Source organism: Loxodonta africana, chromosome 1, assembly GCF_030014295.1.
Source record: "Loxodonta africana isolate mLoxAfr1 chromosome 1, mLoxAfr1.hap2, whole genome shotgun sequence".
Classification (NCBI taxonomy): Eukaryota; Metazoa; Chordata; class Mammalia; order Proboscidea; family Elephantidae; genus Loxodonta; species Loxodonta africana.
Window position 1 is genome coordinate 87,466,596 of NC_087342.1, and position 72,089 is coordinate 87,538,684.

General features: G+C 37.5%; 4 protein-coding genes across 4 annotated transcripts; all 4 read right to left on the reverse strand.

Moving 5' to 3' along the window:
• Positions 1-984: 984 nt before the first annotated feature.
• LOC100671708 (olfactory receptor 5V1-like) lies at positions 985-2,550 on the reverse strand. The gene has a single exon (XM_003421837.3). It carries the CDS (start codon positions 2,082-2,084, stop codon positions 1,128-1,130), a length of 957 nt encoding a protein of 318 aa, XP_003421885.2. The 5' UTR covers positions 2,085-2,550; the 3' UTR covers positions 985-1,127.
• A 10,725-nt stretch (positions 2,551-13,275) lies between these two features.
• LOC100671994 (olfactory receptor 12D3-like) lies at positions 13,276-14,240 on the reverse strand. The gene has a single exon (XM_003421838.3). The coding sequence runs from the start codon at positions 14,206-14,208 to the stop codon at positions 13,276-13,278; it is 933 nt and encodes a 310-aa protein (XP_003421886.2). The 5' UTR covers positions 14,209-14,240.
• Positions 14,241-26,322: 12,082 nt separating this feature from the next.
• LOC100654936 (olfactory receptor 12D3-like) lies at positions 26,323-27,338 on the reverse strand. Its single transcript, XM_003421803.4, has one exon. The coding sequence runs from the start codon at positions 27,274-27,276 to the stop codon at positions 26,323-26,325; it is 954 nt and encodes a 317-aa protein (XP_003421851.2). The 5' UTR covers positions 27,277-27,338.
• A 20,089-nt stretch (positions 27,339-47,427) lies between these two features.
• LOC100672284 (olfactory receptor 5V1-like) lies at positions 47,428-48,607 on the reverse strand. The gene has a single exon (XM_003421839.3). The coding sequence runs from the start codon at positions 48,376-48,378 to the stop codon at positions 47,428-47,430; it is 951 nt and encodes a 316-aa protein (XP_003421887.3). The 5' UTR covers positions 48,379-48,607.
• Positions 48,608-72,089: the final 23,482 nt, after the last annotated feature.

Below are 72,089 nucleotides of genomic sequence, written 5' to 3' on the forward strand. Positions count from 1 at the left end.
CTGAAGACTATCATCCTATTCACTAATTTTTCTCTTCAGTCATATGTAATCTGCTATTAAATCCATTCACCCTGTTCCTAATTTGGATTCTTTTGATTTTCCATTCTGAAATTTTTAATTTCTAGTTGCTGCTTTTTTTTAATGTTGTTGTTGTTTTCCAAATTTGAAGTTTCATGTTTGATAGTTTCTAATTGTCTGTTGGATTTTCTAAGTCTATAATTTATCTCAAGAAACCCTGGTGGCATAGTGGTTAAATACTATGGCTAATAACCAATAGGTCGGCAGTTCAAATCCCCCAGGAGCTCCTTGGAAACTCTACGGGGCAGTTCTACTATGCCCTTTAGTGTCACTGTGAGTCGGAATCGACTCAACAGCAGTGGGTTTCATAATTTATTTCTATTAACATTGTACAAATATTTATCTTACAATCTGTTTAGGGCAATTCAGTCATTTATAGTAACTGTGGTTATGTTTCTGCTGTTTTTTTTGCACTGATTTTTTTCATTTTTCATATCGACTCAGGTGTCTGCTTATCCTCGATTTTGTGGTGGGCATTGTGATGATGTCACTTTTCTTCAGAAATGATTTTCATTTGCTTCATCTAGGTGCCCGGACACTATCAATCTGAAATAACCTTAATCAATTTTAGGATTTGAAATCTTCTGGGTCAACCACATGTTTCAAAGCCTAGCTGTAATCCAGGTAAAGACTGGTTTATTTCTGCCTCAGTGTTATAACTGGGGTGCAGTCCTTTAGATTCCCACCCCTACGCAGGTGCCAATGTGCTATTCAGAATCTCAGTCACTTCTTCAAGATCAACAAATGCCCTAGCAAAAAAGAGCCCCAAATGTCAATTTCAAACCTTTGTTTTCTGTTCATATGTCCAATCTTGGCTTTGATGATTTCTAACTTTTTATTTCACTGATTTTTTTTTTGGAATTTTTAAAAATATTTCATATAGATTATTTTAGCGGGGGAGTTTGTACAGAGCAACTAGTCAATTTTTACTGGAAGTGAAGTTTATAGTTAACTTTTAATTTTGTTGAAGAGTCATCAATAAAAATCAGCTCCTATAAGTAAGATGTACAGTTTTGTGATATATATGATTTTCCTCAGAAGAGTAAAGTTTATACATCAAAAGTTAAAGAAATAGAAGCCTGCCACTTTCTCCGCATAACTTTCATAGCCTCTTTAATATCCTTATTCCTCAAAAAATAGATTATAGGGTTTAGCATGGGAGTTACAACACTGTACAATACTGATATCAGCCTGTCTTTCTCTATGGAATAAGCTGAGATGGGTCGTACATACGTGAAGATAGAGCTTCCATAGTAAAGAAGGACAATGACCAGGTGGGAGGCACACGTAGAAAATGCCTTTTGCCTTCCCTCTGAAGAACTGATCCTTAAAATGGTAGACACAATATAAAGGCATGAAAGGATGATACACAAGAGAGGAGTCCAACCAACGAAGACTCCAATGGAGAGTAGCACTAGCTCATTGACAGAAGTGTCCCCACAAGACAAGGTCAGCAAAGGTGGGATGTCACAGAAAAAATAATTAATCTGATTATTCCCACAGAAGGGCAGGTGGAAAGTCAGCATTGTGTGCACCACTGAGTTGAGGAAACCACCAGCCCATGAAGAAGCTGCTAATTGGCTGTATATAGTCTTGTTCATAATAATTGAATATCTTAAGGGTTTGCAGATTGCCACATAACGATCATATGCCATTGCTGCCAAGAGCAGGGACTCTGACCCCACAAAGAAAATAAATGCAAAAAGTTGAGCTATACAACCCCCATAAGAAATGCTTTTCTTCTCTGACAGAAGATGCACCATCATCTGAGGAACATTGGTGGTGGTGTAGCAGATGTCAATAAATGCTAAGTTTTCCAGAAAAAAATACATCGGTGTGTGTAGACGTGCATCAACCATGGTCACCAAGATAAGGAAAATATTTCCTCCCAAGGTATAGATATAAGTTACAAGGAAGATAGTGAAAAGTAAAAATTGCAGCTCATTTAAGTTGGAGAATCCTAAGATGATAAACTCGAATGGAGCTGTCTGGTTTTCTTCTTCCATAATGTGGCTGTGGTTTGCTTTTTGAAATTGGGAACAGGGAGCCACAGATTTCTGTAATCATGTACTGCTCCAGAAATAGTCTACAAAACAAAGAAAAAAAAAATTCACAGATGAAAGAGTAAAATTATTTATGAACAACAACATCAGGCATGGCTGTAAAAATTCACAATCCCACAACAAATAAACTCTGCAATCTAGTGTCCGGCATAAATATGAAACGGTAGTAGCTTATGGTAGTGGCTCATGTTAAATTTTCAAGAGTTTTGTAAGCTGGTTATTAAACACAGCCATTAGTAAAATGAAACCACATAAACTTATCATTCAATAAACTATACTAAAAACAAAGGTAACAAATGCATAAAACTCATCATTTCCTAGTCATTTTACATTTTACTATTATTTATGCTTTCGGGATTACTGCTTCTATTGTAGCTATCGGAAGGCAATGCCATATGATAGCGTGTTACTGCACATCGCTTCCCAAATCTGTGTTCATGACACTACACTGCTAGCCTGAAATTGGCCGTGGTAGAAGTATTTACACCAGAGAATTTGTCAAATGTCATAAATCAGGGCTTGATTGATGGTTTTGTTGACTGCCTAAGGTTAAGAAATATGATGCACATTAAACTTTAAAACGTGTCATGTCCAAAGCCATTACATTGTGAATAACTGAAAAAGCCATGAGGCAATTTTCTTCCTGTATTCGGAAATTGTTATCTGCTTTTTTTTTTTTTTATCAAAAATGTCACTCATGTCCTGAATGAGTGCAACACAGACACAGAACCCCATTGATTCAATTCCGTGTCACTTATTCACATAAACAAAAACATCAACCAACAGCCATGGCATTCATCAATGACGTGAGTGACTTATTTGTTGAACTGGATAGAATTCCAGCATTTATTCATAGGCTGATTTTGTCAAATCATGATTGGATTTCAACCATAGTTTGGTTACGTGTACAAGTATTCAGCAAAAATCAATAAAACATTCCATAAGCATCAATTATCTATATGTAATTGACAATAAAGAGTATTGTATATTTTATTATTAGTTGTAAATTGTATATGGTGCATTCTTTATATCAGTTAAATTTATTATAAACATTTGTGTGTGTGAGTGTGTGTAAGTGTATTTCCCTACCTCCTGGAAAGGCAGTTGTTAAAACATTTACTAGCCCACCACTGGCTACTGCTTTTGAAAGTACTGCCTCTCTTTCTGGCTACTTGATTGAGTTCAGAGCCGTAAGGAACTTGCCCAGGTTCACATAGCTCATAATCACCAATTTGACGATTCCAAGCTAATTAGGTCTGGACCCATAGTCTGAGTTCTTTCAACAGCCTAAGATGACAAATAGGTATTATCCTGCATCCCAATTCTGATCTATTGGTAGAGACTGCATTATAACGCTGTATGGATAAATTACATGAAGATACCCCAACCTATAATACAATATACCTATACTTTTTTTTTTTTATATACCTATAATATACCCCATTCTACAGCTTTTCATTCAATGGTATATTTTCTGGAACATGGTTTTTTTTTTTTTTTTTTTTTTAAACTTTCCAGAGTAGAAGCCTCTCTTCTCTTTGTTGCTCTTGCTCTCACTCCCATCTCTCCCTTTCTCTCAAACACACACACACGCATGCACAAACACAGACACCTCAATTTTTAGGAGACATCCCTACCAAAGGAAATTTAGACTCAGATAATGAGGATAAACCCACTGCCATCGAGTTGATTCCAAATGATAATGAGTTTATGATAAATAAAATTAGCTTTTGAAGGTATTTTTTTTTTTTTTTTTAGTAGCTCTATCTTGCTACTAGCTTTTCTTGAACACCTCTTCCAAGTCATGAGAAACATGGGCCAGCCAGTTCCTGGTGCTCAGGTTAATCATGCTGGTCATGATCAGTAGTAATCATAACTGTATCAAGTTAATTAAAAATATTTCATAGGTTCATAGCTATGCTAGTAAATGGAAAGGAGGCAAAGCACATCAGAGCAAAAACTGTGACGAACTCAGCATCACCAACTACCTTATTAGGTAGATGAACACACAAATTATCTTGAAAGTAGACAAACAGATGTACATTTGTGACTACATAAATATCTAGTTCCTTATTTGTTGGTGACTTTCTGCATGTGCTATATTGTTATAAGAATGGGAGGTTTTGTAGAATGTGTTTCCCAGATTGTAAAGTGATATGGAAAGGAGAATTATTCTTTATAAATTAATACACAGGATGGAAGTGAGTGTCAACCATAGGAAGATGATTTTAATGTTCAGGATATGGAAAATGTTCAAAGAACATGGTGAGTTTGTATTCCCCAATTTAATTGGCTAGGATTTTCTTGGATTATAAAAGTTGTTGTTGCTGTTAGGTGCTGCCCAGTAGAATTTGACTCATAGCGACACCATTTGACAGAGTATAACTGACCCATAAGGTTTTCTAGGCTGTAATCTTTACAGGAGAGGATCACCAGATCTTTCTCCTGTGGAGTGGCTGGGTAGCTCAAACTGCCAACCTTTTAGTTAGCCGTCAAGTTAACTATGTGTCACCAGGGCTCCTGATTATAAGAGTAATATGTGTTTATTGTAGAATGTGTGGATGATACAGAAAAATAAAATTTTATAATAATCCATTATCCCAGCACCAGAGAAGAGTTCCACTAGTAGTTTGGTTAATTTTTTACCTTGGCATGCGTGTCAATAACTATTCTCTGGAAACGTAATTTTTTAGAGTTTTATATAATGCCATTATATAGAAGTACCATACCTCTGAGTATTTGTTTTTACCAAAGGTTTTGTTATAATTAATATTATAATGAACATCTAAATGATGAAAACAAATCTCCTTAGGTTCCTTTTCAAGTATTTTGTGAAAATAATTTCCTAGAGTGGGTAAAAGTGACCATTTTTTAGGATTTTGATGCTACTGATCATATTATAATCTTTTGATGTTTCACTGAAGAGAATGGCATAAGGATCATATTGGTTGATCTTAGATGATATATCAGAGATGAGAGAGGCAGAACAAGAGAGTAAGGAGGCCAGAGTATTTGTTTTTATCTTTGCCACCAATTAACATTTTCAGTTCAGAAAAGTCATTTAGATTTTCTGATACTCAGAGGACTCATTTATAAAATTAAGGAAATGTGCTGACTCCAGAATTCTAGGAAATTATTTTGATTATATGACAAAAATTAAATGGTCACTCTGGTTGTTTAACATAACAAAGAATTTTAAAAACCAAATGCTTAAATCAATTTGTCACTTTTTATTCAAATAGTTTGCCAAGGTAACAGTTAACTTGTTGTAATTTATTTCTTCATGTTCAATATTATGATCTTAGATCAGACTCCAATGAGAAAATCTAGGCGAAAGACTAAGCAAAATAAACAATGAATGGAACAACATTGAGAGAGTGATTCATTGATCTTTGCCACTCCATGGATCACAAGAGTTCTTATCTGTAACTGATCATGGGGACGGTATAGGATAGGGCAGCATTTCCTTTCATTGTGCAGGAAGTGACCATAAGTCAGGGAGCCAACTTGATGGTAGCTAATAACAACAACAAAGATGCAAAATATCTTACCTATTTATTGTTTGTTAATTATTGCCTGTTCTCTGACTAGAATATAAGCTTCGACATCATTGTATTGGCTAGTTTTGTTAATGATGTGCCCCAGGCACCTAGAACAATATCTGAACACAATGAATATTTGGTGAATGTTGAATCAATTTTCAGGATCATTATTCATTAAAAATTAACTTGGAAAACTTATTCCTCTATGCTGAAAGCTTAAAAGAATATGAGCCAAAACATAGGATAATTTCTTTGTTGTATCAACACAACTTAATTTAGCCCCACTTACCCAGTTTGGAAACCCTGGTTGCATAGCGGTTAAGTGTTATAGCTGCTAACCAAAAGGTTGGCAGTTTGAATCCGCTAGGCATCTCTTGGAAACTCTATGGGGGCAGTTCTACTTTGTCATATAGGGTCACTATGAGTAGGAATTGACTTGACACCAACGGTTTTTTCTTTTTTTTTTTTACCCAATTTTGTTCAGTTTGATTTTCAGTGGTGTTGATTCAACTAGGAATTTTCGTGGAGAAAAATACTGTCTCCTTTGTAAAGAAAAAGTACTCTCTTCATCACTGTGTGTGAGCAAGGCTGAAATTCTCTTTATTATCATTTTTGCTACCATCCCTGCCCACTTACCTTTGGAACTACCCTGAATATGGCAAGAAGCTGCCACTGTCTTTCCTCTTTCCCCATTCATATGTCCAGCTAAAGAATCCTCTTCTTTTCTCCTGTTTGTATGATTTATACATTAAAAAAAAAACATTCTGTAGTGAAAATCTAATTACTTTTCCCTGAACAGCAACAGAAGAGACCTTGGAGACTTTGCGAATCTTACTAGCAATTAGCGTATATTGTAAAATTGTTCAGGGTGGCAAACTTTATTTAAAATAATACTTCCAAAAAAAAGGTTATTGGTTTCTATAATTTTATTCCTTAATATTGGATATTGATAGAAATATTATTATGATAAAGGATGTTAATGTGAGCTTCATCATATAATTAGAGAAATTTAAATTGCAAAGTCTCATTATATTTTTTATAACTTTTTGTCTAATTTGAGCCAGAATACAACTTTTGAGTTAGGTATGTGTGTGGTAGGCAGAATTCTAAGATGACTCCCACTGACCCTCACCATTGTCAAAGCTCCTCTCCTTGAGTGTGGACAGAACATGCAAATATGATGAGACATTGCTCCTGTGATCATATTATCTCACATGGCAAAAAAGATATGAATGAATAGCAATATGATATTTAATTGTAAATAAATATTGAGGTATAATAAATTAGTAATAATGCCCTAAATTCTAACCTACATATAAAACTAATTTAAGGAAAAAAATAACACCTAAGTCAGGAGGGAAGCAACTGGAGTTAAAGTATTCTAACATCCTCATGTTATCAGGGAAGTAGTAAGCATACTAATTCATACAGTATTCTAATAAACCAAGGATAAGAAAAAGGATACCTGCTATAAATTTTAAGATAACTATTACAACAATAATAAAATGGCATATCTAACAAGTTGATAAAGAAAAAAATACATATGTTTCACAGTTTATACAAGATAATTCAAGAGAAGAAAGAAAGGAAAATAAAAGTAGAAAGAAAAATAGAAAGTACATTGGAGAATGGTGTATTTAAACCTAAACATATCTGTTAATATCTTAAATGCAAACAGAATAAATATTCCAATTAAAAGACAAAGACTTTCAGGATGCATCAAAATAACTAACTTTAGGCTGCTTGCAAAAGACAGACTTTAAATAGACAAAAACAACAAGATTAAAGGTAAAAGAACAAAAAAATACCATGTGAACAATAATCAAAATAAATACGGTAGACCTACAATAGTATCAGATAAAGTGAACTATGAGAAAACAAAGCATAACAACTAGAGGTAAAGAGGAATGTTTCATATAGATAATGTGTTCCACCTCCCAGGAAGATAAAATAATAGTAAGTTTCTATGCAACTAACAATATAACCTCACATTAAATAAAGTAAACATTAATTGAATTAAAATATCAGTCGCAATCATGGTGGAAGATAATTTAATGCACGTTTCTCAGTTACTTACATAACAAGCTGGCAAGTTACCAGTCAATGAACTGTGTTTTTCCAATTGGACTATGTCAGTGTGTTGAGGTCTCTAAGTCACCACGCAAAGCAAACATGAGCAAAAATTAGACTCCTGTTACTTTAAGCCACTGAGTTTGGGGATTATTTATTTACATATATATAAATGGTCCTGTGGCATGCAGTAAATGAAGAAATATTTATTCAAGAAAATCTACTAGAGCTCCACTCCACACTAATGCAGCCAAGAGCACAGGGCTCCATCTTGTTCCAGCTTCTCATCAGCAGACTAACTTTTCAGAAGTGGCAGAACTTCAGCATTTCTTAGCCTGGTCCCAGATCTCTGTTGCTGAAGCTAATTTTGGTGAGAGTACAGCTGAGATAGGGGACTCCCTGTTTCCACTTAGCTCTCACTAGTGGTACCAAGGCTGCACCTTGGGTGTGGTGCCACTGAGAATACTGGAGCCAAATGTTATTGTCCTGATTTGCAGGCTGTGATAACACAGTGGGAGAAGTAAGCTGAGAAGACTGAGGTTGTTGCCCACCCACACCCCAGGACCACTGAGCTTTTAAAGCAGAATATCACTCACACAATGGGTGCACCATTGTCCATGAGAGTCAAAGTACAAACTTGAGTATATCCCACTTGAATTTAGAGACCATCTTAAGAATAGATTTGATGCATTGAACATTAATGACCAAATACCAGATGAATTGTGAAATGACTTCAAGGACATCATACATGAAGAAAGCAAAAGAATATTAAAAAGGCAGGAAAAAAAGAAAAGGCCAAAATAAATGTCAGAAGAGACTTGGGAACTTGTTTTTGAATGTGGAGTAGCTAAAGTGAATGGAAGAAATGATGAAGTAAAAGAGCCGAATAGGAGATTTCAAAGGGTGGCTCAAGAAGACAAAGTAAAATATTATAATGAAATGGCAAAGACCTGGAGTTAGGAAACCAAAAGTGAAGAACACACTCAGCATTTCTCAACCTAAAAGAACTGAAGAAAAAATTCAGGTCTAATGTTGCAATATTTAAGGATTGTATGTACAAAATATTGAAAGACACAGGAAGCATCAAAAGAAGATGAAAGGAATACATACAGTCACTTAACCAAAAAGAATTGGTCTACATTCAACCATTTTAGGAGGTAGCATATGGTCAAGAACTGATGGTATTAAAGGAAGAGGTCCAAGCTGCACTGAAGGCATTCAGGAAAAACAAGGCTCTAGAAATTTACAGAATACCAGTTGAGATATTTCAATAAATGGATGCAATGCTGGAAGCACTCATTCATCTATGCCAAGAAATTTGAAAGATAGCTACCTGGTCAGCTGACTAGCAGAGACCCATATTTATGCCCATTCCAAAGAAAGGTGATCCAAAAGAATGTGGAAATTATCAAACAATATCATTTGCATGTCAAATTTCACTGAAGATAATTCAAAAACAGTTGCAATAGTACATCAACAGGGAACTGCCAGAAATTCAAGCCAGATTCAAAAGAGGATTTGGAATGAGAGCTATCATTGCTGATGTCAGAAGGATCTTGGCTGGAAGCAGAGGATACCAGAAAGATGTTTACCTGTGTTTTATTGACTATGAGAAGGCATTTGACAGTGTGGATCATAACAAACTATAGATAACATTGTGAAGAATGGGAATTCCCGAACACTTAATTATACTCATGAGGAACCTGTACCTAGACTAAGAAGCAGTCATTCAAAGAGAACAAGGGGATTCTGCATGGTTTAAAACCAGGAAAGGTGTGCATCAGGGTTGTATCTTTTCACCATGCTTATTCAATCTTTATTCTGAACAAATAATTCAAGAAGCTGGATTATATGAAAAAGAACAGGGTGTCAGGATTAGACACAGACTCATTAACAGACCGCAATATGTAGATGACACAATCTTGCTTTCTGGAAGTAAAGAGAACTCGAAGCACTTACTGATGAAGATCAAAGACTACAGCCTTCAGTATGGGTTATACTTCAGCATAAAGAAAACAAAAATCCTCACAAATGGACTAATAAGCAACATCATAATAAACGGAGAAAAATTTGATGTTGTCAAGGATTTCATTTTACTTGTATCCACAGTCAACATCCATGAAAGCAACAGTCAAGAAATCAAACAAAATATTGCCTTGGGCAAATCTGCTGCAAAAGTCCTCTGCAAGGTGTCAAAAAGCAAAGATGTCACTTTGAGGACTAAGGTGTGCTTGATCCAAACCACACTTTTTTTAAATCTCCTCATTTGCATGCAAAACCTTGGCAATGAATAAGGAAGACTGAAGAAGAATTGATGCCTTTGAATTATGGGGTTGGCAAAGAATATTGAATATACCATGGATTGCCGGAAGAATGAACCAATTTGTCTTGGAAGAACTACAGTTAGAATGATCCTTAGAGACAAGGATAGCAAGTCTTCATCTTACATACTTTGGACATGTCAGGAGGGACCAGTCCCTGGAGAAGGGCTTCATGTTTGGTGATGTAGAGGGTCAGTGAAAAAGAAGAAAACCCTTAACAAAATGGGTTGACACAGTGGTTGCAACAACGAGCTCAAAAAGCAATGATTGTGAGGATGGTACAGGACTGAGCAGTATTTCATTCTGTTGTACATAGGATCACTCTGAGTTGGAACTGACTTGATGGCACCTAACAACAACATCATTGTCTCCACACCAGGCGTCAGAGTCATTGGCTCAGAAATTTTGTATGGAGGAGAAGCAGAGAACCTGGAAAAGAGACAGAAGGAAGGAGCCCACCTGGAGTCAAAACAAATTTCAAACATTGACCTGGAAACCACTCTACCAGTGGAGCCCAAATTTAATTGGGTAAGTTTGCAGAGCAATTTAGGCCCCTAGGGCATTACTGAAAACAATCCAGCAATCAATTAGCAATTTGTGGAGCTTAACAGCTGGGTTTGGCCAAGGAAAGAGATAGGCAGAGACAGCCCTGGGAAAACCACTCCAACCCAAGGTGACTATGGGCATACTCAGGATTGTGCCATGCTGAGGAACAACATAGTAGGCTAACATAAATTTTAAAGGAAAAAATTGACTCTCTTGTGTGGAAAAATGGAACTGAAATTAGCAAAAAATTGAAGAAAAGTACTCAAAATTTTATGTTTATGTGAGGTATGATAGATTTCTATTAGCTTGTTTTATTCATGTACAAACAAACCAATCTTAGGTACAAAAAATATGTTAATATAAGGAAGTATTTGTTTATCATCCTAGTACAAATACATACAAATGTATTTAGTAAACTTCCTCAGAGCTCTGTAAATCACATTTTTATGAATGTACAAAGTCCCTCTCCATCAGTAATTATCTAGAAACACACATAAAGGTTATTAACAGAAATTGTTAAAACTGTGACTTTTATAAAAATGAACATGGTGTTTAGAAGAGAGCAAGCAAGAAAAAAAAATCAAGAGTGACAGAAAGAATACCAAGATGTAGAGACAGAACAGGTTAAATTGAATACGAGAGAGAACCAGAGGTCCTGGGTATTCCTGATGACGATCTAATATCTATGCCAGTCAATAAATTTAGTGGAAAAAACAAACAGTTGAATTGGTCCTTTGGTATCGTATATACAGAAACACTAACTCAAAATTTTAATTGTGTGCGTAAAGATACAATCAGTGTATTCGAGGACAGTTTGAATATAAAAGAAAATATTTGAGAAGTTTTTATAATTTATAATATGGATGGTTATTTTTCCGCATCTAATATCTTATGGGCCTAGGTATAACCTAGGGTGTATACCTCTGTGATAATGGTATTAGATACGAAACAGAATATTACTTCTACTTTAGACAAACATTCTCTATTGGCCCTAGATTTTATCTCAGTTACCCTCTATAGTATTTTCTTTAGTTGCCACATTCTGTCTTACATCATGGTCATTTCTATTCTTATTTCACTCCTCTGAATAAAGTATAAACTCCCCAAAGGTTAAGATTATATTTTATTATTAGTCTTATTATATGAAAAACAGACTGAACCATGTTCAAGTAAGTTAAACTGCCGCAGTTATCTTTGATAATAAAGACTGCATCCTTATCTCAAGCTGAAAAAACAAAAACCAAACCTGTTGCCCACAGAGTCGATTCCGACTCATAACTAAAGGTCCTAAAAATACGTTGTTCAGGACCTAAAGAGGACGACTTAATGGGAAGGATTGCCTCAGTTCAAGTCAACCCATTATGAGAAGAACAAATTCAAGTCTTTGAATGTCCATAGCCTAATTTATTTACACTACAGATGTTTCTTTAGAGTTAACATAGATAAGTAAACACTGAGAACAATCCTTGATGTTAGCTTTCACAGCACACATCTAAGCTGTCAGCAAATATTAAAAAGTTATGTTTTTAAAATACATCCAGAATCTAACTACCTCTCTTAGCTCCACCACTATCACCCTCGTCTAAGCCCAACACCAATTCTCATCTAAAGAACAATAAGGGAATCCTAATCAATTCTGAAGAGCCCTAGTGGCACAGTGATTAAGCGATCAGCTGCTAACCGAAAGGTTTGAACTCACCAGCTACGCCAGGGGAGTGAAGACCTGGCAATCTTCTCCCTTATGACTTCAGCCTAGGAAACATAGGGTGGTTCTACTCTGTCCTATAGGGTCTCCATAAGTTGGAATCAACTGGATAGCACATAATAACCAATTTGCTCCCCTACTCTTTATTCTCAACGTAGCATTCACTGTCATTCTTTCAACACAGAAGTTATATCAAGTCAGCTCATTGATCAAACACCCTAATGTCATCCTGTATCACTCAGTGTAAACACTAAATTAAAAGAAAATAATCCACAAGAGACCCATGACATAGCCAGATCTCTGTCTTTATCTTTTGCCGCTCTTTCCATTACCCACTGGGTTCTAGGCAGATTGACCATTTTGCTTTTCCTCGCATAGAGCAAGCAGACTTTATCCCAGTGCTCTTTCACTTTCTTCTCTTTCTGCATAATATAAAATCAGATATTCAGATGTTAATATATCTTCAAATGTTTGCACAAATCACTCCCTCATTTCCTTTAGAATTATGCTCATGTTACCTGCTTGGAGAAGCTTTTGCTGATCCAACCATAAAAACAGTGCCAACCTCAGCACAATGCTTCTTCCTTACCTTCCATAACATGTATCACCTTCAGACAGCAACATGCAATTACTTATTCATCTCCTTATAGTCCACCTCCTCCACTAAAATTTAATATCTATATTAAGTCCTCATGGCATGCCTTTTTTTTTTATCCTCTATCGTATCCTTGAACATTTTCTGCTCAAAGAATATTTTGAAAGAATGACTGAAGGAAGAAACGTTCAAATGAATAGTAACTGGACACATAAGAGTGAAGAATCTATTTACCAATGGTATAAATTCTAAAAGGAAAATAATATTCAAGAAATGTAGTTATTATAGATGATAAAATGAGTATCATAAAATCACATGCAATTTTCATTTGTTCTAGTGTTGCCACCAGCCATCCTTAGGCAAACAGTTTCCTCCGAAAGAGTTTCCTCAGAGCCAAGGTCACTTCCTCATTCCTAAGTGTGTATATCAGTGGATTCAGCACTGGGGTGACAGTGGTGTGTATGACAGCCACAAACTTTTCCTGTATGGCAGAGGTGGTGGAGGTAGCAGGAATGTAGACGAGGCCCACAGTTCCATAGAAGAGACAAACCACCATGAAATGGGAGGCACAAGTGGACAGAGCCTTGCGGAGTGCACTGCAGGTCTGGTGCTTGAACACAAGGAAGCCAATAATGTAAAAGTAGGAGAGGAGGGTCAGGAAGCAAGCTGCCGTGGCTAGGCTGCAAGTGACAACGAAAATGAGCCATTGATTGAGTCGCTTGTCACCACAAGCCAATACCAAGAGAGGCTTGACATCGCAGAAGAAGTAGTTGAGCTTCTCAGAGCCACAAAAGTTCAGACGTGCAGTCATGACTGAATGCATCAGGGCATAAAAGAAGCTGGTGAGCCAGGCCACACCTGCCAGCAGAATGCACACCTGGGGGCTCATGATGACCATGTAGCGGAGTGGGTAGCAAATGGCCACAAATCGGTCAAAGCCCATGATGGTCAGCAACATGGCCTCGGTGCAGCCCAGGAAGTGGAAGAAGTGTAGCTGGGTGATGCAGCCTGGGAAGGAGATAGCCTTTCGAGTGGAAAGGAGGTTCAACATAAGCTTGGGTAGTGTCACTGAGGAATAGCAGATATCAAGACAAGAAAGGTTTCCCAGGAAAAAATACATAGGGGAGTGGAGTCTTGCCTCCGAGACGACGATGACTAATATGGCCCCATTTCCAAATAGATTTATCAGGTATAGAATGAGCAATACCATGAAGATTACCGGCTGCAGCTCCTGAATACAGGTCAGTCCCAGCAAAAGAAACTCATTTGCTCTAGTGATGTTCTCCATTGCTTTGGGAAGGAAATGTAACGCTGACAATTAGCAAATTGGTTTCAGTCTATTTTGTAGGGTTTAGTGAAGCAAGTTTATCTTCTAGGAGGATATCAGAATGAGCTATGGTGAGCAGAATTTTTAGGAACTCTGGAGATGAATTCATTTGCAACATAATTAAGCAAAACAAATACATGATAAATTCGGAGTTGCTGTGATATAAGTGATCCATAGAAGTAAGAAGGAGACTCAGAATGCTTAGTTAAACCTAAAAAGCAGCTCATAAAGAATAAAGTCAGATATTTAGAGATGGCATGTTAAAAAGAAGGGTCGGACTCAACAGTAGCATCATCTATGGCATTAAAATTAATGTATCTAATTAAAGTCTGTCAAAGACACATTTGCAAAATTTGATTTTTTTTTTTAATGGAGGTAACATAAACAGTTATTATTTTTGGTTACTGGTAGGAGCATGGCAGTAGCCTGGACCCAAATCTCCTCCCACTTGACAAAAAACAAAAAACAAAGCAAAAAAAAAAAAGGAGAATGAACTTCCCCACAACCTGCCTTCGTTGAACCTAGAAGACACTAAATAAAACTCATGAATTTCAAATAACATGTAGGCAGTAGGGCTACAATTTAGCAGAACTGGCATGGGTAGTCACCATGGTGCATCACAGCAGCTAGGCTGCCCATGCAGGAAGGAACCATCCAAACTCCTGAGAAGTACTGGCAGCAGGATGATTTTTGAAAACACCAGAAAATAATTGCCCCCACTGAGTGTGATTTGCTATGGGAATATCAGGAAAGACCAAGGCAGGGTACTGGCTCTGAGGAAGTAGAGAGAAAACCTTGCTGACTTCAAAGAGATTAAAAGTGTGGCAATGAAGAGGGGCCTTTGAGGCAAAAACCTGGCAGAACTACCCCATCCCCTCTGCCCATAGGAATCTCCGGCTAATCACTTGTCTCCCAAAATAAAACTTATTCAAGTACGAACCACATATAGGAAAAACTTTTGCATCCTTATGAATGTACAAGAAGAAAAAAATAGAAGATCATAATTTCTCGACAGAGGAAAACTCACCTGAAAAGTGTTGTGAAGAATGGGAAAACTATAGCACCATGTTTAGCTGTAGCAGAATAGCAGCCGAACAGAATTTTTTAAATGGGCAAAGAATACACAAATATGAAAAACAGAAATGCAAATTAAAATACAATGAAATGGCATTTTCACAAAGATTGAAATGTTTGTGATGACATTATATTTGCTTGAGGTGGTTATATACACAAGTGGGGATGCCAATTGATTTAACCTCTAGAGACCAATTTTCATTACTTTCAAAACTGAAAACTCTCACAGACCTTGAACTAACAATTCTAATTCCTACGATTTTTTCTTCAGATGTATTTACATATGTCAAAAATTATATATGTACCATTCATTTATATATTCACTTAAGTATTGCAAGGCAAAAAAAAGATTAGAAACAAAATGTCCAGCCATAGGGGATTGGTTAAATAATTTTCAATATGAAAAAAATCTTAAAAGAAACGAGGCAGCACCATATATTCCGTACTCAGCCACATACATGCAAAAAAAAAAAAAACTACTCACAAATACATACATATAAAGACCCAATGCAACTATACCTACTTTAAACTATAACTACTTTAAACAAAGAATCATCAAACAGATCAGAAAATTCAAAGTTTTTCTAGATTGACTTGTGCCAAAAGCATATTCGCTGTCTCCACCCTTAAATTTCCACAGCCCAGTTACTCTAACCCACCTTTTCAATTCCTTTCCATCAAAAAAGTCTCATTCTAATCTAATCTGTTTTGCTGTACGTACTACCTGTACCACTTCACCCTACTCTTTGCTCCTGTCTACACATCTTGGAATAAATGCATCTTTTTGGTGCACAAGGAAATCCAAGAATCAGGCCTGGAATGTATGGATCGTCTCCTCGAATAAAAGTAACAAGGAGGTTTTGGGCTGCTCAAAGCCTCATATGACAAACAGCTTACATTTAAGCGTAGGAATAAATCTCAGAAGACTTTGGTTTCATCTCCTAACCAGAAAATAAACAAGCTGAGTCCCCTCTGAATATCCCAGTGGTGTCCCAGGCATAGATGTCTTGGGATTTCCTCTCAAATTTCTTGTTCTATTTTTCTCTTTCCATTTATATTAGTTTACTTCCTTTTTGTGTGTGTTCTTATGAGAATATTGAACTTTATTTTAATACAGAAACCACCTTTGCACACCTGGAATGAATCCTACTTGGTAGTGGTGTATAATTCTTTTTATAGTTTGTAAGATTCGATTTGCAAATATTTTGTTGAGAATTTTTACACCCATGTTCATGAGAGTTGTCGATCTGTAGATTTTCTTTGTTGCAATGTTTTTATCTGATCTTGATTGTAGGAATTCCCCTTAGAATAAGTTGGAAAGTTTTCTGCTGCTTCTATTTTCTGGAACAAAATGCAAAGAATTTTTTCTTATAAAGGTTTGGTAAAATTCACTAGTGGAACATCTGGCGCTGGTGCTCTCTGTCTTGGAAGCGTATTATCAATTCATGTTTTTTTTAAAAAAATAGATTTAGGCCTGTTCAGATTATCTATTTCTCCTTGTGTGTTTTGATAGATTTTTTCATCCAAGAAATTGGTCTGTATTATCTTGGTTACCAAATTTGTGGGCAGAGAGTTGTTCATATTATTCTTTCATTATCTTTTAATGTCCATGGGATCAGTATGGACGGACTTCTTTCATTTCTGATATTAGCTATTTGTGTTTTCTCTTTTTTTCTTGGTTAGGCTGGCTAGAAGCTTATAAATTTTATTGATTTTTTTTTTCAAAGAACCAGCTATTGGTTTCATTTTTTTTTTTCAGTAATTTATGTTCTAATTTCCATCTTTTCATTTGTTCTGCTTACTTTTGATTTAATTTGCCTCCCTTTTCTAGTTTTCTATGGCAGAAGTTTAGGTTATAAGTTTTCAGCCGTTCTTCTTTCCTAAAGTAGGCATTCAGTGCTACCAGTTTCTCTCTCTATGCACCGCTTTTGCTGCATCCCGCAATTTTGATATGTTGTACTTCATTTTCCTTTAGTTCAAAATATTTTTAATTTCTCTTGTGATTTCTTCTTTCATTTGCTATTAATAAGTATGTTTTTTAATCACTATGTATTTTGGGATTTTTCAACTGTCTTTCTGCTTTTGATTTCTAGTTTAATTTCATTGTGGTCTGGGTATGTGCTTTGTATGCATTCTATTCTTATAAATTTTAAGTGTGTATTTTATGGCCTACAGTGTGGTCTATCTTGGTGTGAACAACATGTATTCTGCTATTGTTAGAAGAAGTATTTTATAAATGTCAATTAGATCCAGTTGATTACTTGTGCTGTTCTGCCCAAGTATGTCTTTACTGATTTTCTACCTGCTGGATCTGCCAATTACTGTTAGAAGAGTGTTGAAGTCTTCAACTCTAACAGTGGATTTGTCTATTTCTCTTTACACTTCCATCAGTTTTTGTCTCATGTATTTTGATGATTTGTTGTTAGGTACATACACATTGTTGTTATTAGGTGCCCTTGAGTCAATTTTCAACAAGTAAACCCATATGACAAAGTAGAACTGCCCCATAGGGTTTCTAGGCTATAATCTCTCTTTTTTTTTTTAATTGTGCTTTAAGTGAAAGTTTCAAAATCAAGTCAGTCTCTCATACAAAAATTTATATACACCTTGCTATGTACTTCTAGTTGCTCTCCCCCTAATGAGACAGCACCCTCCTTCTCTCCACCCTGTACTCCCCATGTCCATTCAGCCAGCTCCTGTCCCCCTCTGCCTTCTCATCTCCCCTCAAGACTGGAGCTGCCCACATAGTCTCATGAGTCTACTTGAGCCAAGAAGCTCATTCCTCACCAGTATCATTTCCTATCTTATAATCCAGTGCAATCACTGTTTGAAGAGTTGGCTTTGGGAATGATTCCAGTCTTGGGCTAAAAGAAGGTCTGGGGACCATGACCTCCAGGGTCCTTCCAGTCTCAGTCAGACCATTAAGCCTGGTCTTTGTACAAGAATTTGAGGTCTGCATCCCACTGTTCTGCTGCATCAGGGATTCTCTGTTGTGTTCCCTCTCAGGGAGGTCATCGATTGTAGCCGGGCACCATCTAGTTCTTCTGATCTCAGGCTGATGTAGTCTCTGATTTATGTGGGCTAATGATTACCTTGTGTTTTTGTGTTCTTCATTCTCCTTTGCTCCAGGTGGGTTGAGACCAGTTGATGCCTCTTAGATGGCTGCTTGCTAGCATTTAAGACCCCAGACACCACTCACCGATGTAGGATTCTAGGCTGTAATCTTAACAGGCACAGATTGCCAAGTCTTTCTCCCATGGAGTTGCTGGGTGGGTTTGAACTATCAACCTTTCGATTAGCATCCAAGTGCTTAAATGCTGCACTACCAGGCTCCTTAAATACACATTAAGGATTGTTTATGTCTTCTTAAAGGATTGACTCTTTCATCATTGTGTAATGCTCCTCTTTATTCCTGATAATTTTCCTTGTTTTGTTGCAGTTGGATTTGTCTCAAATTAATACAACCACTCTAGATTTCTTTTGATCAGTGTTATGGAATATTTTTTCTTCAGCCTTTTATTTTTAATCTACCTGTGTCTTTATCACTGGGTTTTTTTATGGGTGTCTTTATTCTTAAATTGGGTTTCTTGTAGACAGTGAGGATATTTTTTGTATCCACTCTGACAGTCTATCTTTTAACTGGTGTATTTAGACAATTCATATTTGCAGTGACTATTGATACAGTTGGATTATTATCAACCATGCTTGTAACTGTTTCCTGTTCATTGCCTGTCTCTTGTTTTTGTTTTTTGCCTTCTCTGATTTTAATTGAACATTTTATATGATTCTATTTTCTCTCATTATTAGTATGTCAATTACACCTCTTTTTAAAACTTTTCCATGGTTGCCCTAGGGTTTGCAATACACATTTACAATTAATTCAAGTCCACTTTCAGATAACACTGTATAACTTCATCATTAGTGCATGTGCTTTATAACAGAGTATTCCTGGGTCCTCCTTCCTATCCCTTATAACATTTCTGTCATTCATTTAACTTATCCATAAGCAATAATCATCTAATACATTGTTGCTGTCATTATTTTGAACACACTGTTATCTGTTAAGTCAATTAAGAATAGGAAAAAATAAAAGATTTATCTACTTTCATTTATTCATTCTAGACTGCTCTTCCTTTCTACATGTTGATCTCAGTTTTTTTTAAATAATTTTTATTGTGCTTTAAGTGAAAGATTACAAATCAAGACAGTATCTCCCACAAAAACCCATATATACCCTGCCACACACTCCCAATTACTCTTCCCCTAATGAGATAGCCCACTCTCTTCCTTCACTCTCTCTTTCTGTGTCCATTTCGCCAGCTTCTAACCCCCTCCAACCTCCAGGCAGGAGAAGCCAACAAAGTCTCAACTGTCCACCTGATCCAAGAAGCTCACTCTTCACCAGCATCCCTCTCCAACCCATTGTCCAGTCCAATCCATGTCTGAAGAGTTGGCTTTGGGAATGGTTCCTGTCCTGGGCCAACAGAAGGTCTGGGGGCCATGACAACCAGGGTCTTTCCCATCTCAGTCAGACCATTCAGTCTGGTCTTATGAGAATTTAGGGTCTGCGTCCCACTGCTCTTCTGCTCCCACATGCGCTCTCTGTTGTGTTCCCTGTCAGGGCAGTCATTGGTTGTAGCCAGGCACCATCTAGTTCTTCTGGTCTCAGGATGATGTAGGCTCTGGTTCATGTGGCCCTTTCTGTCTCTTGGGCTCATAATTGCCTTGTGTCCTTGGTGTTCTTCATTCTCCTTTGATCCAGGTGGGTTGAGACCAATTGATGCATCTTAGATGGCCACTTGCTAGCGTTTAAGACCCCAGAAACCACTCTTCAAAGTGGGATGCAGAATGTTTTCTTAATAGACTTTATTATGCCAATTGACTTAGATGTCCCCTGAAACCATGGTCCCCAGACCCCTGCCCCTGCTATGCTGGCCTTCGAAGCATTCAGTTTATTCAGGAAACTTCTTTGCTTTTGGTTTAGTCGCATTGTGCTGACCTCCCCTGTATTGTGCACTGCCTTTCCCTTCACCTAAAGTAGTTCTTATCTACTATGTAATTAGTGAATACCCTTCTCTCACCCTCCCTCCCTCTCCCTTTTAGTAACCACAAAGGAGTGTTTTCTTCTCAGTTTAAACTATTTCTCAAGTTCTTAAAATAGTGATCTTGTACAATATTTGCCCTTTTGCAACTGACTAATTTCACTCAGCATAATGCCTTCCAGGTTCCTCCATGTTATGAAATGTTTCACAGATTCCTCACTGTTCTTTATCGATGCATAGTATTCCATTCTGTGAATATACCATAATTTATTTATCCATTCATCTGTTGATGGGCACCTTGTTTGCTTCCATCTTTTTGCTATTGCAAACAGTCCTGCAATAAACATGGGTGTGCATATATCTGTTCGTGTAAAGGCTCTTATTTCTCTAGGATATATTCCAAGGAGTGGGATTGCTGGATCGTATGGTAGTTCTATTTCTAGCTTTTTAAGGAAGTGCGAAATCAATTTCCAAAGTGGTTTTACCATTTGACATTCCCACCAGCAATGTAGAAGTGTTCCAGTCTCTCCACAGCCTCTCCAACATTCATTATTTTGTGTTTCTTGGATTAATGCCAGCCTTGTTGGAGTGAGATGAAATCTCATTGTAGTTTTGATCTGCATTTCTCTAATGGCTAATGATTGTGAACATTTCCTTATATATCTGTTAGCTACCTGAACGTCTTCTTTAGTGAAGTGTCTGTTCATATCTTTTGCCCCTTTTTTAATTGGGTTATTTGTCTTTTTGCAGTTGAGTTTTCGAGTTTTAAAATCTATCATGTAGATTTTAGAGATCAGGCGCTGATCAGGAATATCATAGCTAAAAACTTCTTCCCAGTCTGTAGGTAGTCTTTTTATACTTTTGGTGAAGCCTTTGGATGAGCATAAGTGTTTGATTTTTAGGAACTCCCAGTTATCTAGTTTTTCTTCTACATTCTTTATAATGTTTTGTATACTGTTTATGCCATGTATTAGGGCTCCTAACATTTTCCCTACTTTTTCTCCCATGATCTTTATCGTTTTAGATTTTATATTTAGGTCTTTGATCCATTTTGAGTTCATTTTTGTGCATGGAGTGAGGTATGGGTCTTGTTTCATTTTTTTGCAGATGGCTATCTAGTTATGCCATCATCAGTTGTTAAAAAGACTGTCTTTTCCCCAGTTAACTGTTTTGGGGCCTTTGTCAAATATCAACTGCTCATATGTGGACGGATTTATGTCTGGATCCTCAATTCTGTTCTATTGGTCTATGTATCTGTTGTTGTACCAGTACCAGGCTGTTTTGACTACTGTGGTGGTATAATAGGTTCTAAAATCAGGTAAAGTAAGGCCTCCCACTTTGTTCTTCCTTTTCAGTAATGCCTTATTTATCCAGGGCCTCTTTCCCTTCCATATGAAGTAGGTGATTTGTTCTCCATCTCATGAAAGAATGTCGTTGGGATTTGGATCGGAATTGCATTAAATGTATAGATTGCTTTTGGTAGAATAGACATTTTTATAATGTTAAGTCTTTCTATCCACGAACAATGTATGTTCTTCCACTTGTGTAAGCCTCTTTTGGTTTCTTGCAGAAGTGTACTGTAGTTTTCTTTTGATCTCAGTTTTTGACCTACATAATTATGAACAATGCACACACACACACATATGGATCAACTTGGATACATGTAAGAAGCATAATGTTTAAATTTTTTGTGTGTGGCAGATTCAGACCTTTGATATAAGGGAAATTAGAGTTGAAAAGCTTACAAATGATTATATTATTAGGGAATAAATGTATTTGTTATAAAAATATTGAAATACATAGGAAACATATATATATATAATTAACTCTTGGAAAAAGAGAGGAGTATGAGAACTATTAATTATAAAATACTAAGAGTATTTTATAGTGCTATGGCTGCTAACCAAAGGTCGGCAGTTCGAATCTGCCAGGCGCTCCTTGGAAACTCTATGGGGCAGTTCTACTCTGTCCTATCGACTCGCTATGAGTCGGAATCGACTCGACAGCACTGGTCTGGATTTTTGGGTGAGAGTATATATGCTCTACTTTCCTATCATCTTCCCCTATACTTTCTTGCTGTCTAATAAAACTCAAATTAGTATTAGCCTGAGACCTTAAAAAAATTAAAAAGTGAATTTAAAACTCACACATAATTATGAAAACATAAATTTATATATAACATTTACATAGCTTTCTCAAGCTAAATAGAAGTAATTGGAAATGATTTAGTTACAGATAAACTAATTAGACATAGAACATGTATTAGACACAGACCAGCATATTTGAGAGACAACTATATTATCACTTTTAAAAATTGCCCTCCACAATTTTGGAAAGCATGAAGTGACTTACTAAATAAGAGAACAGTAAAGTTTCACATTACAAATACTACAATATAAATATCAACAAGGAAAATTCTAGAAACTTCTGTCTAATGTTATTTTAACGGATAGAGTTCATTCTTTGGCTCAATGAAAGGAGTACAAATGGGAGACTGTTTTGTAATGGGACTTTGTCATCATTACAGAAATGATCTAGCAGGGCAGACCAAACTCAATGTCTGAATAAATCAATAGATATTGTAATAATTATGAATATGTTATAGAGTTCAAAATGTTGTACCGTTTTTACATTCTGATTAGAGACACAATAAACACCTAGGAAGGTTTCTAAAATTCCTCTCCCTTTTCAACAGCAGTAACTCTCTTTTTAATTACAAAACATGTGCATCCTGTGCAGGTAATAAGCTTGCTCGCTCTGGGAAGCCTTATTCTGCATGATTCTTCCAAGGCTGCTTGTATGTAGTCTGCCAGTACAGACAGGGTTTGGTTCAACTGCCAGTCAAAGTTGTGTTGATAACATCAGGGAATTTCTAGAAAAGCTACAACTCCTGGAAAATGTCTTCAAAAGGAGTTTAGTGTGGCCTGTGGGCTTATGGAGCTCTTCAGAGAAAATGATTTCAACACTGCAAAGAATTTTAAGTATTACAGCCTCATAGAAACCAATTAATTTATAATACAAAATTGTGTAATACATAATTACATGTTCCCTTTCTAATGATACCCTATTGGCCATACAATTACATTGTCTCACAAAAGGCATTTTGCAAAGTATCTAATAACTTGATTACAGGAACTCCAAGGCACTGGCTTTCCAGACAAAGCAGATAACAATTGCTCATGGTGAGTTCTGGTCTCTGGAATCAAAAGGCTTCAGCATGATTGTCACTGCAGTGGTCTGTGGTGGTAAAGAGGATAAATCTTGTAAGAGCCTTGAGAGTTACTTGGGCTCCCTCCTCTCCTGTCCCACAGAGAGCTTCAGACTTCACATATTCAAGTTCTTTTTCACTGTGGTTAAACGAACTGAGTTAAACTGATGAAATCTCAAAATTGCATGATTTTACTCTTCCAATCTTCTGTAAACTCTACAGAGTTTGAATACTCTTTGATCTTCTCTTGGTGATGTTACAGCTAAAATCACAGCATTTGTACTCAGGATGCCTTGATTTGTAATCCTAGCTCCATCATTTACCAGCACTGTAACCTTGAACTAGTTGCTTACCACCTCTGATTTCTCATTTTTCACAGCTGTAGAACTAAGATAATGGCATCAAATTTGGTTGAGATTACCCAGCAATTCCACACCTCAGAATAGACCCACAAAACTTGAAAGCAGAGACTCTAACAGAAAGTTGTACACCAATGTTTATTGCAGCACTATTCGCAGCAGCCAAAAATGAAGAAAACCTACATGCCCATCAAAGGACGAACAGATAAACAAAATGTGGTACATATAAACAATGGAATACTACTCAGCCAGGAAGAGAAACAGAGTCTTGATACATGCTACAATATTGATGGAGCTTGAAGACATTATGCTGAACGAAATAAGTCAATCACAAGCAGGCAAATGTTATATGGCCTCACATATATAAAAAGATAAGAAAAGGCAAATGTATAGAGACCAAAGATTATTAGTGGTTACCAGTGGCAGGAGGAAGGAGAAAAGGGGGTTGGTAACAGAGGTGGAAAAATTGCATTCATTAGGGGTAGAGTCTCACAACTGGTTATTGTAATTGTGTCAATAAATTGTACACCTGTAAAAAGCTGAATTGGCAAAAGTGTGATAGATATATTTCCAACAATGACAAAAAAAAAAGAGTAGCTGCTGAGGCTGCTTGTGTACAACCAAATGGCTCATCAGATTTAGTTCTTTGGTATGGATGTTTAGGATCATGGGTTCATTGGACATCCCAGTTAACTGGCTAATAATATGTTTAGTGCCTCTGCCCTACCTCCTAGTTTATTTTGTAGTGCCTGGGCTCTTAAAAGCTTGCAAGAGGCTATCCAAGGCGTGACAATTGGTTTCTATTACCCTGCAGCAAAAGAGGAAGAAGGATAGTCAGGATTAGGAGGAAGCTGTGGCATGTGTGGCTAATTGCCTTCATGAACAACTGCCTTCTTTGCCATGAGACCAGAAGAATTAGATGGTATCTCGCTGCCATTATTGAACATTTGAACAAAGTTTCTATAGCAGAATCCTGATCATAAAAGGGGAAATGCAGAACAGAACTTCAAATTCTTATAGAATTTTTGGAGCCATGGAGGCTGGATGAACCCCTGAAACTATTGCCCTGAGATAATCTTTAAACCTTAGACCAAAAATATCCCCTGAAGTCTTCTTAAAAACAAACTATTGTTTAGCTTAACCAGTAAAAATTGATATCCTTGAACATTATGCTTTTTAAGAACTATCTATATAAGACCTAAGTGTGAACAGCAATTCAAAAGATTAGATAGGAACCTTAAGAGGCAGTGAGTTTATGTTAATGGGTCAGAAACAACTCAGAAAGGAAGGTGAGTATGGCTACACAACTCAAAAAATGTAATCAATGTCACTGAGTTGTACATGTAGAAACTTGAATTGGTGTATGTCTTGCTGTGTATATTCTCAACAACAATAACAATACCAACAGGCAGAATCTGAAAGAAATCTGATATAATTATGCAATAATTAAAAAAATACACATATATTTTTAATTATTGCATAATTTCTCAAATTTCAAATTTAAGCCCACTTCATTAGTCATTTTTCTTCCTTCTTTTATAATGCACTGGTGGCAAAAGGGTGCAAAATAGTGTAGGGCACTGTCTTTACTTCGTTATGAGAATGAGTGTTCACCGCCTGCTGTAGTTGTTATATGTATGCATGTAGGCATACTGAGTGAAATTTTAGCTTATTGTCCTACCCGTGTGGTGCCTTAATATTCCTATGATGTTGGAAGCTATGCCACCAGTATTTCACATACCTGCAGGGTCACCAATGGTGGACAGGTTTCAGAAGTCCTTCTAGATTAAGACAGATTAGGAAGAAAGATCTAGTAATCTACTTCTTAAAATTAGCCAACCAAAACCTATCTACAGATCTAAAACAGAACATTGTTGTAGATATAGTAGATATAGTGCTGGAAAATCGGGCCCTAGGTTGGAAGCCACTCAAAATACAGTGGCCACAACAATGGACTTGAGCATGCCCACCATCATGAAGATGGTGCAGGAACCAGGCAACATTCTGTCCTGTTGTACATGAGGTAGCCATGAGTTGGGACTGACTGGATGGCAGCTAACAACAGTGCTTAATTGCCCTGACACACATTTGTTTTTTTTGTGGGTCCATCTACTATGCTACTATAAGTTTCATTAGATTGTGAATTTGTTTTATTCACTTCTGTGTTTTCTGCACCTACTACACTGCCTAACACGTAATACATGTGCAAGAACTACCTCTAAGAAAATGAGTAGCTGAATAGAAACTGAATTATTATGCAGAAATCAATGCAGAACACAGTTACAGGTGGTGCAAATTCCAGAGAGAAAAAGAGAAATCAGGTAGAATATTCATTTACTGCAGATAAAGGGATAAAAGCCTTAATGGAAACCAGATATAAGTATCATTAGTCCTAGTGGTGCTGCTGGCAGTCTTTAAACAAAAACTTCCTCCTAAAGATTTTCTTCAGAGCCAACATCACTTCTGTATTCCTAAGCGTGTATATCAGTGGATTCAGCACTGGGGTGACTGCACTGTATATGATGGCCACTGTTCGGTCCTGAACCATGGAGGAAGCTGAGGCAGGACGAATGTATGTGAAGCCCACAGGTCCATAGAAGAGACAAACCACCATGAAATGGGAGGCACAAGTGGACAGAGCCTTGTGGAGCATACTGCAGGATCGGTGCTTGAACAGAAGAAAGCTAATAATATAAAAGTAGGAGAGAAGAGTCAGCAAGAAAGCTCCCATGGATATGCTGCCTGTGACAATGGAAAGAAGCCATTGATTGAGTAGTGTGTTGTTGCAGGCCAGTTCCAAGAGGGGCTTGACATCGCAGAAGAAGTGATTGACTTTCTGAGAGCTGCAAAAGTTCAGGTGTGCAGTCATAACTGAATGCATCAGGGCATAAAAGAAGCTGGTGATCCAGGCCACACCTGCCAGCAGAATACACACCTGGGGGCTCATGATGACCATGTAGTGGAGTGGGTAGCAGATGGCCACAAATCGGTCAAAGGCCATCATAGCTAGTAAGATGGCCTCTGTGCTTCCCAGAAAATGGAAAAAGTGGAGCTGAGCAATGCAGCCTAGGAAGGATATGGTCTTCTGAGTGGAGAGGAGGTTTATAAGCACCTTAGGCAGTGTCACTGAAGAATAGCAAATATCCAGACAAGAAAGGTTTCCCAGAAAAAAATACATAGGGGAGTGGAGTTTGGACTCCAAGAAAACAATTACTAATATAGCTCCATTTCCAACCAAATTTATCAGGTAAATGATAAAGAAAATCACAACGTAGAAAGGCTGTAAGTCCTCAACACTGGTCAGACCAAGTAAAAGAAACTCATTCACCGTAGTGACATTCTCCATTGATTTGGGGAGCAAATGTAACAGTAACAAGGTGTTAATTTTTCTGAAATTTTAAATTTATACTGTGGGGGTTAAGAGAAATAAGTTTATCATTTTGAGGCACCTAGTTTTTTTTAGGGATGAGTTGAAATGTCATTATAATACTTTACTTTGTCTTCTCAAGACGCCCTTTGAAATCTTCAGTTCTTTTACTTCATCATTTCTTCCTTTTACTTTAGCTGCTCGATGTTCAAGAGCAAGTTTCAGAGTCTCATCTGACAGCCATGTTGGTCTTTTCTTTCTTTCCTGTCTTTTCAATGATCTCTCACTTTTTTATGTATGATGTCTTTGATATCATTCCACAGCTCATCTGGTCTTTGGTCATTAGTGTTTAACGAGTCAAATCTATTCTTGAGATGGTCTCTAAATTCAGGTAGGATATACTCAAGGTCATATTTTGGTTTTTGTGGACTTGCTCTGATTTTCATCAGTTTCAACTTGAACTTGATATGAGCAATTGATCTTCTGTTCTACAGTCAACCCCGGGCCTTGTTCTGATTAATGACATTGAGCTTTTCCATTGGCTCTAGAAGACAAAGTAAAGTATTATAACAACATGGGCAAAGAGCTGGACATAGAAAACCAAAAGGGAAGAACACGCTCAGCATTTCTCAAGCTGAAAGAACTGAAGAAAAAATTCAAGTCCTGAGTTATAATAGTGAACGACTCTATGGGGAAAATATTAAATGATGCACGCAGCATCAAAAGAAGATGGAAGAAATACACAGAATCATTATACCAAAAAGAATTAGTCAATGTTCAACCAGTTCAAAAGGCAGCGTATGATCAGGAACCAATGGTACTGAAGGAGGAAGTCCAAGCTTCACTGAAGGCATTGGCAAAGAACAAGGCTTCAGGGATTGACAGAATATCAATTCAGAAGTTTCAACAAAAGGACACTGCACTGGAAGTGCTCACTCATCTATGCCAAGAAATTTGGCCAACTGACTGGAAAAGATCCATATTTATACCTATTTTCAAGAAAGGTGATCAAACTGAATGTGGAAATTATCAAAAAATATCATTAATATCACACCAAGCAACATTTTGCTGAAGATCATTCAAAAGTGGCTGCAGCAGTATATCAACAGGGAACTGCCAGAAATTCAGGTTGAATTCAGAAAAGGATGTGGAACCAGGGATATCATTGCTGATGTCAGATGGATCCTGGCTGAAAGCAGAGAACACCAGAAGGATGTTTACTTGTGTTTTATTGACCATGCAAAGGTATTCGACTGTGTAGATAATAACAAATTATGGGCAACATTGCCAAAAATGGGAATTCCAGAGCACTTAATTGTGCTCATAAGAAACCTGTACATAGATCAAGCGGCTGTTGTTTAGACAGAACAAGGGGAAACTGAGTGGTTAAAGTCAGGAAAGCTGTGCGTCAGGGTTGAATTCCTTTCACCATACATATTCAATTCTGTATGCTGAGCAAACAATCCAAGAAACTGGACTATATGAAGAATGGGGCATCAGGATTGGAGGAAGGCTCATTAACAACCTATGTTATGCAGATAACACAGCGTTGCTTGCTGATAGGGAAGAGCACTTGAGCACTTACTGATGAAGATCAAAGACCATAGCCTTCAGTATAGATTACACCTCAACATAAAGAAAACAAAAATTCCACAACTGGACCAAAAAGCCACATCATTATAAACAGAGAAAACATTTACGTTGTCAAGGATTTCATTTTACTAGGATCAGAAATCAACAGCCATGGAAGCAGCAGTCAAGAAATCACGAGACTCATTGCATTGGGCAAATCTGCTGCAAAGGATCTTTTTAAAGTGTTGAAAAGCAAAGATGTCACCTTGAAGACTAAGGTGTGCCTGACCCAAGCCATGGTATTTTCAATCACATCATATGCATATGTAAGCTGGACAATGAATAACAAAGATCGAAGAAGAATTGACTCCTTTGAATTGTGGTGTTAGCACAGAGTATTGAATATACCATGGACTGCCAAAAGAAAGAACAAATCTGTCTTGGAAGAAATACAACCAGGATGCTCCATAGAAGCAAGGATGGTGAGACTGTGTCTTACGTACTTTGGACATGTTGTCAGGAGGGATCAGTCCCTGGAGAAGGATATCATGCTTGGTAAAGTATAGGATCAGTGGAAAAGAGGAAGATCCTCAAGGAGACAGACTGACACAGTGGCTGCAAAAATGGGCTCAAGCATAACAACGGTTGTAAGGATGATCAGGATCAGGCAGGGTGTCATTCTGTGGTATACAGGGTGGCTATGAGTCAGAACTGACTCGTTGACCCCTAACCACAACAACAGGGATGAGTTGGTGGTGCAGTGGTTAAGCATTCAGCTGCTAAATGAAAGGTCAGTGGTTCAAATCCACCAGCCACTCTACAGGAGAAAGATGTGGCAGTTTGTTTCCGTAAAGATATATAAAAAAAAAAAAAAACCCGTTGCTGTGGAGTACATTCTGACTCATAGTGTCCCTATAGGACAGAGTAGAACTGCCCCATACAGTTTCCAAGGAGCACGTGGTTGATTCAAACTGCTGACCTTTTGGTTAGCAGCAGTAGCTCTTAACCACTATGCCATCAGGGTTTCCATCCATAAAGGTTTACAGCCTTGGAAACCCTATGGGGCAGTTCCACTTTGTCCTGTAGGGTAACTTTGAATGAGAATCAACTAGATGGCAACAGGCTTGGTTTTCTTTTGATAGGGTTGAGGTGCAGCGTGAAGAATGATCAAGAATACTAGAGCTAAACTTAATGAAAAAATTAAGAAAGACTGACATACATGGTAAATGCTGAACCAGTAAAATGATATTAGACTAATAAAAACAGCATATTATAATAAGTCAGATAAATGTAAAGAGCACGTGACCATAACCTTATATTTGACATGAGAATTAGACAATTTTTAAATATTTAAAAATTTTAGTAATTTTTTTTTTTTTTAACAAAGGGACTAGTTGTTCAACGTATAAATTCTGTGTTCTGGCAGGAACATGAATCTAGCCTAGTGGCAATTTCCCCACTTCTCCTAATACACATAAAGGAACAGGACATTAGCCCAACAATCTGACAATCTAACCCTTCAGTGAAACAGACACGAAAAGTAACAAACTTCAAACTAGAGACAAAAATAGCAATATAATCTTGGAGTCACAAGATTGCTCTATGGCGGTGGGGCCATATGTTTTTGGAAAAAACTTTGGAATGGTGAGGGGTCCTAACAATGGAAGAACTTTAAAAGTACCCAAAACAAGAACTTTTAGCCCTAGAAAGAGTGCTCCGCAGGGACTGGAAATATCTACAAGGAAAAATTAAAACACAACAAGGCATGGCAGAAGTACTGAGGGACATAGAAAAGGCATAATACCAAACCACCAAACCCATTGCCATCAGATTGATTCCGACTCATAGTGACCCTATACAACTGAGTAGAACCACCCCGTAGAGTTTCCAAGGAGTGTCTGGTGGATTCAAACCGCTGACCTTTCAGTTAGCAGTCGTACTTCTTAACCACTACACTACCAGGGTTTCCAGAAAAGGTATAAACCAAAACTCACTGCCATAGAGTCAATTCCAACTCATAGAAAAGTCATAATAAATGTAAATAGAACAAAGGAAACATCGCCCTTTGTAAAAGAAAAGAATTATCCCTGTACCAACGGAAGAGGGAGTTATGAGCTGAGGAATTAGAAAAGCTACCCTTATACTCCCCGACCCACCAACAGTAAGGTTCCTCTGCTAGTAATCAGTCCAGCACATCATAGTTCAATGTATACACCCAATAAAATAGCTTCAAAAGCTGCCAGGAATAAAGAAGAAATAGTCAAATCCACAATCATAACGATTGAAGAATCAGCCAAAAAGTCAGTAAGGATCTAGCAAATCTTAACAACACAATTTACCAATTTGACTAACATATAGGACACTGAACCTCAAAAGAAAATAATTTATATTATGTTCAAGAGCACATTGAACATTTGCAAAATCAAGCATATGCTGAGCATTAAAAAAAAAAAAAAAGCTACAAAGCTTTTCCAAAGATAAAGTCATTCAAGGAATGTTTTTGACCACTATAGAATTAGAAACCAATAGCTAAAAAGTATCTAGAAGCTTACTAGTGTTTGAAATTAAGCAATAAATACCTAAATAATTCATGGACCAAAGCAGAAGTTACAAATTTTTTTGAACTGAATTACAATGAGGATAAGACATATTGAAGCTTTTGGCATGCAGCACAAGTGATAAACAGAGGAAAATTGTTGACCTTAAATTTATATTTAAGAAGAAATGTTGAAAATCAATCACCTAAGCTTCCATTTCAAGAAGTTAATAAATAAAATATAAACAAAACCAGCAACTCAAAGAAAGTAGAAAGAGGGGAGGAAATGATAAAAATAAGTCATTTATTATTAAAATGTAAAACAAACGTGCAATAGAGAAAAATTAAAAAAAAAAATTAGTGTAATTGATCAACTCAACCAAGGCTGTTTGACTGCTAAAGAAAGAGAGAAAAGAGACAAACTCAAATTATCAATTTAAAAAATATCACTACGGATCTTGTCATTATTAAAAATTATGAGGTTCTTATGAACACCTTTATGCCAATGAATTTGAAAATGTAGGTGAAATTTAAATATTTATATTGTAATACTCATGGCAACTACTATAAAAATTACACAAAGAAATACAATTAAAAAAAATAAATTCAAGAGGAATCCTAAAAATGTTCAAGTAACCCACAGGAAGGCAATAAAAGATAAACAGAGGAATAAGAATTAGAGGACAAAGGAACTAAAATAACTGAAAACAATTTTGAAAACGAAATATGAAGTAGGAGAAATAAGTTTACCCCATCTGAAGGCTTATTATATACCTATAGTTATCAAGATTGTGGTTATTAGCAAAGGGATAACCACACAGATCAATGGTACAGAATAGAGAATTCATTAATAGGCCCACACAAATATGCCCAACTGATTGTTCACAAAGGTGCAAAAGCAATTTAATGGAGAAACAATTGTCTTTTCAACAAATGGAGCTAGAGCAATTGGACGTTTGTAGTAAAAAATAAATGAATGAATGAATCAACCAATCAATAGACCAACCAACCAAGCAATGAATCAGCCTTGATTGAAACCTCACACCTTATACAAAAATTAACCCAAATTAAATGTGTAATGTAAAACCATAAATCTCTAAAAAAAGATCTTCAGGATCTAGGACTAAGCAAAGAGTTCTTTGTCTTGATACCTAAAGCACAATAAATTCAGTGAAAAAATTTTAAAAACCGGACCTCAGCATAATAAAAAGCTTTTGCTCTGTAAAATGTCACGTTAAGAGCATGAAAAGATAAGCTATAGACTATTAGAAAAAATTTTCAAGCCATGTGTCTGATATAGGACTAGTGTCTAGAATAAAAAAGGACTCACCAAACTCAACAGTTAAAAAAAGAAAAAACAAGTCTATTAGAAAATGAGCAAATGACATGAACAGACATTTCACAGAAAAGGATATACAAATGGCAAACAAACACATGGAAAGATGTTCAACATCATTATTCATCAGGGAAATGCAAATTACAACCATAATAAGGTATCACACACATTTGTCTAAAATAAAAAATAGAGACAACACTGGTGAAATAGAAGGTAAAATAGGAACTGCTGGTGATTTCAATTTTCATCATCTATATGGAGGGTACTGGGTTTTTTGGGTATATGGAGGGTAAGTTTCCAGTAGTTATTAAAGCTGAAGATTTTAATCACACGCTTTGAATTACCTGCAGATATACTTCTACATACAGAAAATTATGTATGTATCATAGTGTTTATTTCACAATTTTAACAGCAAAATATTAGAAAGAATCTCAATATCAAAAGTAGAAGACTGGGGCAGAGCCAAGATGGCGGAATAGACAGACGCTTCTGTCCAGCCCTCTTTATAACAAAAACCCGAAAAAAACAAGTGAAACGAGTATATTTGTGACAAGCTGGGAGCCCTGAGCATCAAAGGCAAGCTTAGAGAACGAACTGAGGGGCAGGGGAAGGGAGAGACTGTTCAGACGGGAAGAGGAGTTACCAGACCTGAATTGCGGGGAGCCCTCAGGCACCATTACCGGAGCTGCAGAAGTGGCGGCGATGGGCTGGTCCTAGCGTTCAACTGCACTTTCCTCAGGGAGAAGCAGCCAGCCACACAGCCCACTCACACCTCCGGAACCTGAGGAGAAGGGCGCTCTCGGCAAGTACTTGCGTATATTTTACCACATCCAACCCCACCCCCAAGCCAGCTTCAGCGGCTGAATCCCTAGGCCTGAGATAGACCCTGATGAGCACCTGGAGCCGTCCTCAAGGCCTTGGGGAAGGAAAAAATTTGCAACTGGGGGGAAAAGATAATTTGCTAGCTCCATTAACTGGGGGAGCTCAGGACAGAAGCAGCTCCTATCCAGGCATAAACCATCCGTGGACCTTGAGCACCTTTCCCTTCTGCATGGACCTGTGTGGGCCTATTTCAGGAGAATAAGCCTTTGTTGGCAAACTCCAACCATTTCAGCGGTGCAGTGGAGAGGTAGGTGTTTGATGTTTGACATTGCTTTGCCTATTAAACAAGGTCCTCACCTACTCACAACAGGGACCTAAGGACTGGTGGCTCCACTTGGGTCGCCCAGCTACCCAAGACAGGGGTCTAGGGATAACTGGTAACTCCCAGTCCTTGTAACAAAAACTTTGGGTACCCATGGTCCTTCTGCAGAGCCCAACCACCAGCACACTATAGGGAACAGAGATGCGTTTTCCTCAGAGACACTTGGGGGTCGGTTCTCAGCCCTCTGCCTTGTTCAGAGTGTGACCCCCTGCTGCAATCAGATACGGGTATATACGCCAATCACCCCTGCCCCTCTAGGACTGTAGGACAGAGCCTGACCGCACACTTGATTTCAGCTACATGGAAACCTAAGCTGAATTCGTACAAGAAAACTGAATGGACTCCTAGGCTGATATACCTGATAACAGCTCTAGCCAGCTGGGGACAGGACACCAGAGCTCCAAAGGCAAAAATAATCAAGCTAGCTCACTCAAGCAATCCATAGGGGTTGGGTATACCAAAACAAAACAAAGCAAGCAGCTACAACACAGTAAGCAAGCATAAACTAATAACAATAACTTATAGATGGCTCGGAGACAACAGTCATTAACAAGTCACGTAAAGAAACAGGCCATGATCACCTCAGCAGGCTCTCAAAACAAAGAACCCAGGGATCTTTTAGATGAAAGTGCATTCCTGGAATTACCAAATGCAGAATACAAAAGTTTAATATATAGAACCCTTCAAGACATCAGGAAGGAAATGAGGCAATACCCAGAACAAGCCAAGGAACACACAGATAAAGCAAATGAAGAAATCGGAAAGACTCTTCAGGAACATAATTAAAAGTTTAATAAGCTGGAAAAATCCTTAGACAGACAGCAATCAGAAATTCAGAAGATTAACAATAAAATTACAGAATTAGATAACTCAATAGAAAGTCAGAGGAGCAGAAATGAGCAAGTAGAAACTAGAATTTCTGAACTCAAAGATAAATCACTTGGCACTAATATATTTGAAGAAAAATCAGATAAAAAAATTTAAAAAATGAAGAAACCTTAAGAATCATGTGGGACTCTATCAAGAGAAATAACCTATGAGGGATTGGAGTACCAGAACAGTGACGGATAACAGAAAATACAGAGAAAATTGCTGAGGATTTGTTGGCAGAAAACTTCCCTGATATTGTGAAAGATGAGAAGATACCTATCCAAGATACTCATTGAACTCTGCATAAGGTAGATCTTAAAAGAAAGTCACCAAGAAATATTACAATCAAGCTTGCCAAAACCAAAGATAAAGAGACAATAAGAGCAGCGAGGGATAAAAGAAAAGTTATCTACAAAGAAGAGCCAATAAGAATAAGCTCGGACTTCTCAGCAGAAAACATGCAGGCAAGAAGGCAATGGGATGACATATTTAAAAAATTGAAGGAAAAAAATTGCCAGCCAAGAATCATATATCCACCAAAACTGTCTCTTAAATATGAAGGTGAAACTAAGACATTTCCGGATAAGCACAAGTTGAGGGAATTCGTAAAAACCAAACCTAAATTACAAGAAATACTAAAGGGACTTCTTTGGTTAGAAAATCAACAATATCAGGTATCAACCCAAAAAGACGGAAGCAACCAAGGTGCCCATCAACAGATGAATGGATAAATAAATTATGGTATATTCACACAATGGAATACTACGCATCGATAAAGAACTGTGAGGAATCTGTGAAACATTTCATAACATGGAGAAACCTGGAAGGCATTACGCTGAGTGAAATTCGGCAGTTGCAAAAGGACAAATATTGTATAAGACCACTATTGTAAGAACTTGAGAAATAGTTTAAACTGAGAAGAAAACATTCTTTTGTGATTACGAGAGGGGGGAGGGAGGGAGGTGGGAGAGAGGTATTCACTAACTAGATAGTAGATAAGAACTACTTTAGGTGAAGGGAAAGGCAGTGCACAATACAGGGGAGGTCAGCACAATGCGACTAAACCAAAAGCAAAGAAGTTTCCTGAATAAACTGAATGCTTCGAAGGCCAGCATAGCAGGGGCAGGGGTCTGGGGACGATGGTTTCAGGGGACATCTAAGTCAATTGGCATAATAAAATCTATTAACAAAACATTCTGCATCCCACTTTGAAGAGTGGTTTCTGGGGTCTTAAACGCTAGCAAGCAGCCATCTAAGATGCATCAATTGGTCTCAACCCACCTGGATCAAAGGAGAATGAAGAACACCAAGAACACAAGGTGATTACGAGCCCAAGAGACAGAAAGGGCCACATGAACCAGAGACTACATCATCCTGAGACCAGAAGAACTAGATGGTGCCTGGCTACAACCAATGACTGCCCTGACAGGGAACACAACAGAGGACCCCTGAGGGAGCAGGAAAGCAGTGGGATGCAGACCCCAAATTCTCATAAGACCAGACTGAATGGTCTGACTGAGACTAGAAGGACCCCGGTAGTCATGGTCCCCAGACCTTCTGTTGGCCCAGGACAGGAACCATTCCCAAAGCCAACTCTTCAGACATGGATTGGACTGGACAATGGGTTGGAGAGGGACACTGGTGAGGAGTGAACTTCTTGAATCAGGTGGACACTTGAGACTATGTTGGCTTCTTCTGCCTGGAGGGGAGATAAGAGGGTAGAGGGGGTTAGAAGCTGGTGAAAAGGACATGAAAAGAGAGAGTGGAGGGAGAGAGCAGGCTGTCTCATTAGGGGTAGAGTAATTGGGAGTGTGTACCAAGGTGTATATGGGTTTTCGTGTGAGAGAGTGACTTGATTTGTAGACTTTCACTTAGAGAACAATAAAAATCATCTAAAAAAAAACAAAAGTAGAAGACTAGATTATTACATCTACATAATGGAGCAATATGTATCTTTAATGTACACTTATATAGACACACACAAAGAAAAGTGCACACATCATACAGATTCGACAGGTAGGTAGGTAGGCAGACAGGCAGGCAGGTAGGCAGATAGGTAGATTAATATAATAAATTTCAAGATAATTTGTTAAATGATAAAAGCGAGATGCAGTACAATTAGTATGCTAAAATTTGTGTTTAAAATTTTCTTTTGTTGGTTATGTAGTACTCCTAAATGGATACAGAAGAGACTGATGACTGTTACCTCCAGGAACAGAAAATGACTGGCATAGAGAAGAAGATAGAAGGAATAATTCCCTTTTAATATCTTTTGAATTTTATACCATGTTCATGTATTGTCTATTCAAAATATAAGTAAAATAATTTTATTGAAAAGTATGCATGGTGATATCATGAAAAAAGATAACAATAGAGGTTAAATATAGCATTGGAGTGAGCAGCTAAATATCTTTCTTTTAGTTCCATTAATGCCATTTTTGAATGGTGAAATTTGGAGTTAAGTCAAAGATTATATTTATGTAACCTTTACAGATAATATATAGTTTTTATAAAATATAAATATATTATTTGCCATCTATAAAGCAAAGATTATCATTGTCATGCATGCTTCTCAGAATGTGAAAATCAAAAGAGATAATGAATGAATGGTTCATGAAATTTTAGGCACTGGGTCATTTATTTCTATAGGTAGAGGTTTACGTGTCTGTATACCACACTAAAATGTAAGATGCATTAAAGGTGAAAAAAAACCTACAGAATCTTAACCTTCAAATCCCAGTTCTTATGCCATGTAAAAAATAGCATTACCATGTAGAAAAAAAGTAATTAAATTGGCCGTTTCTTCTGGCAACCCATGTACTCTCAAAAATGACTTAGAATAAACAATGTAATATAATCAATAGTAAATATAAGATAAATTCCAAGAAAATTTTAAATCCAATGTTGAAGGAAAGGCAAATAGTAATATCTTCAGTTGATTTTTGAACTGATGACTTCTATAACATAATTGCATGTTTAACTCGTTCCAAACATAAACTTAATCTTGACTGTGTAGCACCTAAGAGGGAGATGGCCACCCTAATTTATACTGAGTTACTGGCTTTTTTATTTAACTTTATACTTGAATTTTCATTTGAATGCTTCACTGAATTATAAAAGTCAACATGTCAGACCGAACTTATCGTGTCTCTGACCGTGCTCCTTCTCCAGTGTTCCTCAATTTAGTGAACAGAACAAGAGCCATCTAGTTGTTCAAACTAGAAAACTGAGAGCTACACTGGTTTCTCCCTCACCTCCATTCCAGATTTTAAATCAGTCATCAAATCTTACATCTCTGCTAAATATCTTTCAAATTCATCTCTTTATCCACACTGTTATAACCTTGATCCAAGCTATAATCCCTTTCAATCTAACCACCACAGTCACCTACCTAGTCACTTTACCCTCATTCCTGAACCAGGCTTCACAGTGTAACCAGATGGATTGTTTAAATGCCTGTTATAAATAAATTTTAAACGCTTCAATAACTTTCAACTGGACATGCTTACAAACTCTCTATGATCTGTCTTCAGCTTATCTTTCCATCCTCACCTTTTCTATCCCTTGGATCTGTTCACAGTGGGTATCTTTCAGATCTTCAAATATGCCAAGCTGTTCCACTGTAAGAGCTTTACTCACGTTTATCCTCCTACCTGGATTACTCCTTACTTTCCCTGTCCTTTAATGCAGGCAGAAAAACTTATTTGACCTTTGGGTCTCAACTCATCTCAAACTGATGGGTCCCATTATTGCATTCTCCTATAGGACCTGGTACTTCTACTCATGTGATAATCATTGCCATCGTACCTCATCCCTTTATCAAAAATTACAACTTCCCATAATCTCACTATCAAGCATCCTAGACTCCAACCACCACCAACTAACTTTATAACTTGCCCTCTACAATACTGCAAATACTAAATCCTTCAGTCCCAAATTTCACTGCTCCTTTTTCTTGTCCCTCATTATGCACATGTACTCATGTTCCTCCTTTGTTGTTGTTGTGTGCCGTCAAATTGATTCTGACTCCTAGTGACCCTATATGACAGAGTAGAACTGTCCCATAGGGTTTCCTAGGTTGCAACCTGTATGGGAGCAGATCGCCAGGTCTTTTCTCCTGAGGAGCAGCTGGTGAGATTTTCGGTTAGCAGCCGAGTGCTTAACCATTGTTTGATCTTCCTTTTTGTTGCTGTTAGGTGCCGTCAAGTCAGTTCTGATTCATTGCCACCCTACGTACAATAGAATGAAAAACTGTCTGGTCCTGTGCTATCCTCACAATCTTTGCTATGCTTGGGGCCATTGTTGCAGCCACCGTGTCAATCTATCTCATTGAGGGTCTTCCTTTTTTTTCCCTGACCCTCTGTTATACCAAGTATGTTGTCCTCCGGGGACTGGTCCCTCCTGATAATATGTCCAAAGACCATGAGATGAAATCTCACCAACCTCCTTCCTAAGGAGCGTTCTGGCTGTACTTCTTCCAACACAGATTTGTTCATTCTTCTGACAGTCCATGGTATATTCAATATTCTTTGCCAACGCCATAATTCAAAGGCATCAATTCTTCTTTGGCCTTCCTTATTCACTGTCCAGCTTTCACATGTATATGAGGCAATTGAAAATACCATGGCTTGGGTAAGGCAAACCTTAGTCCTTAAAGTGACATCTTTGTTTTTTAACACTTGAAAGAGGTCTTTTGCAGCAGATTTGCCCAATGCAATGCGTCTTTTGATTTCTTGACTGCTTCTTCTGTGGATGTTGATTGTGGATCAAAATAAAATGAAATCATTCATAACTTCAATATTTTCTCCACTTATCATGATGTTGCTTAGTGGTACAGTTGTGAGAATTTTTGTTTTCTTTATGTTGATATGCAATCCATACTGAAAGATGTTGTCTTTGATCTTCTTCGGTAAATGCTTCAAGTCCTCTTTGCTTTTAGCAAGCAAGATTGTGTCATCTGCATATAGCAGGTTGTTAATAAGTCTTCCTCCAATCCTGATGCCAAGTTCTTCTTCATTATCCAAATTAAATTCCATGATGCACCTTTATTATCACTCCCTTGCATATACCCTCAAATCCCTCGATCAACTTGTACTTATGTCCTAATCTTCCAAAATCCAAACCACTCCCTACTTATTCTTCACCTATATCTTTGCAGCTGGACGTAGCTGAACAAACACACACACATGCTCACTTGTCAAGCAATCACATGTTTTCCTTTCCCCTTCTACTGCAAACTTCTAACTCTTCTCTTTCATCCTTGCTCTCAGTGACTTTGTTTCTTATTTCTTGAAATAGTAGAGGCAGTCAGGAGAACTTCCTCCCAACATATCTACCTACATTTTATAACTATGCCCATATTTTCTGCCTTCACAGCATTTATGATGGTTTAATGTTTGATACTCCTGGTGAAATCCTATCCCTCCACTTGTATACAAGATTCCGTTCCTTCATATCTTCTCAAGAACATTGTTCCAGTTATTCACTCATTCTCTTACATCATGCATATTCCCCTCTAACAATCTCCCACTTCCATTCCATTTGTCTACTTTCCTTTACTACTAAACCTCCATAAATATTTGCCTATATCTACTGCTGGTGATTCTTCACTTTCTGGGCTCTCGTAAACCTACAGTAATCAGGATTTTGCTTTCACTCTTTCACCAAAATTTCTTTTTTAAAGTCATCAAGAACAATCATTGTCAAATCAAAAGATGAAGTCATAGTTTTCATTTTACTTGATCTTTTAATACCATGTGACCTTGAAATGCTTTCACTGCTTGATTTCCAGGCTATCACACACTCCTATCTTTTTCTCCTGTCCCACGAGCTGCTCCTTCTATTTTCTTTGTTCATTTCTCAGCGTCTCTCCATGGCTTAATTTTTCAGTACCCAGAGCAAAATGTTATAACTCTTCTCTTTTTTTCTCTTCTCTGACATCCCAAGCAGTCTAATGGCTTTCTTTATAATCTCTTCTCTGATGACTCCCAAATTCATATTTACAGCCGAAATCTATTCCTTGAATTGCTGAAAATTCTTACTCAGTTTTCACCTAGATGTATACGAAGCATAGAAAACTTAACCCCTAATATTTTGCACAAACCTCATGCATTTTTTTATCTGGTAAGTGGCAATTCCACCCTCTCAGACACTTCAGCAAAAACCATATAGCATGCTTGACCCCACTCATTCTCTCACATTCCATTCTATTGGCTCTAGCTCCAACGTAAGTGCAGAAGCTAATGATTTCTCATTATTCCCTCTTCTACTCTGTCCAAACCACTATCATCACTCATTTGAATTATTAGAATGATCTTACTTTCAACCCTGCCCAGCTAACATTATTTTCACAGCAACGTCTAGGATTATCCCTTTAAATATATACTCCGAGCCCTTTAATGGTTCCCATCTCATTTAGAGTGAACACTTGAAGCCAACACAGTAACCTACAAAATCCTACATGATCTGGCCCCTATTTATTTTCTCCTTTGATGCTTTCTTCCTTGATTACCAATCACACTGACCTTGCAGCTGTCCCTGAAAAGCTTTCCAGGCAGACAGGTTTCTACTCAATGCAAAAAGGCAATGCCAAAGAGACTCCCTGAGTGGTTCCACCTGACCGCCTTTGCTCCAAATTGCTACAGCTTCCTTTGGTTGTGTGCATACTCTCCCAGGTCACCCAAGGATATGGGCTAGTCTTTTTCCCAGGTGGGAAACCACTGGCTCTGGGTTCTGGGGGTGGGGAACACTCTACAGAGGCCACCTGGGAGTTTGACCTTTAAATGATCCTGGAGAGGAGAAAGCCTGTAACATAAATATTGATTTTTTCATTATTACAGCAATGAGCTTTTGGCTCAGGATCAAAGAGACCCACCTGGCTCAGGGAACCGGCCACGAAGTGGAAGGAACCAGGTGGCTGAGAGGCTAGAGGCTCCCACGTTGTGGAAGGATGGGCATATGGAGCCAGCACTCTTAGTGCAGACCTGGGACTAGGCATTGGAGTAGGGGAGGCTGTGGAGTACAGGCTTCAGAGTCTGATCCAGATTCAAATTCCAATCCTAGGTTACTTAATCTCTCTGAGCCTCAGTTTCATTACCTGTAAAAATGGCGACAAAAGTAGGGCCAACCTAGCAGGGCTGTGGTAAGGACAGATTATGATAATAAGTCTGCCACTTACTGAGTACTTTTCGTGTAAATATTATGTTTTATCCCATTTAATGGTCATAACGGAAACCCTGGTGGTGTAGTGGTTAAGTGCTACGGCTGCTAACCAAAGGGTCAGCAGTTTGAATCCGCCAGGCGCTCCTTGGAAACTCTATGGGGCAGTTCTACTCTGTCCTATAGGGTCACTATGAGTCGGAATCTACTCGACGGCACTGGGTTTGGTTTTGGTTTAATGGTCATAACAACCTAATGTTATAATCAGTCCTATTTTATAGAAGAGGAAACTGAGAAACAAGGTAGCTTGTTCAGCTAGAAGTGAAGTTGCTGTGTGTAACCCAGGAAAAGGAAAGGTTTCTTATTATTTTTCTTCCAGTTGCTCATCCAGGCTGAGCTCATGTTACCAGCCACTCCTGCCCCCATCACGTGTCACAGAGGCGTTTATTTCCCCATTACCAACAGACCTTAGTTGATTTCTGAAACCAGCCCTTGTGAGGTTGGTGCCAACAGAAAAGCAAGCTCCAGTGGAGATCAGTGGGCAAGGGTGGTGGGTACGCAAGGCCCCTGGTCCCTCTCCGGGCTGGAGGTGGGGACAGCACCTTCTCCTGCTGAGGTGGGAGAGGCCACACAAAGGGTGCTCTCCATGCAGCAGAGAACCCCACCTATGCCCACGCTTTTGCCCTCTCAGTCCCTAGAACTCATTAATCACATTCTCATTTCAAGATCTGAGCAGAAGCTCTGCACTCAGCCTAGAACACTCTTCTATTTGGTAAACCACAAGGCTGGTTCCCACATGTATTTTAGATCTTTGCCAAAATGCCACCTCCTCAGTGTGAACTTCCCTGATTGCCTATATTAAATTACAAATTAGTTAATTAATTAAATTAAAAGCACTTTCTGTCACCATTTCCTGCTTTGCATTGTTGTTACCAACAGCACTTATTTTAATCTTGTATATTGGCTATAGAGTCGCTATGAGTTGGAATCAGCTCAATGGCAGCAGGTTATATTGGCTTTTACATACTCATATTGTCTTTAATCTCCTACTTAAATATAAACTCTAGAAAGGGGAACAAGTGTTGTCTATGTTATTCAATACTGCACTCCCCACACCCAGCACCTAAAACAGTGCCTGGTGCAATGTAGGTGCTCTCTATATATTCACTGCGTTAACTAATATATTTATATTACCTGCTCAGTGCTTGCCTATTATGAAAACTACTCTCACAAAGTCAGAATTTTTTTAAGAATTCCAGTCGATAATCTATCCACATGTTCTCCTGAATATCATGCTATACTCACAAAGAACACTTTCACTTTTACCAGAGCATGTGACAACATGGAAAGCAAGCAGTGCTTTTTAGCCATGTAGGGCCAGTTTTTTCAGCAATTCATTCTCCGGGACACTAATGATTCTTAATGATTCATCAGTGTCAGTAAAAAGTATGTAAAATTTATGTAAAATTTAAAAGTTATGATTGGTGAAGGAAAATAGAAGGCTAGGAGCTGCATTCCGTGGATATGGATATAGAAGAGATATTCTAACTGGAATTGTTCATAGTGGAGGAAAGAATTAATCTCAGGAATCATAAACATAACTGAAGGACATTGTAGATGGTGCACACATCAAAAATTAAGGTGTATGGTTGTGGAACTATGTAAGTAGATACTGTATACTAACCCAACACTGTCAAGTTGATTCTGACTCATAGAGACTCTATAGGACAGAGTAGAACTGCCCCACAGGGTTCCCAAGGAGCAGCTGGTGGATTTGAACTGCTCATCTTTTAGTTAGCAGCCAAGCTCTTAACCACTGCACCACCAGGGCTCCATACTTTATATATACATATGTACATATACACTTTATACTATAGCTCTGATTTTTTTTTCTTGCTCTTGGATAATAGCACCATGCCCCTTCTATTAAGCATAACATTACTGCAAAGTAATGTAATTTTCTAACACTAGATACAATCCATCACTAAAACTGGAACCTGCCTCTTTTATGATTATTAATTTCCACATGCATTAAAATGTTACTTAAATGTGTTCTCTTCGCTTCACTTTTTTCTTCCGTTTATATCCTCTCTATCTTTCTCGACTGCGTGCACACACACACACACGCACAACCACTTAAAAGACATACACACTGAGACATTTAATTACAACATACACTTATACTTGATTGCACAAAGAGCCTACCCTAAAAAACAACAATGAAAATGTTGTTGGAAAAAATGATTAGTAAATCCACATTTTTTTAGCTAACTACTTGTTGCTTGAGCACACTTGCAGTTCAACAATTTCCACAGCCTGAACTCAAAGATGTTGCCCAGTTGCTCACACTCACCTACTTTAATGGTCTCAACCCCTTTGCACTGGAAAATTACTCCTCTAACCTAATTTTTTTTTTCTATTTACTCTCTGAGCTCTTGAACTTCCCTCTCTGTACGTACCTTGGAATAAATATAGCCTTTTGGCTCAAAAAGGATATCAAAAAATCAGGGATCAGATGTGTTTATTTTCTCCCTGAATAAAATTATCATGAAGAGGGGTTGCTGATTAAAGCCTCTTATTTTCATTTATATTACAGACAGCTTATATCTATGGGTAAGAATGAATCTCAGCAGATCTCTCTTTTATTCTGACCAGAGGAGAAAAATACAGGCTTAATCCTCTATAAACTTCTCCCGTGATGTCTTGGGCATTAATGTCTTGGGATTTTCTCTCCAAGGCCTTATTCACTCCATATTTCTCTTCCCATAAGTTCAATTTATTTCACGTCTTTCATGTGCTTATAAGGCCACTACATTGATTTTTAAAAACAGTAATCTTTGATCAGAGTCCTGTATCAGTAATCAGAAGAAAGGGGCCAAAAAATATAAAAGAGAAGACACAGCTCCTAATCTTGGGAAGCCTAACATCTAAAGGATGCAAAGAGTGATATCATTTAGAGCAAAAGAATGGAAGCCAAAACTGATTAATTATAAATGAGTTCTACACACACAGAAAAAGAAAAGATTAGGGCAAATGACGGTCATATATGGAAGACTGAACACCGGTGATGAATTTGGTTAATTTACATTTAAGCATTAAGTGTTTATACAGACTCTAAACATAAGCAACTTTATGGAGCCTGTTGAAATAATGCAAGGTGTCTAAAGTCATTATTAGCACTATTATGACAAATATTCTTTCTGAATGGAAATAGAGAAAGGATATCTTTCCTGGGTTCTCTTTCAATTTATCAAAAACTAATAAAATTCATTTTATGATTTATTAGCAATGTTGCCCAAGTTTTTTTTTTCAAACCTGCCCTTGATACACAGAGTATGAGTTAAAGACAGATCGGAATAATACACAGGTTAATTGCAGGAATAGACTCAATGAAATGACTCTCAGTAAACTAGTTTGGACAAAGTAGTTTTCAAAACTTGGCCTATTTCCCTTCAAAATCCCATAAATGGGAGTTATGCTGCCAATAAAAAAAAAAAAATTTTTTTGGCTGTGTAATTGCCTACCAGACTTACCTTCCTGCACAAAGATAAAAGCGAAACAAACAAACAAGCACAAACTGAATGGATGGCACTTGAGTTGCACTGGCCAGGAATCAAACCCGGTCTCTCACATGGAGGGTGAGAATTCTATCACTGAACCACCACTACCCTTGACACAGCTGTAAGCACTGAGAATACATCAGTGAATAAGTCAGCTAAGATCCCTGCCTGAATGTAATTTATATTCTAGTGGATAAAACACAAAGTAAACAAATGAATGGATAAATGAGATAGTAATAGATTCTGATAATACTATGGAGGAAATAAACAGCAATGTTGTATAAAGTAATTGGAGAGTGGTATGTTACTTTAGGTAGAATTGTCAGGGAAACTTTCACGTAGGAGCTGGTGATAAATGAATTCAGAGAAAACAATTTTTCTAGTTAGAATGGTGGAGGATACTTTATGGAAGAGGTGGAATTTTAGGTTGATTACTCAGAAGTGGGTGCAGGATGTTAGAACAGGTTAGAGTAGAACCAGGAAAAACCATTAGGCTGTTAGAAAAACAGAGTAGAAATGAAATAGGGGCCTAAGCTAGAATGGTAGTGAAGGCAAGAGTAATTAGATGATGAAAAGCTCTATGGCAACATCAACTTCGTGTTTGTCTTTCAATTAGTCGTTTTCTTCCTTTCTTTCTTTGTTTCTCCCTATCTCTTTTTGTGGATGACTGTAGTTCTCATCCCTCTAGGTTTTTTTTTTCCCTGCCCTTCATTTATCTTGCTCCCTCCTTTGCTGTTTGTATGTTTGTTTGTTTTCTCTCCTTTCACCTTTTTCTCTATTTTGTTCATTTTTCCCTTCTCCTTAATCATATTCTCACTATTTCTTACCTGGAAACAACATAGAATGAAAACCCATGTACTTGTATTCTTTTATAAATGGATGTGTGTTCTCTGTTATAAATTTAAAGAACGTGTGGACTGAATATTTGTATATCTTTAGAAAAATTAAAATGTTTTTCATTCTTCTAAATTTTGTTTTGTCACATAAGGCAGTTTTTCTAAAAATGTGTCATTACTTAAGAAGAACTGAAGTGTAATACCATGTGAAAAAGAGTTATCTAGAAGATTTCTCAAAGAAGATAAGATAAATACCACACCTTGGTTCAAGCATCTAGTGAAAAACTTGACATTACCTCAGAGCTAGAGTTGAGAGAACTCATTTCCTCAGGATTTATGCATTTCTGTTGAAGTCCTTATCTCTCAGGGCAAAACGTGGAATTTAGCAAGTTTATTATAGTTCTGTTCAAAATTGAAATGAACTGATCATTTTACAGGAACTAAATTAGGACACATAGAGATAAGCATTATTTGGGTAGTCTTAGCAGAAAAATGTGTTGATGGTGTATGAAAATGAGGAGGATTCTGAATTCCCTGAGAGAAAATGTTCTCATGATTTTAAAAGTATGGTAAATATAAGAAGGAAGGTGACAAAGGAAGATATTTCAGACAAATGTTACAAGAAACAGAGGCACAAGTCAATGGATAATTTGCCACAGGACAAGAGCAAAATTTAAAAACAGCAGATTAATGGAAAAATATTAGCAACAAGGCTGTAAAACAAATAATAATCATAAAGACCCAATATGGAGATAAGAACATCATATAGTCAGTATGCTTATAAACTTCAAATTAACTTTTTTCAACTTTTTATTTGGAAACAATTTCAAACACATAGAAGTGTTTCAAGAATAAGAAGAATACAAAGAATGTCCGTATACCCTTTATCTAAATTCATCTATTGTTAACATTTTGCCCTATTTGTTTTACCGTTGAAATTAAATCTTAACTCTTAGAGTTCTATTTGTAGTGTTCACAAGAAGTAACCAGATAATATCAGTAAGACGGATAACCTTCTAATATTATTTACACAAACACAGATTAACAAAAGCTACATTTCAAGATAATTGGAATTTGGAAGCTGCTGCTTTTTCTCTCACAGCTCTCAAGGCCTTTCTTATGTCCTTATTCCTCAAAGTATAAATTATGGGGTTTAGCATGGGTGTAACAACACTGTACAGTACTGAGATCAGTCGGTCTTTTGACAATGAGTAAGATGAGATGGGCCGTACATATGTGAAGATGGAGCTGCCATAATAGAGAAGGACAATGACCAGGTGGGATGCACATGTAGAAAAGGCCTTTTGCCTCCCCTCTGAAGAGCGAATTTTCAAGATGGTGGAGATGATATAGAGGTAGGAGAGGATGATACCCAGGAAAGGAGCCCATCCAATGAAGACCCCAACGATGAGTAGCACCAGCTCATTGACAGATGTATCCCCACAAGACAAGATGAGCAAAGGGGGGATGTCACAAAAGAAATAATTAATCTGGTTATTGCCACAGAAGGGCAAGTGGAAGGTTAACACTGTGTGCACCACTGAGTTGAGAAAACCACCAATCCAGCAGGAGGCTGCTAACTGGCTATACAGGACCTTGTTCATAATAACTGAATACCTTAAAGGTTTACAAATTGCAATGTAACGGTCATATGCCATTGCTGCCAGCGAAAGACACTCTACCCCCACAAAGAAAAGGAATGCAAAAAGTTGACTCACACAGCCTCCATAGGAAATGCATTTATTCTCCGATAGGAGATGTACCATCATCTGGGGGACATTAGTGGTGGTGTAGCAGATGTCAAGAAAGGCTAAATTTCTCAGAAAAAAATACATGGGGGTATGTAGTCTGGGATCAGCCAAGATGACCAAAATAATGAAGATGTTGCCTCCCAGTGTACAGAGATAGATCATAAAGAATATGGTGAAGAGTAAAAATTGCAAATTATTTAGGTTGGAGAATCCCATGATGATAAATTCAGACAGAGTCGTTTGGTTTTCTCCTTCCATGATGTTTCCTCTTGGGAACTGGGAAAAGTGTAGCACAAATTATAGTGTTCATGTGCTACAAGAGCAACAATCTACAAAACAAGAAAAGATAGATTTTATAGATAAAAGAATCATTGTCTACATCAAGATAAATTCTAGGGCATATAGAATCCATGACAAATTATTGTGGTACCTACCAAACATCACATAAAAATAAAAACCCACATGTTTAACATTTCCTATGGGACACAACTCTTACAGAACATTAGCAGAATCTTTGCAAGAAAAGTAAATGTTGAAGAGTCCAGATTCAGCAGCTTGAGGGCTATTTATGAAAATAGGGAGTGGCAGGCCCCTTCCCTCATACTCCATTGTGTCTCGAAAATGATTGATGAGGATTATCATCAGATAGTTTGCATAAGAGTTCTGCAGTTATTTTAGCCTCACCTCGTGATGCTTCTTGTCCTCTCTTGAGGACTTTTTTTTCTAGTTTTGATATTACAGTAAGTTATATATTAAAGATGATGGGAGAGAAAGAGAAGATGTGAAAAACAAGGTGGTACCAGATTATGTCTTTGGAGAAATTCATGAAGTAAATAATAGTGGCGTTCTGGAACAGATTCCACACCTCTTAGACTAGGAAATAAAGATAACATCAATGGAATTGGTTATTAAAACCACTTCCTGGCAGAGAGAACACTTAAGAACAGAAAAATTAACATCTTTTATGTCCCAGGTTTGGTGATAAAACACGAAAAGTACTTGATCTCATTTTAAATTCAAACAGATTGTACTCTTCCTGCTATACAGGATGGAAAATATGTCACGTCTTGAATGCCAGTTCTGGCCAAAGTGTAATGGCCACTTCAGTCAGTGTTTAAAGAAGTATGTAAGGCTTGACTCAGGGGGAAAAAAAAAAGAGTGCAGAGAATAGAACATGTAAGTACTTCATATTTTCCAACATTGTACAACACCATGATACTACTTTACATTCAGAGGTATATACATCACAGCAGGTAATTTTAGAGTAAAACTTCTCTCTAACTGGTGCAGTCACTTCAAACAATGGTTATACAGTCAATGCATTTGTGCTTTTTCAATATCTTTCACTAGACTTGTCCTCAACTGTGTACTTCCCAGTTCTTCCAAAACATTTTTTTTCTGCCTAGTCTTCAAGAACATGGGGCTGACTCAGATCAAATACTCTGAGTCGCCATACCTAACTAATCATCTCTGTCAAAAATATCTATTAACTTCCTAACTATGCTAATATAAGCCGTTGGTTGCAAAAGAAAACAATCAAAATTTAATGATGAATTCAGCCTGCTAGATAAACATTTCAAGTATCCTCATGGAAATGGGTCAATAGTTACCAATTTTTTGATAAAGCATAGAGTTCCTCTATCGTTGATGACTTTCCTTAACTTCCTAAACCACCTGGATGCTTAGAGTCACTACAGACTAATTTTCCAGGTTGTAGAGTGGTTTAGGATGGAGAATTTTTTTAAATTAAATCTATAGGTAGAAACTGGCATCATTTTTAAATAATAGTTTTCCATTTTTCTTTTATAGAAACTGGCCAGGATTCACATTTACTTTATATCCCAACTTATTAGGTTTGCATATATTTTTTCTTATCATAAAAGTAAAGTATATTAATTGTAAAATACTAGAAAAATTATGAAGAAATAAGCTAAAAATTATCCTTAACCCCACTAAGAGCTAAATTACTTCATATATCCTACCAATAATTTTTCTATGCATATATATACTCAAAATTGAGATAAGACTGTACACAATTTTATGTTCTGAACATTATTATAATATTTCCCCATCATTAAAATTTCCTACAATATGTTTTGTAATGGCTGTGTGTAAGTCCATCATATGGATGCACCAAACTTTAAAAAACCCAAGACTTGAGCATAGTTCCCATTATGAGTGAGTTCTCTAGAATTGATAACAATGTGCTTATCAATTGAAAATTCAAAAATAAGAGGAGAAATCCTGAGTAATCCTGCTCTCAAAACCTTTACATTCTTCTCTACCAGTCTCCATTTCCTTCCCAGCACTGAAATCTAACAAAGCCAGTACTATACAGTGGCTGTTTATACAATCAGTAAGCATGTTTTGAGTGCCAGGCATTGTTCTTGGGGCTGAAAATTCAATTGCATATCTTAGACTATCTCTCAGGAAACTTAACAGAATGGGGAATTGTAGACTCTTAGAATTTCCAATTTGGAAGGAGCCTTCAAAGCCAACTTCTGCAGTCACTGAAATACCTTCTACAGCTGTTTACTAAGTGGTAATCCAGCCTAAGATTGAACGCTGCATTGATGGGAGATGCAAAACCTCTAAAGGCAGACTATAACATCTTTAGGCAAAGACAAGGGTTAGAAAATTCTATTTTCCTTCTACTTTAATTTAGTTTTTTTTTTTTTAATTTTTATAACTGGTAAGATGGATAAACCCAGGCTCTTCCACTTATTAGTTGTGTGAGCACTAGCAAATTTCAGCTTCTCTACCTACTTATGTGACCACAAGCAAGTTATAAAACTCTTCCTCTCTACATTAAAATAAAAATTTATTCCTCATAGGGAAATTTTGAGCATTAAATGGCATAATTCATATAATACTTAACATAGCACTTAGTACATAGCAATGACTAAAAAAAGATGTTGCTATTATTATTATTTCACCTATTTATTTTAGGCCTGCCTTCTGAAACCACAGGTAAAGTTTGCTCCCTCTTCTACATAAAAGACTACTATGTGAAACTTCGATTCTCCAGAATAAACAAGTTCTCATATAATGTGGATCTGATAACAAACAACTTTTATGCCAATATCAATCTGTTTTATCATCCAGCGGAACTTTTCCCTTTTCACAATTACAGACTGAGATATTTGTCCCTTATTAAAAGTATCCAAAACATCAGTAGAACAGATAAAGCAAATATTTTGGAAAGCCAAACATCTTTTCCTCCCCCTAGCTAAAAAAATTCACCCTAAAGAAAGGCACACAGTCCATATACACTTGGATTGCTCCATGCACCCATATCCCGGACAGACATCCTCATTGCCTCACTTAGAGGAGCTCCACGTGATTCTTAATTTCCTTTCTTCCTAACCACTCTATCCAAAGTGCATGGTTGAAGAATATCATTAATATAAGCATTAAGACCCCCCAAAAGAAGAAAAATACTTGCCTATAGTAAAAAAGGAAGCATACGAGTCAATGTTAAATTCAAAATTCCAGAGCTTGGTATGAAGCTGCTTTTATGGACTTCTAGAGTGTTTAAAAAGAATCATTGTCCCTTGGGTTTCTACACTATTAGAAAAACACTTAATGAGAGCCAGTTAGCCCTAGCTGTGTGCCAAAACTCTGAAAGTTAGAAAGGACATGCTGCTTCAGGGAGTTGAAATTGAAAAGATTCAAGTGAACTCTATAATCATTCATGGTTGCTTGATAAAGACCTCTCCTACAAACAGACTGGCTTGATGGAACTTTTCATCCTTTAAACATTCCTGCTCCATCATGTCCCATTTACTACCACCATCCAACTTCCAATGACCAAAAGGAGATTATAGTTGTATATTCTTTTAATGAGGAAGAAGAGAAAAGTTGAATTTTGTTTCAATCAGTACAGCATAATAAACTCACTGGAAAATATTTAGTCTGGAAGATAAATAAAAACTGAGACCCTCATAAGTTTTGAACATTTCCAAGGTCACACAGAATATAAGTCCAGGACTTCTTACTCTCACACAGATATCTGGCCTAACCTCATTTCCAAATCAGAAGCTTCTTCTTTATTTTACCTAATAAATATTTGTCAGTCTTTGCATGAGAACTCTGGACAGAATTTGAAGGACAGAATTTCAGGTTAAGAAATTTAGATTTGTCTTCTAAGCAACAGGGTATCTTTCAAGATTTGAAGTTAAAAGTTTAAGTTAAAAGAGTGATGTGACCCACTTTGAAGTGTGGCATCTGGGGTCTTAAATTTAAATAAGTTTCTATTTCTAAACTTTCACTTAAAGCACAATAAAAATTATTTTTTAAAAAAAAAAGAGTGATGTGAGAGGTGAAAAAAAAATACTATTTCAAGATTAATCCAAGAACTAGAATGAAGAAAACCAGAAAACCAAAGAAACAAGGGAAAGATTAGTCCAAAGGACTAATGGGCCACAAGTACCATGGCCTCCACCAGACTGAGTCCAGCACAACTGGATGGTGCCTGGCTACCACCACTCACTGCTCTGACAGAGATCACAATAGAGAGTCCTAGACAGAGCTGGAGAAAAATGTAGAACAAAATTATAACTCACAAGAAAAGACCAGGCTTACTGACCTGACAGAGACCGGAGAAACCCCAAGAGCATGGCTGCTGGGCATTTTTTTTTTTTAATAATTTTTATTTTGCTTTAAGTGCAAGTTTACAAATCAAGTCAGTCTCTCACATATAAACTTACATAAACCTTACTACATACTCCCAATTACTCTCCCCCTAATGAGTCACCCTGCTCCCAACTTCCAGTCTCTCTTTTCGTGACCATTTTGCCAGCTTCTAAATCCCTCACCCTCCCATCTCCCCTTCAGACAGGAGATGCCAACATAGTCTCAAGTGTCCACCTGATGCAAGTAGCTTGCTCCTCATCAGCATCTCTCTCCAACCCATTGCTCAGTCCAATCCATGCCTGACGAGTTGGCTTCGGGAATGGTTCCTGGCCTGGGCCAACAGGAGGTTTGGGGACCATGACCGCCAGGGTCCTTCTAGTCTCAGTCAGACCATTAAGCCTGGTCTTTGTATGAGAATTTGGGGTCTGCATCCCACCGCTGTGCTGCTCCCTCAGGGGTTCTCTGTTGTGTTCCCTGTCAGGACAGTCATCTGTTGTGGCCGGGCATCATCTAGTTCTTCCAGTCTAAGGATGATGTAGCCTCTAGTTCATGTAGCCCTTTCTGTCTCTTGCGCTTGTAATTACCTAGTGACCTTGGTGTTCATTCTCCTTTGATCCAAGTGGGTTGAGACTCATTGATGCATCTTAGATGGCCACTTGCTAGCTTTTAAGACCCCAGATGCCACACTTCAAAGTGGGATGCAGAATGTTTTCTTAATAGATTTTATTTTGCCAATTGACTTAGAAGTCCCCTGAAACCATGGTTCCCAAGCCCCTGCCCCTGCTTTGCTGACCTTCGAAGCATTCAGATTGTTTAGGAAACTTCTTTGCTTTTGGTTTAGTCCAGTTGTGCTGACCTCCCCTGTATTGGGTGTTGTCCTTCCCTTCATTTAAAGTAGTTCTTATCTACCATCTAATTAGTAAATAACCCTCTCCCACCTACCCTCCCTCCCCCATCTTGTAACCTCAAAAAAATGTGTACTTCTCAGTTTAAACTATTTCTCAACATCTTATAATCGTGGTCTGATACAGTATTTGTCCTTTTGCAACTAACTAATTTCACTCAGCATAATGCCTTCCAGGTTTCTTCATGTTATGAAATGTTTCACAGATTCATCACTGTTCTTTATCGATGGGTAGTATTCCTTTTTGTGAATATACCATATTTATTTATCTATTCATTGGTTGGTAGGCACCTTGGTTGCTTCCACATTTTTGCTATTGTAAACAGTGCTGCAATAAACATGGGTGTGCATATATCTGTTTGTGTAAGGGGTCTTATTACTCTAGGATATATTCTGAGGAGTGGGATTGCTGGGTCATATGGTAGTTCTATTTCTAGCTTTTTAAGGAAGCTCCAAATTGATTTCCAAAGTGCTTGTACCGTTTTAAAATCCCACCAGCAGTGTATAAGTGTTCCAATCTCTCCACAGCCTCTCCAACATTTACTATTTTGTGTTTTTTGTATTAATGCCAGCCTCGTTGGAGTGAGATGCAATCTCATTGTGGTTTTAGTTTGCATGTCTCTAATGGCTAATGATCAAGAGCATTTCCTCATGTATCTGTTAGCCGCCTGAACGTCTTCTTTAGTGAAGTACCTGTTCATATCCTTTGCTCATTTTTTAATTGAACTATTTGTCTTTTTGTCCTTGAGTTTTAGCAGAATCATGTCGATTTTTGAGATCAGGCGCTGGTCAGAGATGTCATAGCTGAAAATTTTTTCCCAGTCTGTGGGTGGTCTTTTTACTCTTTTGGTGAAGTCTTTAGAGGAGCATAGGTGTTTGATTTTTAGGAGCTCCCAGTTATCTGGTTTCTCTTTGGCATTTTTAGTAACGTTTTGTATTTCCTTTATGCCTTGTATTAGGGCTTCTAACATTGTCCCTATTTTTTCTTCCATGATCTTTATCGTTTTAGACTTTCTGTTTAGATCTTTGATCCACTTGGAGTTAGTTTTTGTGCATGGTGTGAGGTATGGGTGCTGTTTCATTTTTTTGCAGATGAATACCCAGTTATGCCAGCACCATTTGTTCAAAAGACTATCTTTTCCCCAATTAACTGACACTGGGCCTTTGTCAAATATCAGCTGCTCTTATGTAGATGGATTTATATATGGATTCTCAATTCTGTTCCAATGGTCTATGTGCCTGTTGTTGTACCAGTACCAGGCTGTTTTGACTACTGTGGCTGTATAATAAGTTCTAAAATCAGGTAGAGTGAGGTCTCCCACTTTGTTCTTTTTCAGTCATGCTTTACTTATCCGGGGCTTCTTTCCCTTCCATATGAAGTTGGTGATTTGTTTCTCTATCCCATTAAAAAATGTCATTGGAATTTGGATCAGAGGTGCATTGTACATGTAGATGGCTTTTGGTAGAATAGACATTTTCATAGTGTTAAATCTTCCTATCCATGAGCAAGGTATGTTTTTCCACTTATGTAGGTCCCTTTTGGCTTCTTGCAGTAGTACCTTGTAGTTTTCTTTGTATGTCTGTTCCATCGTTGGTAAGATTTATTCCTAAGTATTTGATCTTTTGGGGAGCTACTGTGAATGACATTGATTTGGTGATTTCTTCTTCGATGTTCTTTTTGTTGATGGAGAGGAATCCAGCTAATTTTTATACATTTACCTTGTAACTTGATACTCTGCTGAACTGTTCTATTAGTTTCAATAGTTTTCTGGAGGATTCCTTAGGGTTTTCTGTGTATAAGATCATGTCATCTGCAAATAGAGTTAATTTTACTTCCTCCTTGCCAATCCGGATGCCCTTTATTTCTTTGTCTAGCCTAATTGCTCTGGCCAGGACTTCCAGCACAATGGTGAATAAGAGGCATAATTAAAGGTATGCTTGTTTTTTTTTTTTCTGGTCTGGTTCCTGTTCTCAAGGGAAATGCTTTCAGGCTCTCTCCATTTAGAATGATGCTGGCTGTTGACTTTGTATAAAAAAAAAAAAATACATGCCCTTTATTATGTTGAGGAATTTTCCTTCAATTCCTATTTTGCTGAGGGTTTTTATCATGAGTGGGTGTTGGGCTTTGTCACATGCTTTTTCTGCACCAATTGATAAGATCATGTGGTTTTTGTCTTTTGCTTTATTTATACAATGGGTTACATTAATTGTTTTTCTAATGCTGACCCAATCTTGCATACCTGGTATAATAAATCCCACTTGGTCATGGTGGATTTTTTTTTTTTTTTTGATATGTTGTTGAATTCTATTGGCTAGAATTTTGTTGAGGATTTTTGCATCTATATTCATAAGGGATATAGGTTTGTAATTTTCTTTTCTGTGTGCTGTCTTTAGCTGGTTTTGGTATCAGGGATATGGTGGCTTCATAGAATGAGTTAGGTAGTATTCCATCCTTTCTAGTTTTGAAATACCTTTAGTAGTAGTGGTGTTAACTCTTCTCTGAAAGTTTGGTAAAACTCTGCAGTGAAGCCATCTGGGCCAGGGCTTTTTTTTTGTTGTTGGGAGTTTTTTGATTACCTTTTCAATTCTTTTTTTGTTATGGGTTTATTTAGTTGTTCTACTTCTGACTGTGTTAGTTTAGGTAGGTAGTGTGTTTCTAGGAATTCGTCCATTTCTTCTAGGTTTTCAAATTTGGTAGAGTACAATTTTTCATAGTAATCTGATATGATTCTTTTAATTTCAGTTGGATCTGTTGTGATATGGCCCATCTCATTTCTTATTTGGGTTATATGTTTCCTTTCCTGTATTTCTTTAGTCAGTCTGGCCAATAGTTTATCAATTTTGTTAATTTTTTCAAAGAACCAGCTTTTGACTTCTTTAATTCTTTCAATTGTTTTTATGTTCTCTAATTCATTTAATTCTGCTCTAATTTTTATTATTTGTTTTCTTCTGGTTCCTGATGGATTCTTTTGTTGCTCACTTTCTATTTGTTCAAGTTGTAGGGGCAGTTCTCTGATTTTGGCTCTTTCTACGTTATGTATGTGTGCATTTATTGACATAAATGGACCTCTGATCACTGCTTTCACTGTGTTCCAGAGGTTTTGATAGAAAGTGTTTTCAGTCTTGTTGCATTCTATGAATTTCTTTCTTTATTCCCTCCTTAATGTCTTCTGTAACCCAGTCTTTTTTGAGCAAGGTATTGTTCAGTTTCCAAGTATTTGATTTCTTTTCCCTGATTTTTCTGTTATCGATTTCTACTTTTTTGGCCTTATGGCCTGAGAAGATGCTTTGTAATACTTCGATGTTTTGGATTCTGCAAAGGTTTGTTTTATGACCTAATATGTGATCTATTCTAGAGAATATTCCGTGTGCATTAGAAAAAAAAGTATACTTTGCAGCTGTTGGGTGGAGTGTTCTGTATAATTCTACGAGGTCAAGTTGGTTGATTGTAGCAATTAGATCTTTTGTGTCTCTATTGAGCTTCTTACTAGATGTCTTATCCTTCACCGAAAGTGGTGTGTTGAAGTCTACTACTATAATTGTGGAGGTGTCTATCTCACTTTTCAATTCTGTTAAAGTTTGTTTTATGTATCTTGCGGCCCTGTCATTGGTGCATAAATATTTAATATGGTTATATCTTCCTGGTCAATTGTCCCTTTAATCATTATGTAGTGTCCTTTATCCTTGTAGTGGATTTAACTTTAAAGTCTGTTTTGTCAGAAATTAATATTGCCACTCCTGCTCTTTTTTGATTGTTGTTTGCTTGATATATTTTTTCCACCATTTGAGTTTTAGTTTGTTTGTGTCTCTAAGTCTAAAGTGTCTCTCTGGTAGGTAGTATATAGACAGATCGTGTTTTTTTTACCCAGTCAGCTACTCTCTGTCTCTTTATTGGTGCATTTAGTCCATTTACATTCAGCCTATTCATAGATAAGTATGAGTTTTTTTTTATGAGTTTAGTGTTGTTATTTTGACGCCTTTTTTGAGTATTGTTGACAGTTTCATTTTTGAACTTAGTTTTTAGTGCTGAGAAGTTTTTCTTTGTAAATTGTGTGTTCCTCAATTCAGTAGTAGTTGAATTTATTTTTGCTGAGTTGTTATGGGAAACTCTGGTGACATAGTGGTTAAGTGCTACAGCTGCTAACAAAAGGGCTAGCAGTTCAAATCCGCCAGACACTCCTTGGAAATTCTATGGGGCAGTTCTACTCAGTCCTGTAGGGTCGCTATGAGTTTAATTTTGGTTGGTTTGAGTCGTTATGTTTATCTTGGTTTTTATTTTGAAGTAATGAATTGTTAGACCTCTTTGTGGTTACCTTAATATTTACCCCTATTTTTCTAAGTAAAAACCTAACTTGTATCATCCTATATCGCTTTGGTTTCTTCTCCACATGGAAGATCTATGCTTCCTGTATTTAGTCCCACTTTTTTGATTATTGTAACCTTTTTCATAATGACATCAAGGATTCCCTGTTTTGAGCATTTTTTTTTAATTAACCTTATTTATTTCCCTGAGTTGATATCAGGATGTTCTGTTCTGTGACCTTGTGTTGTGTTGGTATCTGATATTATTGATTTTCTGACCAAAGAATTTCCTTTAGTAATTCTTGTAGCTTTGGTTTGGTTTCTGCAAATTCCCTAAGCTTGTGTTTCTCTGTAAATGTCTTAATTTCACCTTCATATTGAGAGAGAGTTTTGCTGGGTATATGATTCTTGGCTGACAGTTTTTCTCCTTCAGTGCTCTTTATATGTCATTCCATTGCCTTCTTGCCTGCATAGTTTCTGTCAAGTAGTCTGAAACTTTCTTATTGATTCTCCTTTGTAGGTGACTTTTCTTTTAACCCTGGCTGCTTTTAAAATTTTTTTTCTTTATCTTTGGTTTTGGCAAGTTTGATGATAATATATCTGGGTGATTTTCTTTTGGGGTCTATCTCTTATGGGGTTCAGTGAACATCTTGGATAGATATCCTTTCATCTTTCATGATGCCAGGGAAGTTTTCTCCCAACACATCTTCAACTATTCTTTCTGTATTTTCTGTTTTCCCTCCCTGTTCTGGAACTCCAATCACATGCAAGTTATTCTTCTTGAGTCCCACATGATTCTTAGAGTTTCTTCATTTTTTTTAATTCTTTTATCTGATACTTCTTCAACTATATTGATGTCAATTGCCTTATCCTCTAATTCCCCCACTCTGCATTCCAATTCCTCAATTCTGCTCCTCTGATTTCCTCCTGAGTTGTCTAATTCTGTAATTTTATTGTTAATATTTTGGATTTCTGAATGCTGTCTCTCTATGGATTCTTGCAGCTTATTGATTTTTTAACTATGTTCTCAAATAATCTTTTTGATTTCTTCAATTGCTTTATCAGTGTTTTCCTTGGCTTTTTCTGTAGATTGCCTTATTTCCTTTCTGGGTTCATCCCTGATGTCTTGAAGCATTCTGTACATTAGTGTTTTATATTCCACATCTGGCAATTCCAGGAATGTATCTTCATTTGGGAAAGATTTTGATTCTTTGATTTGGAGATTTGTAGAAGCAGTTATTGCCTGCTTCTTTATGTGATTTGATATTGACTGCTGTCTCTGAGCCATCATAAGATATCATAATGATTTATTTTATATTTGCTCACTGAGTCTTATCTTCTTGTTTTGTTTAAACACACCCACATGGGCTACTAGATTATGCTATCTTGATTTTTGTAGCCTTTGAATCACTTGTGTCCTATTACCAGCTGGTTTGAGGTGTTACCAGATATATGAGCCTATGAGTCCATTCACTATTATTGAATAGGTTCAATTAGTAGGGGTCACCATCCTCAGAGGACTCTAGCAGATGGCTAGGTGGTGTGAGTGGGCTTCAGCCCTCAGTTCCCTGCTGTGGATCTGTGAGTGCTCTGTTTAATAGTTAGAGAGGTATCAGGCCTCCAAAACTTGCCTTTCCACTGCTCAGCTAAAACAATTACAGTCAGATCTTTATCAGAATTACCTTTGCATTATAATAGCCACCTTGTTCCCTGTAGGGATGAAAGCCAAAGACAATGGATCTCTTATGCCTGGCTGGAGCTCATTCTGTATTATTATTCCCACTTAGGGAAGTCAGGGAAGGATTTTTCCCCCAGGATTGTTAATTCCTGCTTCTTTCAAGCCAGGAGAATGGGTTAGAAAAAAAAAAAAAACGCAGAGCACTTCACTCCCTGGTCCAGGAAATTCCAATGTTAATGAAGCCGGCTGGGGCAGGAAGGGGAGGATCAGATAGGTAGGAGGAAATAGTGTGGCAATATAGACAAAGTTACTTATCTTGTTTGGTGAGGACTGTTTTATCTGAGATTCTAGAGGGGCGTGTAGCCTGTGAGCACTGGCTGGTTCAAGATTGCCCCTGAAGGTTAGGGCTATGTCCCGTGCTTTCGCCATCTCGGGAAACCCTGATCAGCTCCTCAATGCTTAGTCTAAAGCCCAGAGCCAAGGTTTTCTGGCTGGGACGCTGAGCTGTAGGCTCCAAAACCAGTCACTGCTTCCCCATGGGCTCTCCTTCTGCTGTCAGCCATGTCGATGTGCAGACTGCATTTGGTGGCTGGGTCTCAGCTGAGGTTACTCTAGCGGGTTAGGGCTGCATCCTGTGCTTGCCCCATCTTTGTAAGCCATGATCAGCCTCACCACTCTGGCACCAGGGAGCCATGAGGGTTCAAGGCTGTGGCAGGGGACGCTGGTTCCGGAAGCAGTCGCTGCTTCGGTGTGCTGATTTTCGCTCCCCTGTCACTCATGTCAACTCCTTAGTTCTGTGTTCGATGGTCAGGATTCTTAGATTGTCATGTATGTAATCGATTCACTTGTTTTTTCTAGCCTTTGTTGCAAGAGGGATTGGCAGAAGCTGCTACTAGTCAGCCATCTCGGTCCCACCTCTGGACATTCTTTTAGCTCAGTAATGAAGTCACTTCTGAAGTTCACCCTTCAGCCAAAGACAGGCTTATAAAATAAAATGAGACTAAAGGCTCACACCAACCCAGCGGCAGGAGGAGAGAGGAAAGCTGGTAATAGGGAGCCCAAGGTCAAGAAGGGAGTGTTGACATTTTGTGGGGTTGGTAACCAATACCACAAAACAGTATGTGTACTAATTGTTTAACAAGAAGCCAGTTTGTTCTGTAAACCTTCATCTAAAGTACAACTAAAAAAAAAAAAGATTAATCCAAGGACTTTATGCAGAATTTTCTTGACAAGAAATTTTAAAGGCAAGGAAAGCCACTTGGAAATAAATGCAATCATATAGTTGTGAAGTGAAGAGGGCTCGATTGTGGAAAGAAGAAAAGTGATATTGGAAAAGAAATAAAAAGATGACAGTTAAACACATTTTGAAGGAAAAAAAAGGTAGGTTTTGCTGTCACATTTATTTTTAGGACAAAGAGAAGAACCAAAGAAGACCTGAAGGTTAAATCTTAGGATAAGAAAGCTGGAGGATGGTGGTACCATTTACTAAAATGGCTAAATCCAAAAGTAAAGCTAATTTTGGTAACTGAGTTTTAAACAAGTTGTTTTGAGGAGCTATCAATTTACTGAATTAAATATGATTAAACTTAAAAAATGTATATATACACAGAAACTCTGGTGGCATAGTGGTTAAGTGTTAAGGTTACTAACCAAAACGTCAAAAGTTCAAATCCACCAGGCACTTCTTGGAGACCATATGGGCAGCTCTACTCTGTCCTATAGGGTCTCTATATCGACCCAATGGCAACAGGTTATATAAGACACAGTGACTATCACATAGAAAGTGCTGAAGAGCCTTTAGCCCTTATTATTAATATTATTTACAACTACAAGCCTCCAGAAAACATTTGAATATACTATGCTGGTACTCAGAAGTTAAATAGTGAGTTTACACATTTTTGCTATTTGGAATGAAGATAACGTTTGATCCCTGAAACTAAAGACTGTAGAGAATGAAATAAGAAAGCTAAGAACTGAATTTTTGTTAACACTAAAATTTAAGGAATGAGAAAGACAAACAATAAAGACAAGTAAACCTCACCAGTTAGGACAAGGGCCATACAGGCAACCAAAGTTGATTTCTAGGTAACTTACCTTGGAAACAAATTTAGTGTGCTCTCAGTTTTCATATCTTTAACTTAGTCATCAAATATAAGTTAAACAGCCACAAGACAACATGCTTAATTTAAAGAAGGAGCAAATTTAAAATTTTCTGTGAAAAAAGTTAATTTTCTACACATTGTCTTATACTTAATTCAATTTGTTGGTAAAATAGAGGTTATATCAGGTAACGGGTAAGATAAGTTTCACAGACCCAAATTAATAGTAGCTTTAAAAATAAAGAAACGTATTTTTATTTTTAAAAATTCTGATGTTATTTGGTTTCCACCTTAATTTTAAAAAATGATTCTGGAAATAGACAGGCTACAGTGAGTATAAAAGCTCTACTTCGTGAAATCCTCAAGGATCTAGACTCTATCAATTATACTACTATTGACACAGCATGCTCTTTATCTTAGGATCTAAGATAGAAACAAAGCCCCAGCAGAATGGAAAAAGGGGACAAAGAAGGAAGAAGAGGAAGAGATCAAACGCAAATAATGGCATAATTATCAAGATATAGTAAAAGAAATAGCAATACGGTTGCTGATAAAATTTCTGATTGCCTTCACCAAATATCAGCCAAAAGATGTAGAAAAAAGAGACATTTTTCTAATGTAAGCTCAACACATTCTCTAAACTGAAGGTTAGAAGTCAAAAGAGAGGGAACGTACTACTGATGTTTTTTCACTTGACACAGAGCATTTTGTTGTGTTATTCAAAAGTAGGATAAAGGAATTTATTCTGTGGGCAACAATATTTACATTGCTAAGACAAGCTTTCTTTTCTTTAAGAGTATATTGTAAGTACATGTGAATGCGGTATTTCCAAATAGGTACCAGGGGATCTTTAGAAAATCTTGTCCCAGTGGCCAAGATCTTGGCCATTTTCCAATCTTTCATCTAGAAGCAGATGGACTTAAAAAAAAAAAAGATTACTAGTAGAATAAGGTGCCTTGAGTTTCAGCCTCTTCCATTTTTAATACATGATTTATATTAGCTATAAAAACAACCTATAATAAAAAATAAGCCATCCCTTTGTCCTCATATTGTATGTAATGAAAAACTGCACACATTATTTGTAGTATTTCTATGAAAGAGTAGTGGACACTTGTCCCTAATTGCCCCAAAGATAAAGAAAACGTGGTAATTCAATGCCATGACTTACCAATCATTTTAGGATGTAGGAGAAAGCCCTTGCCAGGGCCAAAACAATGGTCAGTGTGTATGCACAAAACTTGACCTTGAATTAACCTATTATTTTGTCCCACTAAGCCATGGTTTGGAGTTGGGGAGTATCTCAGAGAGTATAGAAATACAGATAATAAGTGAAAGAAAGGGCTATCATCAACAGAGTTTGAGAGTCCAGTACAAGCAATATGCTTGTTACATAATATTACCTTGAATATTATACAAAAAAAGTCTATGTTAAATGAATCTTCAGAATGAAGTTTTTTTTTGGAGACATGCCCCTTTACTGCTTTACTAATGCACAATTTCAGCTCCTGATGCACTGTCATACTTTTCAATGCTACTGTAGTTTCATTTCTTGGTGACTGTAGATTCTAGTAACTTGGACTCCTCTCTTTCAATAATCTTGTCTCTCTCAGATTCCCTCTGACTCCTGGAGTCTGAGTTCAGGTCAATGGCAGTGCTTGGGAATTAAAAACCCTTGGAAGAAACCCTCAACTAATGACTAATTAGAGCTGGTGACTAAATACTCCAGCTACCTTGCCTCTCAAACAGGATAACCCTGAGATGCATGTTCTATACTGTTTCCCAGAATCCCTTTGCAAGATTAAGTTCCATATGCCTGCAGTGATAACTTGCTGTAAAAGCATCCTTTTGCAACTTTCTTCCCTTTCCCTTCTCTGTCTCAGCTTCCCATTCCTATACTGGTATTTCCTGGGATAAACTCCAATATAACTTACTTGCACAAGAAACTTTGACAGGATCTGCTTTTGGAGAAACCTTAACAAAGACACACCACAAATCAGACATCATCATTTTTATTATTTTTTTTTAATTTGGATGTTGTTGTAGGTGCTGTTGTGTCAATTTTCAACTCATAGTGACCCATGTGATAGAGTAGAACTGCACCATAGGGTTTTCTAGGCTGTAATGTTTAAGGGTTGTTTGAAGTGGTTGGCTGCTAACTGAAAGCTCAGTGATATGAAACCACCAGAAAGTTCTCTGTAATATCCATCTGTTTGTGGATACGCTTTTGTCTATTACATCATTTTCACTGCACTATTATCCTTCAAGTATCCTGGCTTTACCTAAAGGCTCTCAACTTTAGCCTGCTGCTTTGTGCTGACCTTAGGTCTTTCTTCCATGAACGAAGTTCCCTTTAACATTGAAATTCCTTGTGAAATGAGCCATCAAAACTCCTCAAGGGTTTAATCATCTCCATACTACCTCCATTACCCTGAGACCAGAAGAAATGGATGGTTCCCAACTACCATTATGAACATTTTGATCAAGGGCACCAGCAGATGGATCCTAATCAAAAGGAAGAAAGGCATGGAACAGAACATCAAACTCATACAGAAACCGAACTTGGTGGATCTATTGAGACTCAGGGAATCTCCAAAATTAGAGCCCAGAGATAATCTTTAAACCTTGAAACTATTCCATGAAGGTATAGTTAAACTAAACAACAGTTTAACCCAATTAATTTAGCACTATTATAAAGAATTATGTATGAGTTTAATCTGACAACAGTTCATCAGAAGCAAAAATGAGACCCTTAAAGGACAGAGAGCCTAGATTAATGGTGAAGCAACAATATGAGTGGAGATACCAAGAATGGTGATAAAATGTTAAGTATGCAACCAATGTTATTGAACTGTTCATGTAGAAATTGTGAATAAACATTTGATTGTAAATATTGCCACCAAAAATAAAAATGTATATATTTTTTAAAAACTCCTCAGGACATTTTTACAAAAATAGCATAAAAGTTGGACTCAATGTGCAAGATATTAAGATCTACAATAAAGTCACTTTTATTTTAAAATACAAGTTCTTGCTAAAACAGAAAAAGACAAATAAATCAACAGAACAAGATAAAGAGTTCAGGAACAGGCTGTGTGTTTATGGGCACATGGAATATTACATAAAAGGCATCACACATCTGGGAAAAAAAATAGCTAAATTCTCTGACTACAGAGAGATAAAGTAAAGCCAATTTTGATTACTCATAGTATACGTACACGTGAAACTAAATACCAAATATAAAACTCTAAATCTAATAAACAAGAACAGCTACCCAATTGGTGAAGCAAAATAAAAACGCATGGTCTGTTGTCAAAAATTATTAAAAATTTCAAGGCAAAGCTTTAAACTAAGCATAGTGATTTCCTGAACGTGGGGCCCTGTGTAACTGCGTAGGTTGCATTCCTATGAAGCTGGTCTTTCTAATAAAAAGAAATTTAAACAGTATCATTACGACTTGAAGGAGGCAATTTCATAAACGAGACCACGGAAGACATAAACATAAAGAGGAAAATTGCTGTTCATGGCTTCATCAAAATCGTGAATTTCTAATCAACAAAGGTAAATTTCTAATCAACAAAGGTAAAATTGAGATGGCTAATGTTTTGAGCAAATGGAGACCACATGGCAGTTGTTTATAGATCCAGACAGGATCAGTTTGAATCTTAGTTTCACAGTTTATCACAAGAAACTTTAAAATTTACTTAACTTCTCTGACTTTCATGATAAAATGGGAATGATTTTAGTACTTTCTTGCACTTACGATAAATTTTATTTATATTTATGTTTATATTTTCAGCAAAAAAATAAGGAATTATTAATGTGATAAACGTATATATAATGAACTCCTGTAAAGCAATAAGAATGGAAACTCAACAGAAAGATGGACAAAGAATATTGCATTGATGCCTGTTATCAAAAAACTTGCATTTATGGTAGATCACACAGAGACACCTCTTGGTGAAAAGGGTCATGTTTTTCTTACTTAAAGACACGTCAAGAAGTGAGGATACTAATTGGATAAACCAGCGTTCTTCTCCCAACCAGAGAGAAATGTGAGCTTTTGGATCCCAAAACTAAAGGAAATAATTTAGTGCTATTACCAAAAGTGAAGAGTCAGAATTAGAGGGAACAAAAGACCGTACTATTTTTCTTCACCCCCATGTGTCTGTCAGTTTGTAGGGGTGTGGGGGCTTTCGTGCTACTCTGATGCTGGAAGCTATGCCACCAGTATTCAGATAACACAGCAGGTTCACCAATGGTGGACAGGTTTCAGCTGAGCCTCCAGATTAAGACAGACTAGGAAGATCTGGTGAATTAATCAGTGAAAACCTTATGAATAGCAGTGAAACATTGCCTGATATAGTGCTGGAAGACGAGCCGCTCAGTTTGGAAGGCACACCAAAGACGACTAGAGAAGAGCTGTCTCCTCAAAGTAAAGTCAACCTTAATGACATGGATGGAGTTAAGCCTTTGAGACCTTCATTTGCTGATGAGGCATGACCCAAAATGAGAAGAAACACCTGCAAAAATCCGTTAATAATCGGAACTGGGAATGTGTGAAGTATGATTCTAGGAAAATTAGAAATCATCAAAAATGAAATGGAGGGGCGGAGCCAAGATGGTGGACTAGGCAGACACTACCTCGGATCCCTCTTACAACAAAGACACGGAAAAACAAGTGAATCGATCTCATACATAACAATCTACGAACCCTGAACAACAAACACAGATTTAGAGATGGAGAACGAACTAATATGGGGAAGCAGCGATTGTTTTCAGAGCCTGGAGCCAGCGTACCAGTCAGGTACGGCACAAGCACAGAGAGCTGCTCCGCCCCCCTGAACTAACCCCGGGACGGGGACCAGCCGGTTCCACGGGCGGCGTGGGACGCAGCCAGTAGGAGAAGTCCCCGGGAGGCAGTGACTGGTTTTGGAACAGGGAGAGCAGCGTCCCAGCCGGGGAACCGTCCCGCAGGGATTTGGACTGCACGAAGGTATGGCATAAACACGGAGAGCTGCTCCACCCCCCTGAACTAACCCCGGGAAGGGGCCCAAACGGGTCCCGCGGGCCGCGTGGGACGCAGCCCGTAGGAGAAGTCCCCGGGAGGCAACGACTGGTATTGGAGCGAGGAGAACAGCGTCGCAGCCGGGACACTCGGTCATGGCACAAGCACGGGGAGCTGCTCCACCCACCTGAACTAACCCCGGGAGGCGGCCCAACTGGTTTGCGGAGACGGCACGGCAACGGGGCTGGAGGGACGAGAAGTTCCTGGGAGGCAGAGAAAGATTTTGGAGTCGAGAATGCACCGTCCCAGTAGGGGAGCCTTGACGCTGGGTGTGGGACTGGAAGCGGAGGATCTGACCATGACTCCAGCGGGCCAGACCCCCCCGGGGCAATCTCCAAACAGCCAGCACACATAGGCGACGCACCCCGCGGGAATCTCAGATATAATAGTCATTCCAAGCAAGACAAGCAACTCTGGCTATATTCTGAGGTGCTACTCTCCTATCTCTCTGTTCCCTCCCCCACCCTCCCCAGGCGGCTTCATTAACATCCGAATAGCCTGAGCCAGAGGAAGAACTCTGATAGGGATCTGACTGCATTTTTTTTTTAGCAGATTTTATGGAAAAACTAGTTTCCCAGTGATGGCTCGGAGACAACAATCCATATCAAACCACTTAAAGAAGCAGACCGTGACAGCTTCTCCAACCCCCCAAACAAAAGAATCAAAATCTTTCCCAAATGAAGATACAATCCTGGAATTATCAGATACAGAATATAAAAAACTAATTTACAGAATGCTTAAAGACATCACAAATGAAATTAGGCTAACTGCAGAAAAAGCCATGGAACACACCGATAAACCTGTTGAAGAACTCAAAAAGATTATTCAAGAACATTCTGGAAAAATTAATAAGTTGCAAAAATCCATAGAGAGACAGCATGTAGAAATCTAAAAGATTAACAATAAAATTACAGAATTAGACAACGCAATAGGAAGTCAGAGGAGCAGACTCAAGCAACTAGAATGCAGACTGGGACATTTGGAGGACCAGGGAATCAACACCAACATAGCTGAAAAAAAATCAGATAAAAGAATTTAAAAAAATGAAGAAACCCTAAGAATCATGTGGGACTCTATCAAGAAGGATAACTTGCAGGTGATTGGAGTCCCAGAACAGGGAGGGAGGACAGAAAACACAGAGAAAATAGTTGAAGAACTCCTGACAGAAAACTTCCCTGACATCATGAAAGACGAAAGGATATCTATCCAAGATGCTCATCGAACCCCATTTAAGATTGATCCAAAAAGAAAAACACCAAGACATATTATCATCAAACTCACCAAAACCAAAGATAAACAGAAAATTTTAAAAGCAGCCAGGGAGAAAAGAAAGGTTTCCTTCAAGGGAGAATCAATAAGAATAAGTTCAGACTACTCAGCAGAAACCATGCAGGCAAGAAGGGAATGGGACGACATATACAGAACACTGAAGGAGAAAAACTGCCAGCCAAGGATCATATATCCAGCAAAACTCTCTCTGAAATATGAAGGCAAAATTAAGATATTTACAGAGAAACACAAGTTTAGAGAATTTGCAAAAACCAAACCAAAGCTACAGGAAATACTAAAGGATATTGTTTGGTCAGAGAACCAATAATATCAGATATCAGCACAACACAAGGTCACAAAACAGAACGTCCTGATATCAACTCAAATAGGGAAATCACAAAAACAAACAAATTAAGATTATTAAAAAAAAAAATACACATAACAGGGAACCATGGAAGTCAATAGGTAAAAGATCACAATAATCAAAAAGAGGGACTAAATACACGAGGCATTGAACTGCCATATGGAGAGTGATACAAGCCAATATAGAACAATACAAGTTAGGTTTTTACTTAGAAAAATAGGGGTAAATAATAAGGTAACCACAAAAAGGTATAACAACTCTGTAACTCAAGATAAAAGCCAAGAAAAACGTAACGACTCAACTAACGTAAAGTCAAACACTATGAAAATGAGGATCGCACAATTTACTAAGAAAAACGTCTCAGCACAAAAAAGTATGTGGAAAAATGAAATTGTCAACAACACACATAAAAAGGCATCAGAATGACAACACTAAAAACTTATTGATCTATAATTACGCTGAATGTAAATGGACTAAATGCACCAATAAAGACACAGAGAGTCTCAGACTGGATAAAGAAACACGATCCGTCTATATGCTGCCTACAAGAGACACACCTTAGACTTAGAGACACAAACAAACTAAAACTCAAAGGATGGAAAAAAATATATCAAGCAAACAATAAGCAAAAAAGAAGAGGAGTAGCAATATTAATTTCTGACAAAATAGACTTTAGACTTAAATCCACCACAAAGGATAAAGAAGGACACTATATAATGATAAAAGGGACAATTGATCAGGAAGACATAACCATATTAAATATTTATGCACCCAATGACAGGGCTGCAAGGTACATAAATCAAATTTTAACAGAATTGAAAAGTGAGCTAGATACCTCCACAATTATAGTAGGCGACTTCAACACACCACTTTCGGAGAAGGACAGGACATCCAGTAAAAAGCTCAATAGAGACACGGAAGATCTAATTACAACAATCAACCAACTTGACCTCATTGACTTATACAGAACTCTCCACCCAACTGCTGCAAAATATACTTTTTTTTCTAGCCCACATGGAACATTCTCTAGAATAGACCACATATTGGTCATAAAACAAATCTTTGCAGAGTCCAAAACATCGAAATATTACAAAGCATGTTCTCAGACCACAAGGCAATAAAACTAGAGATCAATAACAGAAAAACGAGGGAAAAGAAATCAAATACTTGGAAAATGAACAATACCCTCCTGAAAAAAGACTGGGTTACAGAAGACATCAAAGAGGGAATAAGGAAATTCATAGAAAGCAACGAGAATGAAAATACTTCCTATCTAAACCGCTGGGACACAGCAAAAGCAGTGCTCAGAGGCCAATTTATATCGATAAACACACCCATACAAAAAGAAGAAAGAGCCGAAAGCAGAGAACTGTCCCTACAACTTGAACAAATAGAAAGTGAGCAACAAAAGAATCCATCAGGCACCAGAAGAAAACAAATAATAAAAATTAGAGCTGAACTAAACGAATTACAGAACAGAAAAAAAATTGAAAGAATTAACAAAGCCAAAAGCTGGTTCTTTGAAAAAATTAACAAAATTGATAAACCATTGGCTAGACTGACTAAAGAAATACAGGAAAGGAAACAAATAACCCGAATAAGAAACGAGAAGGACCACATCACAACAGAACCAAATGAAATTAAAAGAATCATTTCAGATTATTATGAAAAATTGTACTCTAACAAATTTGAAAACCTAGAAGAAATGGATGAATTCCTGGAAAAACACTACCTACCTAAACTAACACATTCAGAAGTAGAACAACTAAATAGACCCATAACACAAAAAGAGATTGAAACAGTAATCAAAAAACTCCCAACAAAAAAAAAGCCCTGGCCCGGGCGGCTTCACTGCAGAGTTCTACCAAACTTTCAGAGAAGACTTAACACCACTACTTCTGAAGGTATTCCAAAGCATAGAAAATTACGGAATACTACCCAACTCATTCTATGAAACCACCATCTTCCTGATACCGAAACCAGGTAAAGACATTACAAAAAAAGAAAATTATAGACCTATGTTCCTCATGAACATAGATGCAAAAATCCTCAACAAAATTCTACCAATAGAATCCAACAACACATCAAAAAAATAATTCACCCTGATCAAGTGGGATTTATACCAGGTATGCAAGGCTGGTTTAATATCAGAAAAACCATTAATGTAATCCATCACATAAATAAAACAAAAGACAAAAACCACATGATCTTATCAATTGATGCAGAAAAGGCATTTGACAAAGTCCAACACCCATTTATGATAAAAACTCTTACCAAAATAGGAATTGAAGGAAAATTCCTCAACATAATAAAGGGCATCTATGCAAAGCCAACAGCCAATATCACTCTAAATGGAGAGAACCTGAAAGCATTTCCCTAGAGAACGGGAACCAGACAAGGATGCCCTTCATCACCGCTCTTATTCAACATCGTGCTGGAAGTCCTAGCCAGGGCAATTAGGCTAGACAAAGAAATAAAAGGTATCCGGATTGGCAAGGAAGAAGTAAAGTTATCACTATTTGCAGATGACATGATTATATACACAGAAAACCCTAAGGAATCCTCCAGAAAACTACTGAAACTAATAGAAGAGTTTGGCAGAGTCTCAGGTTATAAAATAAACATACAAAAATCACTTGGATTCCTCTACATCAACAAAAAGAACACTGAAGAGGAAATAACCAAATCAATATCATTCACAGTAGCCCCCAAGAAGATAAGATACTTAGGAATAAATCTTACCAAGGATGTAAAAGACCTATACAAAGAAAACTACAAAGCTCTACTACAAGAAATTCAAAAGGACATACTTAAGTGGAAAAACATACCCTGCTCATGGATAGGAAGACTTAACATAGTAAAAATGTCTATTCTACCAAAAGCCATCTATACATTTAACGCACTTCCGATCCAAATTCCAATGTCATATTTTAAGGGGATAGAGAAACAAATCACCAATTTCATACGGAAGGGAAAGAAGCCCCGGATAAGCAAAGCACTACTGAAAAAGAAGAAGGAAGTGGGAGGCCTCACTTTACCTGATTTTAGAACCTATTATACAGCCACAGTAGTCAAAACAGTCTGGTACTGGTACAACAACAGACACATAGACCAATGGAACAGAATTGAGAACCCAGACATAGATCCATCCACATATGAGCAGCTGATATTTGACAAAGGACCAATGTCAATTAATTGGGGAAAAGATAGCCTTTTTAACAAATGGTGCTGGCAGAACTGGATATCCATTTGCAAAAGAATGAAATAGGACCCATACCTCACACCATGCACAAAAACTAACTCCAAGTGGATCAAAGGCCTAAACATAAAGACTAAAACGATAAAGATCATGGAAGAAAAAATAGGGACAACCCTAGGAGCCCTAATACAAGGCATAAACAGAATACAAAACATTACCAAAAATGATGAAGAGAAACCAGATAACTGGGAGCTCCTAAAAATCAAACACCTATGCTCATCTAAAGACTTCACCAAAAGAGTAAAAAGACCACCTACAGACTGGGAAAGAATTTTCAGCTATGACATCTCCGACCAGTGCCTGATCTCTAAAATCTATATGATTCTGTCAAAACTCAACCACAAAAAACAAACAACCCAATCAAAAAGTGGGCAAAGGATATGAACACACATTT

What these genes read in the sequence shown, in the direction of transcription:
- LOC100671708 (XM_003421837.3), bottom strand. Translation starts at nt 2,084, where the DNA reads ATGGAAGAAGAAAACCAGACAGCTCCATTCGAGTTTATCATCTTAGGA.
- LOC100654936 (XM_003421803.4), bottom strand. Translation starts at nt 27,276, where the DNA reads ATGGAGAATGTCACTACGGTGAATGAGTTTCTTTTACTTGGTCTGACC.
- LOC100671994 (XM_003421838.3), bottom strand. Translation starts at nt 14,208, where the DNA reads ATGGAGAACATCACTAGAGCAAATGAGTTTCTTTTGCTGGGACTGACC.
- LOC100672284 (XM_003421839.3), bottom strand. Translation starts at nt 48,378, where the DNA reads ATGGAAGGAGAAAACCAAACGACTCTGTCTGAATTTATCATCATGGGA.